The sequence below is a fragment of the Cololabis saira genome, chromosome 1, assembly GCF_033807715.1.
Source record: "Cololabis saira isolate AMF1-May2022 chromosome 1, fColSai1.1, whole genome shotgun sequence".
Taxonomy (NCBI): domain Eukaryota; kingdom Metazoa; phylum Chordata; class Actinopteri; order Beloniformes; family Belonidae; genus Cololabis; species Cololabis saira.
The window spans coordinates 34461978-34533669 of record NC_084587.1 but is presented as its reverse complement, the minus strand read 5'-3'; the positions used below and the strand labels follow the sequence as shown (position 1 = coordinate 34533669).

Genomic DNA, 71692 nt, shown 5'->3' with positions numbered 1-71692 from the left:
TCTTGACTCGTTTGTGCAGTGTAGTTTATATTCCCAACATTTAAAAAATGTCAGTATGATTCAGTCAAAATACCACAAGGACACAATACAAGAGCTTCATTTTCAGCCAAGTCTGTGCAACTCTTCATGTCTGCTTCTGTTCACATGCAGCTTTATGTGAAGCTGGGCGGCGATAAAGAGGGGCAATGAAGATTTCTCTACTCTGATCTAGGCTTTCCTATGTCACAGCCTTGTGAAAAGCTACATGACTTATTCAAGGACAGATTGTCAGGACAGAGACTCCTTCTTTGTGCATTGCTGTCCTGTTTGTAATCGGGCCTTGAATTGGATACACTTCTGAGCAGGCAGCAGAGGGGACTACTCTCTGGTGTGTGTGTGTGTGTGTGTGTGTGTGTGTGTGTGTGTGTGTGTGTGTGTGTGTGTGTGTGTGTGTGTGTGTGTGTGTGTGTGTGTGTGTGTGTGTGTGTGTGTGTGTGTGTGTGTGTGTGTGTGTGTGTGTTAGGGATCATTAATATGCTGGTGCTCGTAACGGCAATACTCTGATGTTGTCTGGCTAGAACAGAGACCCCGATGCAGCTCCACAGTACCTCTGCCTGGTCAATTTAAATAACTTATGGAAGAGATCTTCCTTAGCACAGCAGGTAAAATGAAATTTCTCCTTGAAAAGGAGAAACATGGATCTTTGAACTGTTTCAGTCTTGATTCATTTTAAATTATGCTATCTTTGAAGCCAACTGTAAAGGAAGTTGTTGATTTATATTAACATTTTGATACAAGACATGAATAATGGCATAGTTATGATAGGGGCCACTTACAAATAAGTTGTCCAATAAAGGTGCATAGTACATGGGTTCTTGAGCAGATCAGTCCCTTGCAGGACAAGTTTAAAGTGTACAAATCAATATACAAATAAATTGCTGTGGTCATAGCACCTACAACCATCTTCTATGTGGGGTGGGTGCGGTCAGCACTGTATAAACACTGCCATATAAGTAAATACAATAACAGTTAAAAAGGAAAAACAATCAATGAAACATAATCGACCTCTGTGATATTAAAATAATTTCTCTGCTGCGTGACACAAAGAGTTTGACGAAGCCACGAACTGCAGCCTTTCAAAATGATTGTACTATTTAAATATGGCTCTTAAAACCTTTTCTGGCTCACTATGTCATTAGAGTAAATTGCAAGGCTATTACTATATATACCATATTAGTTATGAATAAATGTCCATATAAATCAATTGTACAACCACTCTTCTGACTTTCCAGATGTATTTTGATCTCTCTCCAAAATCACGAATCAATAATCACATTCTTTGTTCAGTCATATCATGTAAAAGAAAGTTGCTCTTCTCCCTGTTAGATTGTAAATGGGTGAATTTGAATTTCTACAAATTTCTCTGCTTTATTGTGGATTTGTCTTTGTAATATTTAGAAGAATTTATTACAGATAAAAATAATTGGTCTTTTACTTTCTCTCCACAGGGTTTATGTGTTTACTGTGGATATACGTCTCTGCCTCTCCTCCATGTGGACCTGGCCAACAACGTACTGCCAAAGGCAAATGTGTTGGTAAATCTCCCATTATTAATCCCTTTCACTTTCTTTCTACACTTTCTGGTTTCTACCTGCCAATTCTAATAACTTTCAGACACAAATTATGTTATTTGTCATCATGGTGCGCTGGTTACTGGAATTTACAAAGAAAAGTAGACTTACTGATGACATTACCCTTCATTTAATCCATCCATCCATCCATCCATCCATCCATCCATCCATCCATCCATCCATCCATCCATCCATCCATCCATCCATCCATGGATGCAGAGCTTCAAAGTGCAAAGAGCAGATTAATCCACACAGTCAATATAATGTTGTACTATTTATTTATATTTATGGCTGTTTGCATTGAATCATGTATGTGTGCACAGATGATAATGAATGTGACGAGACCCCTGGTATCTGTGGGGACAACGCAGACTGCTTCAACACGAATGGCAGCTACTACTGTCAGTGTCATCGTGGGTACATAAATATTGGTGGGAAGGTTAACTTTACAGGCACTGATGGGACGTGCACGGGTGAGTGTTTATGTACATGTGGGTGTGTGTGATTATTGACTCTAAAGTCGCTCATAACACAAGTTTCTTTTTATCTTCTGTCAGATATCAATGAATGTTTTGAATATGAGAACATCTGCGGTTCTGTTGCTACATGCAAAAATATGATTGGAACGTACAACTGCACCTGTCTGTCCGGATATATCAGGACAAATAACAGCAGACATAATGGATGTGAAGGTGAGAGGTGTTTTATGTTTAGGTCTGTTCTTTCAGTCCAAGTTGAGGGGGGTGATGTTCTGAGAAAAGTGGCAGGAAAGTTGTGAGGAAGCTAAAGTAATTAGTGGACCAACTTCTAAATTTTTAAAGGAGCTTGAGGCTGGATTTATGTAAAAATTTGTATACGTTTTAAGTTTTCTAGTAATAATGTCAGATGAAGCGTTCCAAACCAAAAAGAATGATTCCTCTACTGTATCTCTCCTTTGCCTTGAGCAGGCTGTGTGCTGCAAAATGTGCTGCAATTCCGGGCGGGAATTTCCCGCGCTGGGTGGCGGATGTGACGTCACATGACGCTGCATGCAGGTTCTCCCCGTTCTCCCGTGCCGGCTTCACTGTTGGCTGCAGTACCCCCAACGGCCGTCGTGGTGAAGGGTGGCGCTAGAGAGTCTCATTTCTTAAAAGGAGCCTCAAGCTCCTTTAAGTTGAATATAACTGCTTTTTTCATTTCTTGGCGTACCGACAGAGAGAAGCACACTTTCCTGATAAGAGACATAAGACATGCAGTACTTTACAGATAGGAAGTAAAAATTAAGGTTTACTTAGAGTCAGAGAAAAACAGAAATAAACATTCAAAATTTGTCTAATAAGTGAAAATGTGTTGTCAACCGTTAAACCAAACAAGAATGATTAAAACAATCACCAAGTCGATTAAATTAGCTCTCAAAATCAAGAGACTGAGGAGTTTTCTACCCTGAGAGGTGAGAGCTAATGAACTATTTCAGTCACTGTCAAGCTGTTTACTAAGTTACCAAACGGTGTAGTTTTGCAGCTGATGCTTTCGTGGTGGGAGCACCACTCGCAAAATATGCTGCTACAGTCTCAGTGTGATGTCTCAGCATGATGGTGGGGGAGGGAGAGAGACAGCCCTGATACGATGAACTGTGGCACACCTCAGCCCTGCATCACCTCGACTCTGTTCAAAATCAACACACTTACACTCCAGTGTAACCTTGGCAACGTGTGCAGAGTCACATTTCAACTTCTCTTTTCATAAAAGGAAGCTTTTCTTCCTAACGCTTTAAAAAATAATTTTTCTGCAAATTCAAGCAAATTTTAGAGTTTCTTTTAAATTTAATTTACTTTTCTCTGACTTTAAGCATTCACACTTTTCTCTGCTGTTGATGAAGATCTCTAAGTATTTTAACCAGCATGCCATTCAGACTCAGATTTAACAGATTTTCCTTTCAATGCATAAGTATTCAAAACATTTAGACACACTTTGAGCTTGAGACATCACAACATGGAGTTTAATGACTTGAGATTGCTTTGAAAAATACTGAGGCATAGTTTAACAATAACATAAATTGAAAGATTTAAATAATCTGGCCGATTAATCTCTATTATACAGAAAAATGCCTCTGAAAGCTACTGGCCTCCCAGACCAGACCAAGTAAGGCTGCAGCAGCAAACCCCCTGAAGCCAGTGAAGCATTTTATTGATAATTGTGGCAGAGAAAAGAGAGACAATGTCTGTGTGTGTGTTTTTTATTTTCTAAAACACAAACTGTCACAAATACCTGGAATTACTCTGTATTTACATGAGGAACCAGGCAGCGTGTCTCTGTGGTTAGCACTGCTACCTCACAGCGGAGAGAACATTCAAACTTCACACTTTCTGTGTCAGAAAGCATGTTCTTTCCGTGTCTGTGTGGGTTGTCTGACTCTGAAACCTCCCACAGCCCAGTGTGCATTTTTTGTGTATGTTTTACCTTTGCGTGACCCTGTGGTTGATTGGCAACCTGTTCCAGTTTATCCTGTATCCATTCTGTTGACAGCTGGGGGAGTCCCAAGCCCACCACAACCCCAAATAGGCTAAAGAGGGTGTAATAAAATGATTGACTTGATAATAAACACTACTGTGTTGAGACCATGGTCAGTTATTACGCAGAGAATAGGTCACATACGATTGAATTAAAGTCATATTTCACCAAATCAATTCTTCCTGAACTAAATATTTTGTCTTCGTTATACAACACCATCAATCCAGTTCCTCCCATCAACTACCGTACTTCCTTTCTCAGTGCAATAGCAAACAGCTTTTGCTCAGATCTTTTAACTCAGTTATCCCTCATGCTCCTGTTTTGTATCCTCATGCAGATATAAATGAGTGCACGAAAGCTGAAACTGACGGGGAGAACATTTGTGGAGAAAAAGGCACTTGTAAGAACATTAATGGGAGTTATTGGTGCGTGTGCCCTCAAGGTTATACCAATTATGGCAACAAAAGGACCCCATGCTCAGGTAAATGTAGACTTTAACATACTATGTCCTGTAAATTATACATGTCTAAGATTTTCTCCTAATTTCAGTCCCAGATATGTTAACAGTCTTTTCATACACTTTGGTGCATATATGTCATTATTATAGTATCAGTTGTCACTACATTTAATAATAAACTTTCAGACAAAACCTGTATCTTGTAACAGAAGAAAAAAAAAGTAATATATAATTTCCTCACAAAGTAGCATTGTTTGTCTTGTGGTGTGACTTTCTCTTATCTTTTGGGCCTCAGTTCCTTTTTTTCCTACAAACTTTTGTCACCACCTTTACTCTACTTTCTGTGCTGAAGAGCCCACTTCTAGATACTTTGTGGTGCATCACATGATAACGCTCATGGATTTCTCTTCACGGCTTCGTTACGATCATTTTGTCAGTCCTCTCTGCTTGTAAGACATGAAGATAACGTGAATGTTTGGCTTTGTTTCATCCAGAGCTCGACTGTGCCAGCTTCAGTGCCGACAGCAGGCCTGCAGCGGTGAGTCTGAAAGCAAACTTGTTGTTGTGACTTTTCCAAATAGTGACAATTTAATGAGCTGTTATACAGGAAATTAAGCGTACGGAAAGCAATAAACAAACAAAATAAATGTAATGTTTAATATCCAGTATCATAATTTTAAATAATTTTCTGCGTCCACTAGGCCAGCCTATGGCCATTTAGAGTAGAGTTTACGTGCATTTTAGTCATCAGGAAGTCGAACTGTTTATTCTGTCTGTCCTTGTTTCCCAGTCGCTCGGAGGCCTGCTGGATATATTGTCCCTGATGAGAAACAGCTGTTTGGCTCTGTCCAACCCAGCCACTTCTACAGAAGGGAAGGCTGATGGAGACGCGTTACTTGAGGTAAGCAAAAGATACAAACCTCAAACACGCACAGTCTAGAGCCCACATCCAAATCATACTTTTCTAGCACAACTTTTTCTTACAAAAATCTATTAAAACATTCGCTCGAGTCTTTTAAGCCCTTAAACTTGGTCTGTGATTTAGAAAAAGTAAAACTGCTCATATTGAACTCTCAATCTTCCCCCCTTGTCCATCTCGCATAGAAACTTTTCACCGCAACTGTGTCGATCCTGTCCCCTGGACCTCTGAACAGCAGTGACAGTGTGAGCGGGCTGCTGGGTACGGTGGAGGACTCTATTTTACTGATTGGTCCTCAACTCAAAGCCAACGCAACCAAGATGGATACCACAGAGACAGGTACAATGTTTGTATCCATGAAATCTGCAGTGACTTATACTTGAAAGCTGTTAACAGCTTTTTCCTTTCTTTGATGATGACGAAAAACTGAAATTATTTTGTGCATTTGCTTTAACAGAGGCACGAATTGCTGTTGAAAGAGGAAGGAGCCGACCAACTGGACCGATCCATCTGACCAATGACTATGCTACTCTCAGTACTGACTGGGATACAGCGGCTGGGATGGGACCATACCCTGGTACAGTCCTCTTTAGTTTCAATACATTTCAATAAATGCTGTGCATCTATGAAATAGTCTTACTCTGAGTCTGCTCTGCAGGTTTTGCTATGGCTGCATTGTTGAGCTACAAGAACCTTGAGGGATCCGTGAACAGATCTTTTGAGAGACTCAAAGAACATGAGAAGGACGGTGCGTCCTTCCAGGTCTTCTCCAAAGTTGTGTCTGTTGTGGTATCCAACCCGTCCACTCAGAAACTGAGCGACTCGGTCAACATCACCTTCAGACATTTGAAGGTAATCCCTCCTGTGCCACAGTCGTCTCACTGTGGTCCTACTTTAACCAGTGTGCCACTTCTCTTCAGCGTCACTATGAATGTCTATATGAATCCTGGATAGAATTATGACGCTGTATATTCAGGCGTAAACTACAAAGCCCTCTCCTTACTCCTGCTAGGTCTAATTTCTCACACAATGTCTCGGAGACATAAGACCTGTCTTTCAGATCCAGAAAAAGTTATACATCAGACATAAACACTTTGTCTTTGAGGTATTGACTGTGGTTTGTCTTTTAGGAAAAGAAGGACCCCAAGGTGAGCTTCATCTGTGCATACTGGAATGAACGAGGGGTTTGGTCCACAGATGGTTGCAATCAGCAACAGTCTAATGACACACACACAGTGTGTTCATGCAACCATCTGAGCAGCTTTGCCGTGCTGATGGCACTTTACCCCATGGAGGTAAGTAACAGATCCACACACCTAAATAGACCCCCCCTATAACCGATCTGTTAGTAAGACATTTAAAACAAAAATATAGATATTTCGAGTTTCACCACATATGGCAGTGACTAGAACATTGACCAGAGAATTACTGCCTCCTTGGAGCAATTATGGAAATTATTTAGGTTTTGCAGACGTAGTGAAAAAGCCTAAATAATGTTTGGACCTGTTGCTACTAACGCCGTCTATTTGTGTGGCAGAGAGCTTTTTTTAGAGCCCAAACGTCCCCAGAGCCATGCATGTCTGTGGCAGAGGGGGGAGTGTACCGTACGTCCAAATGGAAAAAAGATCCCCAGCCCCTCTGGGTGTTTCGGTTTTCTTGAGCGAGACACAGTATCCCTATATCAACACTGATATGTGTGCTATAACAGGAAGTGCTTTATGGGTCCCTGTGAATGTGTTAATGAGAAGCACAATATAAACAACCATGTTTATACCAGATTTAAAAGCTCTGTGTCAGTGTGGACCACGTCCCATTTTCCCTCCCAGCTACGTCCTGGTGCACCCTGAACAGCATTTAACATGTACAGAACAGATTTTTGCAGAACTCAACATCTCCTCTTTTCCAGCACACCTTTGGACTTCAGGTAGTGACCAAGATTGGACTGATCATCTCCCTGGTGTTTCTGGTACTAAGCATCCTGACGTTTAAGTTTTGCCGTTCCATACAAGGAACCCGCACCACCATCCACCTGCACCTTTGCATCTGCCTCTTCATGGCTGACCTCGTCTTCCTGACTGGGATTTCTCAGATTAACCCCGAGGTAAGCAAAGCAAAAACAAACTGTGACTGAAGGTAGGTGCTCTGGACTGCTGGAGTCTCAACTGTATGGGCTCAAATTAATGCCATAAGTATTTTGTATCTGTAAATAAACTTTGTACTTGTAGAAATATTTTGTGCGTGTGCAAAAAATATTTGTACTTGCAAAAAATATTTGTACTTGTAAAAATATTTTGTGCATGTGAAAAAAATATTTGTACTTGCAAAAAATATTTGTACTTGCAAAACATATTTGTACTTCTAGATACAAAGCTACAAACTTTTTACAAAGCTACAAAGTTTTTACAAAGCTAAAAACCTTTTTTACAAAGCTACAAACTTTTTTTTACAATGTTACAAACTTTTTTTTACAAAAGCTACAAACTTTTTTTCAAAAGCTACAAACTTTTTTTACAACTACGAGTTTTGGCAGTGTTTTGACGTGCCAAAACTGAGAGCCAATCAGCGATCTTTGGCACGGGTTTCAAAGCGTTTCTGGATAGCCAATCAGATCATTGCATCGCCTACTGACGTCTTCGCCATATTGGATGTGGCAAGACTGGGCTGCAAACTAATACAAGTAAATTTTCATAAAGCACCTTTCTACAAAGAAATTTACGTTTTACGTCTCATTTATTCATTCACACACGCACTAATATACTTGGGAAACAGTTAGACACCAAATATAATATATTTCAATCAAAGTACAAAGTTTATTTACAGATACAAAATACTTATGGCATTAATTTGAGCCCCTACAACTGATCTCAAATAAGAAAGTGAATATATATTTAGAACTATGACTAGTGCTCATTTTGGGGTTACATTCCCAAATTATATAGCTGGACTTGGATCGAATTATCAGCCTTAATTTAGTAGCTGCTGGTTCAGAGCAACTTCTTGAGCCAAAAGGGGAGTGAAAGGTAGAGCTGCGCTGTATGCGGCATCAGCCTGTAAATCGTCTGACGTCTCATTAAGCTTGTAGTCAAACCACAGTCAGTTGCAATTTATACGTTTCAGGGTGATCTCTTAGTGGAAATGCTGCACAGTGTGACAGTAACTTCAAAGGCACAAATGAGCTTTTAGCGATCCATTCTCACGACAAAATTACAGAGTCAGAAGCCCTAGGTTAGTTTTCCACACATGTGGCTCCTTAACTATCATTTTCCATTATGCAGGGGCCTTCTCTGCAGCTGCATCTGTTGACCCGTCTACACTGGAAACTCCCACACCACGCCAACTTTAAAAACAGAGAGCAAATGCTGCACACATCATTTTAGCATGCTAACTTACTCACAAGTGTAAGAGAGGATCGACAGAGTATGAGGGAGAGATTTGTAAACATTGAAAACATGCCTACTGTAACCACACTTTACTACAGCCATTTCTTTATTTCTATTCATTCAGTCTTTCGTTGTACCTTCAGATGCTTCTTGGTTAGTTTTTTTCTTTGTTTGTTTCAAAAAAGGGCTTTAAGTAAGCACCAGGGCACGTCATTCATGTTATCTGCAGCCACTGCATGTGGTGAGGTGGTGTAACTTACAATTTGCGCTGCCAGACGTCACCACATGTTACACACTGGGCATTTAACCTGTCATTACTTCATTTTACATTACCCATGTTACAAAGCACAATCTTCTTCATAATATTATGCTGAATATTTTTAGTACAGTTTAAGCCAACGTTAAAAGGCCATAGTAGAAAAATAATGTGTTTTTTTCCCGGTTTGGGGAGAAAAAAGAGAAATGAAAGAAAGTGAAAACAAGAATGGAGAAGTTTGTTTGTAATTAAAAATGCCAATTATCAGTTATAATATCTGTTACCTTCAGATTCAGGGAAATTGTATTTTAGCTAAGAACTTTTGTGTTATATAGGCCTATTGCTTTATATACGAATGACTATGTATGTTAAAAATCTTGCTCCCTTGAGCACAATTGACCCATAAATACAAATGACCTGCTTCAGATAAAGGTTAGGATATTAGGATGAACAAAATTGCCTTGTTGTGTGACTAACTACTATAATAATAATAATAATAATAATAATAATAATAATAATAATAATAATAATAATAATAATAATAATAATAATAATAATAATAATAATAATAATAATAATAAAGTATTGCCTTCATTAGTATCTCTAGCCACTACTCCATCTTCCTTGACCTGCTACATCTCCACATGTCTTTTTATTTTATAGGGTGGCTGCAGGTTTGTTGCAGCGTTGCTCCATTTCTTCTTTTTGGCCGTGTTTGCCTGGATGCTGTTAGAAGGGGTGCAGCTCTACCGCATGGTTGTCCTGGTGTTCAATGCCACAATTCGGCCCCTCTACCTTTATCTCACCGGTTATGGAACACCTCTCGCTATCGTCATTGTATCAGCCATCATCCGACCAAAGGGATACGGCACTGACCAGCAGTAAGTGTGTAAAGAAAAGAACCATTTAGTGGAAATTGCTTCTTGTTTGTCATACGGGGAAAAAAAGTATATTTTTGTCCTTGCATCCTTGGTTGTGTTTGTGTTATAGTACTGACATCAGTGCATTACACATACTGTTATCTATGATGTAAAAAACTCCCTGCGTTTCCTTCCTCCTCAACATAGCTGCTGGCTTTCCCTGAACGACGGTCTCATCTGGAGCTTCTTTGGACCTGTGTGCGTCATCATCGTCCTGAATGTCTTTTTCTTCATCATTACCGTTTGGAAACTGGCCCAGAAGTTCACCAGCCTTAACCCGGACCTCTCCAAGCTGCACAAAATTAAGTCAGTGCGCATGCTAATGAATGTGTACATGTCTGGGCGTTGCTCTTATAATGTGCTAGGTCATCTAAATTCCCGACAGTGCAAAAAAAGCAACAAGATTAAAAGTATGTCAGGTTAATAGAGGAGGTTTGTGGTTAAAAATGCTTTCAGGGAAATTATGTTAATTGTGTAAAAGAAAAAGGTTACTTTGGATTTTGTGAGGAGAAAGATTTGGTATCCCACATTTAAGATGTTCTTGTTTAATGAAAGGATTAGTAGATAAACTGTTCATAATCTAGAAAGAGCCACTCTCTAATTCGAATGAGCCAAATTATAAAGCTAAGTTCTGTTAATAGAATAAAATCTACAAAGTGCAATGTGATAGAGACTTTTCAAAATAGTGTCTTCTTACTTTTTTTTCCTCTTTACCTCACCTTTGCTTTTCTTTGGCAAGCTTCATGCAGGCAGTACACTCATGCAAAACAAAAAAGCAGCTGAAAGAGCTCTGAGCCTTTCCCTCTTTCTTTTTAATTTCCTATCTGTCTTTCGGGGTTTTCCGGACCCAAAAGAAGCCTCTAGATCAATTTATGCTATTCTTCATCTGTTTTCTGTTTCTGTTTTTCCTCCCTTTCACTTGCAGAGCATTCACAGTCACCGCCATAGCCCAGCTGTGCATACTGGGTCTGATGTGGGTGTTTGGAGCGTTCTTGTTTGGCGAGGGCTCGATAGTGGTGGCATATATTTTTACTATCCTCAACAGCCTGCAGGGTGCCCTGGTCTTCATCATGCACTGCCTGCTGTCTAAACAGGTAGGAACTGGAAGGTTTCTGTGTTCAAAGGATGAGGCTAAGCAAAAAGATTATAACAGAGCATTACTTTTTACTAATTACAAAAAATATAAAAAGAGAACAAAGTACAGTAATGGCAAACAGCATCCAATGATGTTCCTGACGCTCTGCTGCCCTCTGCAGGTGAGAGATGAGTATGCACACTTCCTCTCCTGTATCTGCACACCACAGAAGAAAAGATACTCAGACTTCAGTAGCACCAATCCCTCCAGCAGCCAGTCACAAGTAAGTTTTATTTTCTGCCTTTACTGCAAGCCCACATGGAAAAAACCAAGTATATTTACACGATCACAACAATTTGGTTCACTTGGTTAAATCGTTCTTTTTCTTAATTGTTTTTTTTTTTACTTTCTTATGGATGCTTTTTGCATGTTTACACATCAAAGCTTAAATCCAATATTGTAATGGAACAGTGTTACATAAATAATTTTACTATACTTGATTTACTTTGTGCTTCTTTGAACTTATTCAGTGGATTTTTTGTATGCAGTTCCGTATTTCTATTCAATATTACTCATCTAGGGGTCCAGTCTTTCAAAGGATCATCACATAAGGGTGACGTGATGATTTATGGGAGAGGAAAACACAACGCAAACTTATATCACAGTGACTGAAAAGAAAAGGCTCTGAAATAGCCACGCAAAACTCAAAATCAAAAATAAATTTCGTTTGTGCTCCTTTAGGTTTTAAGATATCACGTTATATTTCAAAGGCCATTCTAAGATCACGCAGCCCCCGGACTTTGTCCAAAATTAACCAAAATGGTGTAGTTTGTTTGTGCTGCGTTAGTGCTGGTTTGTGCAGAAAAAAATTCCGTTTGTGCTGCTTTAGTTTTGAAGATATAACGAGTTAATTATGACACGATGACGTCACGCAGCCCCCGACTTTGTCCATAATTGATTATGAAAAAATTATTGACAGCGCATCTATTGGGGAGCGCTGCCTGTATGCTAAAGTCCGCGGAGACGCTGTCTTACTCGTTGAGAGTGATTATCTGTGGTGTTTTGAAACAAACGATCTGTGGAAAAAAAACGAAATCACTGAGAGGCTAAGTGAGGGAGCATGGTAGGCTACTGCCGACTCGCTACACAGACGACAAGCCCCCTGCTATCCAACTGTGTCCGTATTTATTTTCCTCCAACGCCGAACAACCAGTCAAAAGCAAGGTAAGGCAAGATATTCACTCTCAGTTTGTAGATATTTCAAGCGGTCAACAAAAAATGACACTCCCTACTCACCCCGTCTCCATGCAGCCGCCGCGGTGAACAGGTGAATTATATGCCCATTCATTCAATTCAGTCACCCCGCGTGTAGACATCAAGAAAGTGGGGGAGCTGCATGACGTCATCGTGTCATAATAAACCGGTTATAGACCCCTTTCCGTGTTTGTAAACAAGTATGACGTAGGCAAGCTGCGCGCGCATTGTTGCGGCAGAAAGACGGAGTTCATGACAGTTTACACCAGCCGATTGATGGAAAAAGATCGTGGAAATTACGTTATTAAACTAACTTTGGCGGATGGAAAGCAACTTCCTTCCCGGAGGAAGATATCACAAAGTGGCCCGATGTCCAATGGCCGGATATTCATCTGTATTTGGTTGAGAAACCTAGTGTTTACTGAGGAGAAGCTGCGACACTGTCAGCAGCTGTCACAGCTGGAGTTTGTAAAGAATTATGACAACTGAATGTATTTTATACACTAGACATTTTAAGTTATTTTATTATTTCATATTTATTTAATTTATCTTATTATTTTTGTTAATTTACTGTGTCCCCTTTGTTTCTTAATGAGTTTCATTAAGCATTGCCTTTGAATGAAAGCCATGTCATGTGTACCTTTGTCTGTGCTGGCTGAATGAAGTTGATAGTTATTTAAAAAAAATAAAAATTAAAAATTATATGAGCTTTATTGTCCATCCTGCATCTCATATTATCACCATTAATTTACAGAAACCTATTCCCACTAATATGATAAAAAGAAAAACATTAAAAGGCATATAATGCAAAATACTGTTTTTTAAAACTTAGTTCATTATTTTTAGGTAAATTCATTATTTTTATTTGAGGGTTTGTGGGGATTAATATATCTATAATATACCTGAGTTTGATATACAACACATATAGTGAATATATGTATATTTGTGCAGCATATTTACAGCTGTAGAAGTTGGATGTTTGTAGCTTTAAAAAGAGAAAATAATTAATACATTTACACAATCAGTGAGAGAAAACAAATAACTCCGGTAGTTTATTAGCAAAACTTTAATAGTCAAGTAAATCATTAATGGCTGATATTCAATTCATAGTCACAGCTCCAAATCACTGATGAGAAAATAAAAAAATGTCAAGACTTGATGTTATTATTCAGAACCCTTATTTCTAGGATTTTTTCGGAACAACACTTTTACTAAGGTTGGTGAGACTAGCACACACAATAACAATATCATCATTATTCCTCTGGGAATTGCAAAAAATGTATGTTCCTCAGGATTTCGATTTGTACACCCGTACACAAAACAGCTGGTGGGCATGTTGTTCTTCTATAACGTTACTGCAACTCCAAAAACGCAATTTAAGAAACAAATCTTCCCTCGCTCCATTCAAACTCATACAACTTCTACCGCTCTTCTGCCGCAACAATGCGCGCGCATCCTGTGATGACGTAGGCTGGAAAGGGGTCTATAGTGGTAGTAGTAGTAGTAGTAGTAGTAGTAGTAGTAGTAGTAGTAGTGTTTATTTCGAATATGAATCATATAAAAAAAGAAAGAAATAAGACAATCGTCTTAACATGAGACGTAACAAAGTACATATTCGAAAGGGAGTGAGAAGAAGTAAAACTTATAAACTCTCACGCCCTCTCCTTAAATATGACTAGCTAACACATGCGAACATAACATTATGCAAACATAATATTGCCTATACACAATAATTACACACACACACACACACACACACACACACACACACACACACACACACACACACACACACACACACACACACACACACACACACACACACACACACACACACACACACACTAGTACCTACATACATGTATACATAGGGACACATTCTGCATATAGGACAAAAGGAGAAAAACTACCAAACAATAAAAACATTGTAGCAACATAAGCTACGGAATAGTGTAATAAAATAAGGATAAAAATAAATAAATTAAATAAATAAATAAATTAAATAAAATAAACTCTGTATCATTGCACCCAAGCATTTTTGCTCATCCCTGTACCTCTGAAAAATAATATCTTTGTATTTTATTTTAAACGGTTTAATATTTGGACATTGCTTTAATTCCATTGAAAACTTGTTCCATAGCCTCACCCCGCTGACTGAAACACAAAAACCTTTCCTGTTTGTGCGTATTAATGTGACATTAAAATTACTTTTGCCCCTTAAACCATACCTTCCCTCATGAATACTAAATAATTTCTGTATATTTGTTGGTAACAGATCATTTTTTGCTTTGAACATTATTTGCGCTGTTTGATAGCCCACAATATCCATAAATTTGAGTATTTTGGACTTCGGGAATAATGGGTTTGTGTGTTCCTTGTAGTCAGCATTGTGGATTATTCTTATTGCTCTTTTTTTGCATAATGGTTAATGGCTGTAGAGATGTTTTGTAATTGTTGCCCCAGATTTCTGCACAGTATTGAAAATATGGTGAGACCAGGGAACAATTAAGAGTGTGGAGTGATTTCTGATCCAAGACCTTTTTAACTTTATTTATAATGGCAATGGTTCTTGATACTTTACTTGATACTGATATCTTCAAAACCAAAGCAGCACAAACGGAATTTCTTTCTGCACAAACCAGCACTAACGCAGCACAAACAAACTAGACCATTTTGGTTAATTTTGGACAAAGTCGGGGGGCTGCGTGAACTTAGAATGACCTTTGAAATATAACGTGATATCTTAAAAACTAAAGCAGCACAAACGAAATTTCTTTCTGCACAAACCAGCACCAACGCAGCACAAACGATTGAGAATATTTTCACTGAGTTTTGCGTGAGGTGGGGGGTGAACTTCAGGTTCTGAAATCTCGGAGTCAAAGCCGAGAAGGAAAGTCATCAGCTATGCTCTTAGATGAATTATTTTTGTTTCAATCTCACAAGGATTTTAGGGCCTTTTCTAAACTATTATGAATACAGAATACAAATAAATGAATATCTGAATTAGGGATTAATCACAAGTGGAAAACATTCACGGTAGTTACCAGTATTCACAGCTCATCAAATAAACCCCACGACCAGAAATCACAATGCCCAGACGAGTTTTAAAATGCTCAACAGTTACATCTCACCATCTACAAGCCAGAGTTAGCATGTTAAATATTAAAGTTCATGAAGGGTTTTATCGAAACTGGGTCATGCAACAGGTCTTGACAGTAAGTACACGAGCAAATCTTGTAGACGTGGGACAAAAATATTCCAACATAATGGGAGAGCATGACAATTTCAAACAGAAAACCAGTGGTTAAAGTTATTGGTCATTATTGTGTTGATTATTGGATAATTTTCTCTTGCTCTGGTGTCTCATGTTGTGCTTTGTGTCTCTTCAGGGTTCTCGGAGTGGGCAGCACACAGGAGAGTCACAAATATGAAGAACCTTTTACACTCCTTCACAGACTATTATAGCTTTAGTCTTTTAAGGCTAAATGTTTGACACACTTCTTTCAAGTCTTTCTCTTTGTCGCCCATATGCCAGTTTAAACTCTTTACATTTATTGCCAAATCAGTACCTTTTCAATCTGTCACTTTGGACAAACCTAAAGGTGGTGTAAGATTTGTTGTTCTGGAAAGACTGTATAAAATAGATGGACATGGCCATATTGACAGTGTTTGTTGGCTCCCTCTTCTCAGTGTATTAATGTGAACATTAACAATTAAGTCAGTAATTACCCATCAAAGGTATATTTTACTGAGGTTGCAAATCAAGTGAAAAGTGGAATCATTTTCCTGCAGACTTCTGTGGAAAATATTTTTTGCAGGGACAGAGGGGGCTTCATGCAGGTCATTAGAAGGTGCATTTAAGGCTTTTCCGCTGTGGTTTAACTGATGTGTGAAGCTGCATCCATCTTTTTATACAGTCTGTTAGATAAGGGCATATATTTATATAAAATGCACAAAACTATACCTATGCTTCTGAGCATATTCATGTTCCTTTAAGGAGTGTTTTACCTCTTCATGGTTCTGCAGTTGATGAAAGTGAAACATCTTTTGATACTGTTTGCAAGTAGCTATCATCATCATGATTGCTGCACAGACAATTACCCAGTGTTGGTAAACCTTTCCACAGTCTATGTTAAGGGGACCATTATTTAAGCGCAACATCCACGTTTGCATCCAGTTAGGTAAATCGTGTTATTTGCCACTTAATTGGACTTCAGGTCTTAAGGTGTGATACTTACCTCAGTATGTGGGTGACTGCTCGTCTTCTACAGCACGACCTGTAGATCACGATGTACGTGTACTCAAAAATAATTAAATTGACAAGATGAAGCCAATTGTTAAATGTATTTTATTAAGGAGCTTTTTAGGTGAAAGTGAAGCTACTCGAGTAGCTCATTGGTTTATCAAGTACATATCACAATCTTAATAAGCTGTATTCCTTTCAGAGTGATTAAAAGTGAGATTTGTATACATATATTTATTTCAAAGTGCAGACAATAGATGTATTCATCCATATGATCATGAAAACATGGTTTGCCTGCATATTATACAAGTTATAAATGTAAAAAATAAGGGTGGGTAAAGCGTGGAGACACTTAACATCTTATTTGTTTTAATGAACTGTATTTAACAGTAAGCTGTAATGGGATATACATAATTGACTGTTGGTGCAAATTAGCCATCTAGTGCCTGTCCGTTTCCTGGACGTCCCTTATGAGCTTGTTTTTCGCTTTCGAGTTCAAACAAAATAAGTGGGTTTTTTTAATCACTTGTGGCTACCCTTGTAGGATCCATCGAAGTTTTCAGATGAGCTGCACTTTTTTTTTGTCACTCTTGAATTAAAGGATTATATTATTTTTCTTGCAACAGTAAGCCAAGTAATGAAATCCAGGGAAAAGTGACTTCTTGCCATTAAAAAGAACAGACTTGTCCTTCTGATACGCCTGCAGCTTCCTGCAATGAAGCAGTGTTGTGATTATAGCTGTTTGTGTGTGCCTGCAAAAAAAAAAAAAAAAATACTGTAAAGATGAAGCTGCATCCCTGAAACGACAGCCTTTACAGTGGGATTTGTCTTTTATTGCACTTTTCCTTTGTAAAACAGGACCTATCAACTCCCACAGTGTAGAAATTAAGAAGATGTGAGGAGCTGCCTCACTTTCAGAACATATGGTTTACGTGTAAGACAAAATAAAAAATAACATTTTCTTACCAAGTAAGAAAACAACAGAAGTTTTGAGTTGACAGGTTTTGTTTTTCTGTCTTAGTTGACAGGTATATTCCTGATTAAAATCACCTGGGAGTTGGTTTTAACAACTAAATTATTCTTTTGTTTTTACAGCAAATGTAGCTACACTTTCTTTTTATTGTCATCAAAACCTTTTCTTCATGCATTGAAAAAATGTAATTTTATGTGAAAGTTGAAGTTTTTAATGCATTTTCTTGTGAATGTAAGAAGCCTTGTTGTTAGAATATATTATTACCATATTTACTTACGTTTTTTATTGTATTTCCCTTGTTGTACGCTATTTGATACTTTGGTACTTTTCTTTACAAAATATTGACCACAAAACTTTATTAAAGTGTCCACTTCTTCTGAAAAAAACACAACCTTCTTTACATGTGTTGATTATTATCAGTCCCCATCTATCCACATATGGAGACTCAACATTATCATGTTAACTCTCCAACTTAGTTCTGCATCAAATACATACATTGAAAAATGATGAAAGACCTCTTACAGCATCATAGCTGTCAGGCTCGGCTGTATTTCTTTGGAAGACAGCTTAGACGGCATCATATTTGTGACACATGAAATACCAGAAAACTTAATTGCATTGTTGTAGGTGACAACAATAGCCTACTTAACAGGGATTTCTTTTTATCAGCGCTGATGAAGTCACGTCAAGATGTGTTGATATATTTTACTAGGTTTTAGACACAATCAGACTATCAGAACATATTCATCTCTTTATTTTGAGCTCCAACCACATGAAAAGTTATCTTTATTGCATCCAATGAACAGACACCCCTCTGGTCATCCTGCGCTGCCTTACATTCCCCGATGTAAAACCTTTAAAGACTTTATCAGATAAAAAAATCACTTAGCACTGTTGGCTGCTTCTGTGCATATACCTCAGTGAATGTGGCGTCACAGGAAAACCACTTGAGGTCAAGAACAACTTGTTGCTGTGCTTCTGGTTAAAAATAGAGCGTGTGAAAGAAGAGGAAGAAGAAAGGTGCTCAAACTGATGGACGCAGACACAACATGGTGCATTTAAAATCCCATCATATATTATGAATAGAATAGATAGAGTTGCCTTTATTATCATTGTATAGGTAATTATACAACAAAATTGGTGGATGTATATAAAAAACAATAAAGTGCAAAAAACATTAAAAACAATGTAGGCACAATGATTTTCTAAGCTTTCCTCATCACTCCCTGCAGGGCTTTCCTGTCTGCAGTGTTGCCACCAGCGTACCACACTATGATGCAGTACACCAGCACATCGAGCATAAAGTCATCGGCAGTTTGACCTCCAGAATATTTTACCAAAGCAATCTGTGGAAACTGAGCCTCTGTTGAGCCTTCTTGACGACTGCTGAAGTGTTGGTGGTCCACTTTAGGTCATTAGCAATGTGCACCCCAAGGAACTTGAAAGAGGTGTCAATCCAGTCACCAGTGATCTTAAATTGAGTATATCCTCTCTGCCTTCTGAAATCCATTACCTCCTCCCGGAATTCTGTTTCATCGCCTTCAGTATTGAGACTCCCCCATGTTCTGTTATCTCCAAATTTGACGATGGTGAAAGAGGGGTTTGAGGAAATGCAAACAATACGATAATAAGGGGCTCAGCACACAGCCCTGAGGAGGAGCTGTGCTGATTGTGAAAGAGAATATAGTTAGCCGCACGCTACTGCCTAGAGCATCTATATCTTATATTATATATTATATTATATGTATAACATATCAAATATATATCCTTATTAGAACAGTTCTCATGGACGTGAAATCTACCTGTGGATACCAAAGTCATTGTTTGTACTAGGCTGTAAATGTTTACTTTTCCTGAAATTACGGAAACTCTCAGTTGAACTTGAAGCGCATGAAGCAGCTGTAGTGAAGCAGATGGATATTTTGTAAAATATTGGTACTTTTTTGTTCTATTGCATTCTGTCATTTGGTATTGTATTTTATAATGATCTTCTTTTTTAAATTCCTTTTATCCTGGCACCCTAGGGCCACCATAAAAAGCCTTCATTTATATCCCATTTCTGGACACATGCATGAGAGTGCAGTTACAGATAAACGGTGGATTTTCACACGTTCACATGCAGTGTCTGCTTTCGTTTAGCCAATGTTTTCCAAAAGATGCTGAAGCAATATAAAATCAGCATCTTTTTGTGTTTGCATGTGTGTATGATTTCTGTGTCTTCCTATGTCTGTTAATTTGTCTCCATAAGTCTGGCTTTCTGTCTCCTTAATCTGAAAAAACAAAGTCAAGAGGATGCTTAGGAAAGCCAAGACACAGAGAGATGGTGCACAACCAAAAGCCACATCAGCAAGCTTTTCTCTCGCTGTCAACAAACTGAATGCAATGCGACTAACTCATGGAAACTCTATTGCGTCGGACCATTACATGCAACAGGAACTCAAAACTTAATATCACTGATCATATCACATTTATGAAGATGGCTTCCAGGATGTGCTAGATGTTGTTTTTATACACAGGCAGTAACCATGACCACAGAGATCCTATCTCTTTCTAGGAATTGCAAGCAAGCTGATGACTTGAAAAATCTTTCCAGTCCATGTTTCACAACCTTTCGGTTATTAGGGCCCGAGCACTGACAGTGCGAAGGCCCTATTGTATCTGTAGGAATTGTTTTCCTCGTTCTCATTTTTATTTTTATTTTTCCGACGAAATAAGGCCTTTTTGCCCCCTTAAGCGTGCCCCAAAAGTCACCAAATTTTGCACGCAAGCCAGGCCTGGCAAAAAATTGTATATTTAATGGTTTGCATTAATGGGCGTGGCAAAATGCCAGCGCCCCCTATAACATTTCGTGCCTCAAGCCCCACAATACGGTTTGATGTACATGCACGAAAATCGGGACCCACCTGTATCATGTCGCAACTTAAAGAAAAGTTTCTTGGCGCCATGGCCGAAACCGAACAGGAAGTCGGCCATTTTGAATTAATCATGTCATTTTGGCGCAATTTATGCCATTCCTTCGGCAGTTAATACGGCCCAAACCGTAACGTGCACCCAGGTGTGTTATACATCAAAATGTGCGTCTCCATCCTGCGACGAGGTGTCATCGGACTCGGTTTTGAGTCCTTGAACAAAATTGGTGCAAATTAGCCCCGCCCCTTCTTCTGATTGGTCGCTATTTGATAGCCCCTATTTTCAGCCATAACTTTTGAATGGTTTGACATAGAGAGTCGTGGGTGGTGTCATCTAAATGTCCAGGCCAGAAGAATCTACATGCAAGTCATACAAGCGCTTCCACTGCAACACGCCTGAAAGTACACAAGGGTGCGAGGGCCCGTTCATCGCTGCTTGCAGCTTTAATTGTATTTTTTTTCATAATCATTTTTCATTTTCTCCTGTTCAAATCCAATTACTCGGGTCGCGGTGGGGTGGTGCTGATCTCCGCAATTTGAAGCCTTGTATAATAATTGAAAAAAAAGATTACTACTTCACGGATTTCACCTATCACGGGTTCTTTTTGGAATGTAACCCCCGCGAAAAACGTGGGATTACTGTACGTGGGATACATCTAAGAATCAACTGCAACATGGCAGTCAGAAGAAGTGTGTTTACACGAGGGATCAGCTGATTTGATTGAATTTATTTATTTAAAACAGGGATAATGCACAAAAAAAAACATTAATCTTGTAAAACAAGAAGAGATGCTTTGAGCCAGGTTATAGCAACAATTGCTAATTTCCGCCTGTAGTCCCTGGGCAGGTAAAGTGCTAAGCAGATACAATATTAAGATTAATTGAAATAAGACATAATAACCATAATATTTAAAAATTTGACAGAATGCACTAATAAATAAAAGCACGGAAACAAGAGTGCCAAATCATAAAGTGCACAATAGAGACCAACAGCACATACACTCTCTCTCACTCTCATCACACATTCAAACACATACACATACAATACACAGATAACAATCATCCTCATCCTCAACCACACTCATAACCAGACACACACACTCACATAATACTCAACAATGTGCGCAAACCTGCTTACTTAGTAACCAGCGCTTTGACAAGCATGAGAATGTGTGAGGATTTGTACATAGAATAAGTTCTGTGGGAAGGACATTCCACTGACCCATGGCACACAGGAAAAAGAAGAGCTGCCAAACTGAGTTCTACGTTGAGGAATACTACACTCACCCCTCGTAACAGATCTAGTTAGACGTACTGTGTTTTCAGAGCAGAGTGTCACAAACTTTTTCAAAGGGGGGGCATAAGCATTATGAATAATTTTGTGAAGTAGACAAACATTTGAGTGTATAATCAAGTTTGGTACTGCGGGCAGGTAGTCATGCCGGCAAAGTGCAACCCACACCAGAGGAGGTGGTAAGACCGTACCGTGGAACAAGAGCCGGCACATTGGTGAAGGCGAGGAACCTGGCGAAGCATTGGAAGTTTAAACCTGCTATTCCTTCGTGTGTGATGGGGAATGTAAACTCACTTGAACATGGTTGTATAGAGATTGCATCTTGTGCTTCAACAAAACTTGGCTAACCAGCAACATTCTGGACAACAATGTGAGGCTACCTGGCTTTAGTATGGTGACAGCGGACAGACAGAGACATTAAAATCAGCAGCAAACAAAACGGCGGGGGTCTTGCACTATATGTTAACCACAGATGGTGTAACCCAAGACATGTAACTGTAAAAGTGAATATCTGCTGCCCGGACATTGAATTGTTAGCTGTTAGCTTCAGCCCGTACTATATGTCCAGGAAATTTTGACACGCGATTGTGGTTTGCGTTTACATCACCCTGAAATCGCGTGCTTCACCATTCACTCCGTGGTCGCTGGCTTTCAATCCCAGCACCCAGAGGTCTTCATTGTAATTTCGGGGGACTTTAACCATGTAACACTGGACTCAACTCTGCCTGCTTTCCATCAGTTTGTGTCATGCACAAATAGAAAAAAATGGACTATTGATCTCATGTATGCCAACGTAAGTGAAGCATATACATCCATTCCGCTTCTTTCAGTGGGGAGATCAGATGACAATCTGGTTCTCTTACAAACCAAATACACCCCCAAAAGTGCACATCAACAATTCACTACATGCTCCTTCAGGCAGTGGGCTCCGGACGCAGAAGAGGCCCTCAGAGATTGCTTCGAGTCAATAGACTGGAGCGTGCTGCAGGACTCTTTTGGGGAGGACATTGATGGGGTCCCCCACTGCACTATGGACTATCTGAACTTTTGAATGGACATTGTTGCACCAAAAAAGACCCAACAACAAACCTTGGATTACCAGCAGTGTTAAACATGTATTTAACATGAAAAATAGGGCATTCAAAGCGGGGGACCAAGCCGAGCTGAGCCGTGTGCAGGGTGAGTTGAAGACCAGCGTGAAGCAGACAAAGGAGGGCTTACAGATGGAAGGTGTAGCAGAAGCTGCAGAAAAACAACATCAGGGAATCTGGGATGGCATGAAAACCATCAAAGACTTAAAGAAGAGCAGCAGCACTGTAGAGGGGGATGTGGTGAGAGCAAACCAGCTTAACCTTAGGTTTGATTGCCTTGCTCCAGGTGCTAACGGCTTCTCATCACCTTCTCCTGCACCTCCCCCACCAGCTGCAGCTACCTGTACACTGCTAGCCTCCTTGATACTGACCTTGACCTTGACCTTGATAGTCTCCTTGATACTGGCTACATGGTAAACACTATAACTGAAACTTTCTTCTTTAAAGAATTTATGCCGTTTTGGAGAACAGAGACTGAAGAATTGTTGGTTGAAATTGAGTGCTGCCAATGGTTTAGGCATCCCTTATTTGGGCTACTTTTAGGTAAACGTGACTGTTTTGGGTGTAACCATCCAAGGTTGTGGGACATTGGTTGTCAAAGATCCACACCTAAAGGCCTTTAAAAAGCACAAAGAGCTGACATCTGGGCTAGTAGGAATGAATATCATTCACACATGCTATGAACTGTTCCAGGAAAAATATGGTCCAGAGTTGTTTTCAACCCCTGCTTTAACCCAGGCTGAAACCGGTTGGAGAGAAGCCTTCCTTTGCTGTCAGCAGATGGATCAGCAGCCTCCTGGAAAGAGCATTGGGAAAGTACACGTCAAGGCTAGGAACCCATTCAAGATAGCAGCAGGTTCTATGGTAATGGTTCCAGCCGCCGCACAAACTGGTAACTCCTCCCGACGGTTTGAGGCGCTACTGGAACCAACAACGGCTGATGAGACCCACTTACCTTCAGCCTGGTGTTGTTGTCACCCTCTCTCTTCACCATAGAGAATGGCTTGGCCTATGTACCAGTAGTTGATGTAAGCTCCACAGTAGCTTATTTGCCTTCTAAAGCCCCACAAGAGAACTACATAATGTGCATACTATTTCTCAAATGAAGACATTTGTGGGTTTCTGTGACGAAGGTGCAGAGCAATTTCGAGAAGCGCAACCTGGTGCTGAACAAGATTATATTTTCGATACCATGGATATGTCAAACCTTACAGCAGCCCAAGTTGTTAAAGTTAAAACTTTAATGAAGAAGTATGTCAATGACTTTGCAAAACATGAGAATAACTTGGGATGCACTGACTTAATATAGCATCTTATCCCCTTGTTGGATGAGACTCCTGTCAGACAGCGTTACAGACGTATTCCCCCATCCCAGTTTGAAGAAGTCAAAAACCACATTAACACAACTAGTGGAGTCACAAGAGAGCTTCAGTCCATATGTGTCACCCATTGTTTTGGTTCGAAAAAAAGATGAAACCCTAAGATTGTGTGTGGACTATCGTCAGCTTAACTCTAAAACTAGGCGAGATACATACCTTGCATCCATGAATCACTAGATGCACTCTCCGGAGCACAGTGGTTTTCAACCCTTGATTTGGCCAGCGAGTATAATCAAGTGCCAATAGCTGAAGCTGATCAGCACAAAATGGCTTTCCTCGTCTGTATTTGATTGTAGTGCTGTCAGTAAATTAGAGGCTTCAGATTATCAACACGTCGGCTTGTTTGTCTCATTCAGAGCCTGATTTTGTCATCATTCAGATGAGCGTTTTTGGCCTGTGGTTGTGAATCAGTAATTGTCCAAAACTGGACAATTACTGATTTGAAAAGATGTTAATTTACTTGCCCTACTAAACCTGGACCCCTTGGTCCAGTCTGAATCTGACATTGCCCTTACTCGTTTCCTTAAACAATCATTTGAGAATTATATTTCTGATAGAATTTAACATGATTTTTTTCTGAAAATACAAAGTTTTTATCAGCATTGATACAAGTGTATTTGGAAGATTTGAAAATGGTTATAGCAAAGTGAGAGTGGTAGTCTAGTGGCTACGGAGGTGGGCTTGGGGCTAGAGGACCCAGATTCATGCCCCGGAATGGCTCTCAGATGTAAGTCGCTTTGGATAAAAGCGTCTGCTAAATGACAGTAGTAGTAGTAGTAGTAGTAAAGCTTTGAACACACTTCACAAAATGGATTTAAATTGTGTTGGATTAGAGGCACGGCATATTGTGTGAGAGGGAACTGCCTCATGTTGATGGAGCGTAAGCGGTAATGTTGAAAGAGAGTTCATCACAGAAAAAAAAGAGTGTTTTGGACAAAAGCTCAGAAGGATAAATGAAAGAGAAAAGTGTAAAAGAGAGAGAGAGAGAAGTAGAGAGTTTGAGGAAGTCTCCGGGGAGAGAGGGGAGCTTAAGAGTCTGAATCAGTAAGAGGAAGAAAACTAGTGAGCGTTCATTTTTCTTTTTAGTGCCAAATAGAAATATATCTTTCACTAAAAGGACACTTTTTGTTCTTTCCTTCCAAAATTGTGTTTATTTTTAAGGATATTGGACAACAAATAAACCCCTTAAATCTTAGAATTTTTGTGAGAGGACCTAATCTTTTTATCAATGTAGCAGTGCTTTTATTTTTACCTCTCTGGGTTAGATCTGTTTGTCTATGGGATTCAAGATGGAAATACTTACTCTTGGTAAGTTGATCAATAAGACCATGGTTTGTAATCTGTGTGCACCTGCCTGTGTACCTTTGTGGGTGTCTAAAGGTGTTAGAAATGTTCTTATGCTTCATATAAAGGTTCGTCATTTTGCACCCCAAAAGCCCTGCAACGCTGTTCTTTTCAAAGGTTTTTAACCCTGAAAACATAGATTGCAGTTGTAAAGCTGTTTAGATATCTGTGTGTTCATATGTTCACATTGTAAATGTTCATCAATGTCAATATAAAAACGATTTATCAGAATCAGTTGTATTATTTAAATATATCTGTGTTCTTTATTCAGAAAACCTCCAAATAATTATAATGCATTAAAACGTTAGAAATGTTGAGATCCACAGCAATGGTACATACCTTACATTAGTGAGATGAAGAATACTGATTTAATGAATGAATATTAATGACCGCGTGTGAATAAATTAACACTGACATTATCAGTGTGTAAAGAAACTAATAATAATTAACAATCAATTAATGATAGTGATAATAAATCAATGAGATATATGTAAGAGGTAAGTAAATATAGACATACACTGGATCAATTAATAAAGTTTAAAAGGTTTTTATACTCAATGGAGTTAGTTAGATTATATACAGGAATTACATGGTATGAGAGAAGAAGAAGAATATAGAAGGAAAGAGAAAGAAGACTCAAAGAGAAGAAAAAAGGAGGGGCAAAACAAAAATGATAATTATATTTCATAAAATAATTAATAGAAATGTTGCCTTTGGAGCTTGTTTGATTTCCAAATATATTAGTGTTTGTGTGTGAATGGATCAATGATGGAAATTACTGTAGCTTAAAACCTTTTTTGTAAAACACTTTATGAAGTTCTGTCCATTTTAATGTATTAGTTTACTGGTAAATTTACCACATTCAATATGCCGGATGCGGTGATGTAGTGTATCACAGCCACGGGCCAACCCGCTCAATGAGGCGTCTACGTTCGTATGTCTATGGTCTTCTCGCTCTCTCTATACCCACTTACTTTCCACCTACTTTCAAATAAGTGCCACAAAATGTAAACCTTTAATTAGGGCTGGGGATCGATTCAAATGTCATTAATGGATTCGATTCCGATTCGGTTTATCACGATTTGATTCGATCCGATCCGATTTGATTCCGATATCGATTTAGGTTGTTTTTAGAGCTGTTTCATGAATTATATGACTGTAGTTATGCAAAATATTAATACTAGTATTATATTGAGATTCAACAGCAAGTATTGGCAGCTAATGATGCTGTAAGGACCAATCGCCCTTCCAGTATGCTGATATAATTGCTTTCAGAAACATCGTGTGGGGCACAATTATCAAATAGATCCAGGGTAGCAAACAGAGGTAGGGCCCTATGAAATCAGTTTTGTTTTTTCCCCAAATTCCGTTTTTTTATTTTTTCAATTTTCTGTGTTTTTAGGTTTAAAATTTTTGAGAATTTAGTTTTTTAGCATTTTATGCAAATGTAACCCCAAGACAGTATATAAAATAATGAAATATAGACAATTTATTCGGTATAACTGAAAACTGTAATGTTTTCATACTTTTAAACATATTTAAAGGCAAAAACTTGTTCTGTTGTCCAACAAAACATTTCTTTTTTGGGCGTAAAAAATATCCAAACTTATTTGTATGAAATAAATAACTAAGAAATAAATAACTCAAATATGCCTTTCAATATCCATTTAAAGTGCAAAAAAAGAAAGAAATTGCAACAGCTCATGCAGTAAACAAATCATTTTAGCTTCTCTAATTTATTGTAACCAGACACACAGCTTGCCATGAAGCACCAGTCATTTCTCAGGTATGTCATGACAAACCGTGTGTCCGATAACAGAAGAAACCAAACAAGCTATAGTAAATATAGATAATATGAACTTCATTTAACTAATATAACATTTTGAAATGTAAGCCATACCAAAGTAGCTGCGAGCAACTCACCATCTTCATATGTCATTGAGATGTCGGAAATAATATTTTTTTGCTGTGGAATTCCAGACAACTTTTATTCAGTTTTTTTTATAACTTATTTTAACTGACTACTCAGTTTTTCAATAAAAAGACAAATTAAAATGCTCTGATCCAAAGTCCTCAGTAATCATTAGTCCATGGTTACAGGAGAGGCCCACTTTCGACTTAAAGGCTCACACCTTTAAAGCTTCATTGCTCTAATGGACCACATGCCCCATCACATTTAGATGTGATGACAAACACTTTTCATTACATGAAAGCAACATCAGTCTCATTAAAAGTGTTTGTTGTATACTGAATAATCTAAGTATGAACAGAATTCATTAGACAGTTTAGACAGCATCTTATTGTGTGTAAGATTGAAAAAGCCAACTGCCAAAAGTGTGAGGTGAGTGAGGTGAGTGAATGTGGTCTGTAGCGTAAAAGTGATTTGAGTCATAACTAAGACTAGAAAAGTGCAATATAAATGCAGACCATTTTTTATTTATGCCGTTTTTTCATGTGTACATGAGATTGATTTCACTTGGTAGATACACTGGAACCTATTCATATTTACAACAATCATTCTTTCTGTCTGGTTTCTCTTTTTCTGCTCTGCCCAACTGGCCTCTGGCAGGTCCTGAGCCAGGTCCTATTCAAGGTTTCTTTACTCCAAAAGGGGAGTTTTTCCTTGCCACTGTTTAGTTTAAGGTTTTTCTCCCACTAAGGGAGTTTTTAACTGGTATCGTTTATGTAATAATTGCTCGGGGGTCATGTTCTGGGTCTCTGGAAAGCGCCTGAGACAACTTCTGTTGTAATAGTTGCTATATAAATGAAATTTAATTGAATAAGACTGAAAAAAGAACAACATGAACCCTTTCAAAATTATTGTACTATTTAAATATGGCTCTTAAAACCTTTTCTGGCTCACTATGTCATTAGAGTAAATTGCAAGGCTATTACTTTTGTTGAGGAATTTATCAAAAACCAGTTCAGAAGTCCGCTGTGGGATTAGAGATTTTATTCAGCCGGCGTTCAGCGGACCAACACAGACATAGTGTCTCGGTCGGTGGGCTGACATCGAGTGGTTTTGCAACAAGCTTTTTATACAAGAACAAACAACAGAATTAAACAAGTCAGTGTGACAGTCAGAGGCGTGGCCTTTCGTCAGGAAATCCATATGTGGTCTTGTTTCTGCGGGCGCTGGAAGTCCGATACACTCCCTGGTGCCTGTCCCAGCAGGGATGCAAGACGCAGGGACTGGAATGACAATGTCCTGGGACACTGAATGAGACAATGCGCTGCCGGCAAGGCGTCGCACCGGTAGGGGTCCTCAGCGGTGCCTGTCCCAGCAGGGATGCAAGACGCAGGGACTGGATTGACAATGTCCAGGGACACTGAATGAGACAATGCGCTGTCGGCAAGGTGTCGTACCGGCAGGGGTCCTTAGCAACATAAATTGCATATCTATGTACTGAGGGGGATACGTGTCCCTGCAGGGGCTGGAATTCTTCATCAATTCACAATTTTTTTTTCTTTTTTTTTTCACTTAAGTACAGTCAATCCCAATTTTGAACAGAAAGTCTGAATTTTCCTCCTCCACTGATGGTAGAGGTGGAGTTACAGTTGAGTACATCATTTTAGTAGTAGTTGGAGCCATACATGTTTTGCAAGTGAACCGTAGACATGTAATCAGAAGCCAAATAACAATTAGGAGTACAAGCCCCAATAAAACAAATTCAAATATCAAGTAACCAGGACACGTCCTAACTGTTCTCTAAACCAATCAAACAAACTAGTCGTGACAGGTGTATGTAACGTTTTAGCAATGTCTTTCAAGTGATCTGTTATTTCTTGGATGGTGGCATTGTGGTCAGGTATAAATGTACAACATTCAGTTTTAATCACAGCACAAGTTCCCCCTTGAGAAGCTAACAAATAGTCCAATGCAGCACGATTTTGTAAGGCCATCATCCTCACAGCAGTCATCTCTTGTGAGAGCATAGACATGCCCTTTGCTGTGGTGTTCGCTAAATCTTCGACTGCATGGGATAGATCCCTAATTTGGTCCAAAGCTGCCATGACTCCGTAATTTGGAACGAGGGCACCAAAAAATCTTGTCCATGGTGTTTGTGTGTGTGTGTGTACAATTCTCTTCTAACAATGCAAACTTTCGGTGGTACATATGGAACAGCGATTAACCATTGTAGCAAGGTAGTTATAATCCTTAATGGAATCGGGCAGTGGATTTTGGCTTGTTTTAGGCTTAACAAGCGGTTCTTCAGAAGGAGAGTATGTGGAGTCACATCTCGATGCTACACCATAATTGTCTCGCTTGTGGGGGTCTGCGGGGCCTGCGCTGCTCCTCTGCTTCTCCGCTCCTCCGCTCCTCCACCAGTCGTGGAGGTCCTGGGTGTTGGAGCTCAGCTACTCCTGGGCTTTCCCTGCCCGCGTTGCTCCCCTCAATGGCTCCGACGAGGCGCCACAGAAAGAAGAAGGAATGGGCTGGTCTCCGGTGCATGGTCGAGGAGCTGTGCTCCCGCATTGGGACGCGTGGAACCAGGCCAGCGCCCCCCACCCTTGAGTGTCGGTGGTGCAGGACGTGCTGAGCCCTGGACCAGCGAGGCCCTCTCCGACACAAACCCAGTCTCCGGGTTGTGGCATGGTTTGCCACTAGGAAGAGACTGGACAGCTTTTACTTTTTTGTGGATTGACTGAACAGCAGAAGTTTAGAGTAGAACAGAATGATATCATGGATTCATCCATGGCATGGAAGTCCATCTTCTTCATATATACAGAACTGAATTGCTTGGTATGGTCATAGGTCTACCCATAATCCTTTCATGAGGCGTGAGTTTTGTGCTTCCTAATGGGTGTTAACAGGTGTCAACATTGTCCATTTAAGTTCAGTTTAAAATTCTCTGCACATACAAAAACATTTTCATACAAGAACATTTTCATACAAGAACAATTTCATATCCCTCACATAATGTCTATTTGCAGAGCTTCAAAAAAAAGTCACGGTGGGGGGAAGTGTTGATAATGTTTGCAATATTTTTATAGGATGCAAATCTTGGAGCTTATCAGTCTTTCAACACTATCTGACACATTCCCCCTTTTGCTCATCTGTGATTGCTAACTGTGATCAGCTATGCGACATGCATGCTATTCACGGGTACAAGGATGTGGGTTTCATAACGCGGCCGTCGTTGCTGACCCACAATTATTTACATTTTTACAACCACGGGAATGCTACAATCCGTTTTTCTTCACCTCAGTAGTCTCTTGTAGGAGGGCTACATCATTAGGAGAAACCAGGTCGTTAGCGGGTATAGAAGGGCAAAGTTTTACATAGACAGGTAAGCCAAATTTGGCAGTTTCTTTTGCTGCATGGTCAGCTGAAGCATTGCCTAGTGAAAACAGGGTTGGACTGGGTGTGGGCTTCACATTTAACAAAGCAATAGATGAAGGCAGTTGACAGGCTTGTAACAGTTCACCAATCAATTAACCACATTTAACGGGTGTCTCCGAGGATGAGATAAATCCTCGGTTCGCCCACAATATATAAAATCGTGTACACAACCAAAAGCATATCTGGAATCTGTATAGATTGTAACAGTTTTACCTTTTGATCAGTATATATAGTTTCATCTACTTGGGTGGAGCTGGAGGAGGGCAAGGTGGCGCTTTCAACAATTAAGAATTATCACAAATTGTATAACCTGCGTATGGTATTCCATTTCTATAAGTAGAGCCGTCAGTGAAGAAATCAGGAAAGGTCAGGACGAGTGTTAAAGACAGAGGTGTCAAAAGTATTCACATTCATTACTCAGGTAGAAGTATAGATATTAGAGTTCAAAAATACTCCTGTAGAAGTTGAAGTGTCATCTCAAAATCTTTTCTCAAGTAAAAGTATAAAGTACTGGTTTCAAAACTACTTAAAGTATAAAAGTAAAAGTAATATAAGCGGGGAAAAACCATTAAGGCTAAAAGCCATTGAAAATGAATGCCTCTTAGTATAATGCAAATATATTAAAGAACCTTATATGTGCATTATTGAGCATTAACATGTGTTTCAGAGAGCAGACACCTACAAACCAATTATGTTTATACTTCTCATCCAACCACAACCAAATTCACTCCATCCGGATGGCACAATTTAACTGGATAGTTTTTTAAAGGCCGAAATGAAATAGAGTAAGGCTGTTTTAGTAAAAAGTAAAGATAAGTAAAGATAATTGCGTGAAAATGTAAGGAGTAAAAGTAAAAACCGTCTGAAAAATAATTACTCCAGTGAAGCATACACAACCAAAATTTCTACTTAAGTAAAGTAATGAGGTATTTGTACTTCGTTACTTGACACCTCTAGTCAGAGATTAGTTATACATGCATTCAGAGACGTTATAGTTGGCTCACAGACAGATTTCCATGCACTTACATGATGAAGTTACCATAGGCAGGATAAGATTATGTAAATTGGGATGCTCTGATTTGGCTCACCACAATGGGAGCCGATCATTGGCTGGTTCCTCTGCGCCTCCTATCAGCGCTCAACCTGTGTAGGAAACACTTTTGAAAAAGACATTAGTATTTTCATACATTTCAGATTCTTTTTTTTTTTTTTGCGTTATCCAGCCCTACCCTTTGTTGAGGGCAATTAGCAAATATATATTTTGCATGTACCCTGGAGGAAATCCATCAATCTGATCTCGTGACAGACCACAATTCTCTTTTGCTGTCAACATTATTTTAGCATAAAGTTCCCTGGGATTATCATCTACTTCCCTTTGAACTGTTAAGGCGATACATATTATAAAAGTCTGAGCTTGCTCTGGTGTGATTTTGGCAACAGCTGTGGGATTAAAGAGAATTCTTCAAGCATCAAGTACTTTACTTTTCAAATCATGTGGCAAAGTTAGTTTAACAGCTGTTTCCTCTAGCCATTTTTGTTTATTTATTTAAAATCTCTTACTATTATTTGGCTCCAAATTTTGTAGGCAACAGATCTTGGATTTTTGTAAAATCCAGTCGTCATCAGAATTGTCATCGTCATTTGATTCTTTAATCAGTTTCACCGGATAAAGGTTTTGATTTTATCATTTAACTGGTTCTCTAATTTCATTTTTGTCTGCGTTGTGTTTTTAAATCCTTCTAGTAGAGCCATCAGCTTTTTTATTTTGATCAGTAAGCGAAGCTATTTGGGATTCTGCATTACGGCGTCTACTTTCATCCCTCCAAAAATCTGAGGGAGTTTGAAGTGCTTTTTAGTTATTTTAACAATATTTAATACTAACTAAGTAACAAACAAAACTAACAAATAAAACTATCGGTACCGTGATTACCATACATGTATTTAAAGAACTGAAAAACTTCCCAAAAACTTTCCAACTATCAGTCTACTTGAGCATACAAATCATTCCTGTTGATGCAAAGAAGAGCGAGTCGATTCTTGCAGAAATGAAATATACCTCATTTGTCATCCCCAATTATAAAATAAAAAACAGTTCCTCTACATACAGTATATGTCTATTTCTCACAAATATATCAGTGTTCTAACACTTACGGACCTCAAGTCCTGCATATGCAATAAGTCCCACCGGACTTTTCCAAAAGTCCCACTGGACTATACTTTTGGTACCAACCATGGCACTCTGGCCATTTCTCTCTCTTAATGTTACCCGAGATATTAAACCTTTTTTTAGAAGAGCAAGTCAAATTCTAAGGCAGGAGAAGCAAAGCATTCTCAGAACACAATCAAATTCAAGTGTTATGAAATAGCCAGCATTCCTAAAAACATCTCTACAATAACGTTCCCAATAACACAAAATAATAAAAATAACCCTCACAACCACACAGCGGACTTACCTAAATTTCAGGATAACGTCAACTTTCTCTGGCACTCCAGTTCACAGACTTTCGACAACAGCCCAGCAACAATAATTTGGGATTTTGCAAATGGATCCCTTACCTTTGAAAATTTAGATAGCGTCGCTGGTTGTGCCGTTGGTCTGGAAAAGGAGTTTCCGTCGAAGGTTTATTGTCATCCGGGTCACAAGCACCAAATTGTTGAGGAATTTATCAAAAACCAGTTCAGACGTCCGCTGTGGGATTAGAGATTTTATTCAGCCAGCGTTCAGCGGACCAACACAGACGTAGTGTCTCGGTCGGTGGGCTGACATCGAGTGGTTTTGCAACAAGCTTTTTATACAAGAACAAACAACAGAATTAAACAAGTCAGTGTGACAGTCAGAGGCGTGGCCTTTCGTCAGGAAATCCATATGTGGTCTTGTTTCTGCGGGGGCTGGAAGTCCGATACACTCCCTGGTGCCTGTCCCAGCAGGGATGCAAGACGCAGGGACTGGAATGACAATGTCCTGGGATACTGAATGAGACAATGCGCTGCCGGCAAGGCGTCGCACCGGTAGGGGTCCTCAGCGGTGCCTGTCCCAGCAGGGATGCAAGACGCAGGGCTGGAATGACAATGTCCAGGGACACTGAATGAGACAATGCGCTGTCGGCAAGGTGTCGTACCGGCAGGGGTCCTTAGCAACATAAATTGCATATCAATGTACTGAGGGGGATACGTGTCCCTGCAGGGGCTGGAATTCTTCATCACTTTATATACCATATTAGTTATGAATAAATGTGCGTATAAATCAATTATACAACCACTCTTTGGACTTTCCAAATGACGTTTGATCTCTGTCCAAAATCACAAATCAATAATCACGTACCTTGTTCAGTCATATCATGTACAAGAAAGTTGCTCTTTTCCCTGTTAGATTATAAATGGGTGAATTTCTGCAAATTTTGCTCCGCCTTATTGTGGCTTTGTCTTTGTAATATTTAGAAGAATTTATTACAGATCAAAGTAATTGGTCTTTGTCTTTCTCTCCACAGGGTTTATGTGTTTACTGTGGATATATGTCTCTGCCTCTCCATGTGAACCTGGCCAACGTACTTACAAAGGCAAATGTGTTGGTAAATCTCATTATTATTATTATTATTTAAATCTCCCATTATTAATCACTTTCACTTTCTTTCTACACTTTCTGGTTTCTGCCTGCCAATTTTGATAACTTTCAGACACAAATTATGTTATTTGTCATCATGGTGCGCTGGTTACTGGAATCTACAAAGAAAAGTAGACTTACTGATGACATTACCCTTCATTTAATCCATCCATCCATCCATCCATCCATCCACCCACCCATCCATCCATCCATCCATCCATCCATCCATCCATCCATCCATCCATCCATCCATCCATCCATCCATCCATCCATCCATCCATCCATCCATCCATCCATCCATCCATCCATGTTTGAATGACAGTATTCAGACACGTGTGCTGACAGCAGAGCTTCAAAGTGCAAAGAGCAGATTAATCAACAGTCAATATATTGTTGTATTATTTATTTATATCTATGGCTGTTTGCATTGAATCATGTATGTGTGCACAGTTGATAATGAGTGTGACGAGACCCCTGGTATCTGTGGAATCAACACAGACTGCTTCAACACGAATGGCAGCTACTACTGTCAGTGTCATCGTGGGTACATAAATATTGGTGGGAAGGTTAACTTTACAGACACTGATGGGACGTGCACGGGTGAGTGCTTATGTACATGTGGGCGTGTGTGATTATTGACTCTAAAGTCGCTCATAACACAAGTTTCTTTTTATCTTCTGTCAGATATCAATGAATGTTTTGAAGATAAGAACATCTGCGGTTCTGTTGCTACATGCAAAAATATGATTGGAACGTACGACTGCACCTGTCTGTCCGGATATATCAGGACAAATAACAGAGAATGTGAAGGTGAGAGGTGTTTTATGTTGGGGTCTCTTCTTTCAGTCCAAGTTGAGGGGGGTGATGTTCTGAGAAAAGTGACAGGAAAGTTGTGAGGAAGCTAAAGTAATTAGTGGACCAACTTCTTATTTTTTAAGTTGAATATAACTGCTTTTTTCATTTCTTGGCGTACTGACAGAGAGAAGCACACTTTCCTGATAAGAGACATAAGACATGCAGTACTTTACAGATAGGAAGTAAAAATTAAGGTTTACTGAGAGTCAGAGAAAAACAGAAATAACATGCGAAGTCAGCATGTGAAAACCCTCGATTTGAAGGGGCTATTCTCAGCCCCTCGCCCTCGTTATGCCCCCTCCCCCTAGTTGAAAAGAGGAATTGGGACACCACTACCATCACGGGAACGCGCAAAATTTAGGGGAAGTGAAGAAAACGAGGGCGAGGGGGTCGATTGGGACGCAGCCTTACACTCCAGTGTAACCTTGGCAACGTGTGCAGAGTCACATTTCAACTTCTCTTTTCATAAAAGGAAGAGTTTCTTCCTAACGCTTTAAAAAACTATGTTTCTGCAAATTCAAGCTAATTTTAGAATTTGCTTTTCTCTGACTTTAAGCATTCACACTTTTCTCTGCTGTTGATGATGAAGATCTCTAAATATTTTAAACAGCATGCCATTCAGACTCAGATTTAACAGATTTTCCTTTCATAATTGAAAGATTTAAATAATCTGGCCCATTAATCTCTATTATACAGAAAAATGCCTCTGAAAGCTACTGGCCTCCCAGACCAGACCAAGTAAGGCTGCAGCAGCAAACTCCCTGAAGCCAGTGAAGCGTTTTATTGCTAATTGTGGAAGAGAAAACAGAGACAATGTCTGTGTGTGTGTTTTTTATTTTCTAAAACACAAACAGTGTCACAAATACCTGGAATTACTCGTATTACTTGTATTTACATGATGAACCAGGCAGCGTGTCTCTGTGGTTAGCACTGCTACCTTACAGCGGAGAGAACATTCAAACTTCACACTTTCTGTGTCAGAAAGCATGTTCTTTCCGTGTCTGTGTGGGTTGTGTGACTCTGAAACCTCCCACAGCCCAGTGTGCATTTTTTTTGTGTATGTTTTACCTTTGCGTGACCCTGCGGTTGATTGGCAACCTGTTCCAGTTTATCCTGCATCCATTCTGTTGACAGCTGGTTGAGTCTCAAACCCACCACAACCCCAAATAGGCTAAAGAGGGTGTAAAAAAATGATTGACTTGATAATAAACACGACTGTGTTGAGACCATGGTCAGTTATTACGCAGAGAATAGGTCACATACGATTGAATTAAAGTCATATTTCACCAAATCAATTCTTCCTGAATTAAATCTTTTGTCTTCATTATACTACACCATCAATCCAGTTCCTCCCATCAACTACCGTACTTCCTTTCTCAGTGCAATAGCAAACAGCTTTTGCTCAGATCTTTTAACTCAGTTATCCCTCATGCTCCTGTTTTGTATCCTTATGCAGATATAAATGAGTGCAGGGAAGCTGAAACTGACGGGGAGAACATCTGTGGAGAAAAAGGCACTTGTAAGAACATTAATGGGAGTTATTGGTGCGTGTGCCCTCAAGGATATACCAATTATGGCAACAAAAGGACCCCATGCTCAGGTAAATGTAGACTTAAACATACTATCCTGTAAATTGTGCATGTCCAAGATTTTATCCTAAATTCAGTCCCAGATATATTAACAGTCTTTTCATACACTTTGGGGCATAGATGTCATTATTATAGTATCAGTTGTCACTACATTTAATAACAAACTTTCAGACAAAACCTGTATCTTGTAACAGAAGAAAAAAAAGTTATATATCGTCACTTCAGAAAGTAGCATTGTTTGTCTTGTGGTGTGACTGTGGTTTGTCACCACCTTTACTCTACTTTCTGTGCTGACGAGCCCACCTTTAGATACTTTGTGGTGCATCACATGATAACGCTCATGGATTTGTCTTCAGTACTTAGTTATGTTCATTTTGTCACTCCTTTCTGATTGTAAGACATGAAAATAATGTGATTGTTGGACTTTGTTTTTTCTAGAGCTCAATTGTACCAGCTTCAGTAACGACAGCAGGCCTGCAGCGGTAAGTCTGAAAAAAAAGATTTTTGGTACTGTACGATTGTCACACTGCAGCAGTCAGAAGTACACAAAGCACACAAAGTGAAAAATGAATTAACTGTTTTGCATGACGTTTCAGGGTGGGAAAAAAACAATATAAAAAAAATATAAGATCTAATATCCAATTAAATCCATCCATTAACGATTGCTGGTTGGCGCTGGCAGCAGCCTGAACAGAAGGACCCAGACTTACCTCTCCATGGCCATCTTAACTTGCTCCTCTCTGGGAATACCGTGGCATTCCCAGGCCAGCCGACAGATATAATCCCTTCACTGTGTCTTATCTGGTTCATGAGACTCACTCCTGGTTTGGACATTCCCAAAACACCTCCCCTAGGGAGTCTTTCTGGAGGTGTTGTATGGATTTTATAGTGAAACCTTGTGCAGAAACCTTGCCAACACAAAAAAATAAAGATGACAAGTTATAAAGACAAGTGGTGCCAATGTGATTATCGAGGTCCCAATGGGAAAAAAAAAAGCAAAAAGTTGCTACAAATTGAGTGTTGCAGCAGCAGGAGGTAGGGTTGGGTACAGAAATTCGGTTCCAAGTAGGAACCGAATCAAAAAAACGGCCGGTACCGGGTACCCATAAAAAATATTTACTTTCGGTTCTGCTTATCGGTTCTTGGACACATTTGAACCTGATACGTGACAACGTCACGCATTCACGCTGACTTCAACACGCTGGAGGAAAAAAAAAAGAGCGGAAAAACAAGAGGAAGAAGCTGTGGCTAACTGGGCTAACTATGCAGGATGGATCGTGGGAAACGCTCGAAAGTATGGCTTCACTTTGAAAGAAAAGCGTTGAAAATGGAAAGTGCAACATATGTCACAAGATAATTAGCTGCAAGACAGGTTGCATGTCAAATTTGACGAAGCATTTACGAGTGCATGGCATCGACCTTAAAGACTGTACCATGTTTGATGTACTGCAGTCATCATCAACACCCGACACAACCAGTGCTATTGCTAATGTTGCCACAAGCAGCGTTAGCACCCTGCCAGGAGCCTGAAAAGAGACACCCTTCATGTTGGCGAAAAAGAGGCTGACAAAAGAGAAAACTGAGGAGTGTCACCGTGCAGTAACGAAGTTTGTAGTTAAAGGACTACATCCTTTCTCAGTCGTCGAGTCTCCGTCATTCAGGTAAGTTAAATAATGTAAGTTGTAACGTTAACGTAGCCTATTTCCATCATAAATCCTGTGGCAAAAATACCCTATTTCGTATTGTGTATGTGTATTTCTCTGCAAACGTCAATGACATATCAACTATCAAACGAATGACTTTGTTAAGAATTAAATTAAAGGGGACCTATTATGGCATTTAATGTATATTTTAAACAGGCCTTGAATGTCTTAAAAACAATCTAAAGCTTGTTTTTTCTACATAAAACAGAAATTCAGCCTGTGGGCCATGTTTCTAATTTTACCGCTTCTAACCTCTTTTCTGTGCTTCATTCTGAGGGGCGGGGAGGCTATGATAATGAGGCTCTGCGCTGATTGGCTGCTTGAATGACGTGTAGCAGGGGAGGGAACAAAGCCTCGCTCCGGCCAGAAGAGCCGGCTGCGTACACAAAGCCTATCCCATGCGAGAAGCTTCTGCGACAAAATAAATTCCATTGCTTTATTTTTTTTGTATTGGACTGTCCTAACTGGCCGCGAGTTTAACGGTTTCAGTGTGGACAGAGAGCGTCCGATGTCACGCAGCTCGACGCGATAGTCGGACGCTCGCGTTCAGTTACACGGTGTAAACGGATCTTAAGCCTGATTTACGGTTCTGCGTTAAATCGACGCGTACCCTACGCCGTAAGCTCTGCGTTGGTGTAACGCGGAACCATAAATCAGCCTTTAGTCACCTCGTCTTCACACAGGAAGATTTAATTGAAATCTAAACAGGTACACACCACAGTTCTTTGCTCAGATTCCCCATCATTTCATATGTTACAAGAAATCACAACACTGAATTTTCACAAATGGCAACTTTATTGTTAAAAAAATAAGAACATAGCCTAAGTTGTATATAAATAACATGTATGCACTATTGCTGGCTCAAGGAAGGACCGTGCGTCTTCTGAAAGTGTCGTTGAACAGCTGCAGTTGCATTGCTTGGAAGATCTGAAACCATGAACAGAAGAATAATTTACAGTATTACGGTACCGGGGCTCCTCACCGGTCCGGTCCGGGGAGGGGCCTCCTGTGCTCCGGAGCTAAGCTAAATACTTAGCCCATGCAAAGATCATACTTGTAGACAAATATAAATAACATAAAAAAAATAACGTCACTTACTGCTGACTCGTGTGCAGTTGCCGGGTCCGTGCTGTTGGAACTAATCCTTTTATGAGGGTAAATGTCGATGCAAAACCTAATTTTAACTGTCCCTCGGTGTGGAAACCGGTGGAAGCAGCCACCGCTTCTGAACAATGGTGGAGCTCCAGCCGGTGGAGAGAGTTGTGGGCGTGGTTTCAGCAGTGGAGGAGACCGAGGCGTGGTTTGCATTTTGCTTACGTAATGAAAATGCACAAATCTGAACGGCTCGTAGAAGTCGCATGACACTGGAAGATTCAGCCGGGCGGGGAATACAGACCCTGCAGAAATTCATGGGATTTCATCTTTCCTGTGTTGGCAGGGTGAGGGGAGACCACTTTATATATGTTAAAACAAGAATAAACGTGTTTTTCATAATGGGTCCCCTTTAAAACGAATCTATAAAATAGAATAAACACAATACAGGCATTGTCATTCATTTCAAATATTTTCAACTCTTACAATTGTGTATTTCTGCCATTGCCACACTGTATTACTGATTTCCTAACAACAAAACAACGTGATTTAGTTTGGAAATGCATGAGGTTTAAGTTTGTAGAATACAATAAAAGATTTTATGCTAGAAAACTTGTATAGTAGAAGTTACCGTTATGTTCATCTTTCTTTGCAGGTAGATGACCAGGGCCCTGAATGCCAACTACACACCTTCCTCCAGAGATGAAATGGCAAATCATCCTGCCTGGTACAAGGTGGAAAAGGCAAATGTGATATCTGAATTAAATAATGTCAGCAAAGTTGCCATAACCAGTGATGGCTGGACAAGAATGTTGTGCTGTTTTTTTTTTTATGATTTTGTTTTTTGGTTGCAAATGGCTAATATGCACTGAATACATTTAAGACGCATTTTACCCTCATTGCTGCTTAGACAGGATATATGTGCAGAATGTGCACCACGGGATGCACTTTAATTTTTATTTATTCACAGTTTATTTCTCAGGGATGTTTAATATGATTGTAAGCAGCTGTTATTTACTGAATGCACTTTATTTCTTGATGTTTGCTGTTTTGCAGTGAATGCAATGCAGTTTAGTATTTTAGCACTAATGCTGCTCAGACAGGATTTTATTTTTGTTTACCATTTTCCTGAAAGGTAAAGAAATAAAGTTAATTTTGTTAAATAAACATTTGACCTTCTATTTTTTTACTATTTTGGAAACGAAATAAGGAATCTTTAGGAACCGGAATCGATAAGCAGAACTGGAATCGGAATCGGATTCATAAAAATCCTAACGATACCCATCCCTAGCAGGAGGAGAGACTGGGCTCCAGAACCGGAGAAACGCTTTCTGGAATCCTGCAGCACCTGCGGCAGACAGGATATAGGACTCTGGAGTTGCCTAAATACTCAATAAAAACTCTTGCTTTTGCTAGGTCACATCAATTCAAACCCCAAACTTTAAGTGAAATGTTAGTTTTATTTTAAAAAGACAACTTTAGGGATCCAGTTCTTTGCTGCAAATTGTGTTTTAAAGGTATTGTGACATGAAAAACACATAGGTGTCTTGACATCAATTACACCCAAAAAACAACGAACTTTTAACATTCAGTGTATTGTGTGCTTTCTGGGATTTTCCGCATTACTGTGCAAAAACGGCGCATCTGGTTTGGTGGCGGGCCGTGACGTCAAGGCCCGCTAAATCACCGCCCCCTCCACCCAGCTCCTGCCCCCTCTCCTCTCCAGCAACCCATAAAGGCTGATTTATGGTTCCGCGTTACGCCGACGCAGAGCCTACGCGCAGGGTTACGCGGCGACGCGCACCGTACGTTGAACCCTACGGCGTAGGACCTGCGTCGATTTAACGCGGAACCATAAATCAGGCTTAACACGGAGCTGTTAGAGCCTCTTTTGTTCTAATCACTGGAGGAAAACTGCTAAGAAGACCTGCGGCCACTGACTGGACTTAAGATAAGGAGAACTGCTGCTTGCATGCCTTTATTTTTATGATTGTTTGCTGTGGACTGCTGCTTTTCCGTGCATGCTTCGCCTGTCGCTCCCGGCTCTCTCCGACGCCGCTGTGAGCGTATGGCTGGAGGAGGAGGAGGTTTGGAGGAGGAGCGGAGCAATGATTGACAGGAAAGGGGGAAATGGAAGCGTTTTGCACGGGGCAAAAAAACACTGTAATAAAAAGCCAGGAAAGGAGTACTAGAGTGAAGTTTTTCTTGTTACACTCTTTTAGACACATTTGAGGGATGTTGGCCAAGACTTTTAATAGTGTTAAAAGCATGTTAAAAATGATGTCACAATACCTTTAATGTCTGTCTGTTCAGACACAGTTATGGGTTATTTTAAGGATCTGGCTTTCATCTCAAGTAGTCGTCCCATATGGCCTGAGAGATGTCCAACCTGTCAGCAGCTGCCGCTGAAAGCATCATGTTGGTCGGAACCGGAGTGTCACTGGGTCCAGTTCAGGGCAGAGATCCAGAAGGTTCCCATTGGTAACTTAAAGCCGCTGATGATCCAGTCTTCATTCTGAACCAGCAGATCAGTGTTGTCCCTGAAGACTCGCTCCCTCCTGATCCTGGTATCAGCAATAATAATAATACATAGAAAATTTCACGAAATTTTGATATGGGCATGCCCTACTGCCAATTCGTCCCCTCTTGTTTTCGGGGTTGTATTGGTTCTGTCTGTGGTAGTTTTTGTTTTGTTTGCTGTCAGTAAATGGTCAATTGAGTGATGTTAATGAAACAAAACCCCTGTAAAGGGTCATGTCATCACCACGTTGTGATGTAAGCACCAGGCATCTTTCACTGGCAGAACATAGCCAGTGAAAGATTTGTAGCTCGGATGAAGCAGTGAAGGTAGGAGGCAGGAGCCTTTTGGGTTATTGTGGTAAGCCAGAAGCTGAGGTCTGAACTTGATGCATGCTGCAACTGGAAGCAAGTGCAGAGAGGGGAGAGGAGATTTCCATTCTTCCCTCACTCATAAACAAAACCCCAAGATACTTAAACTTCTTCACTTAAGGCAGTACTTTGTGCCATACTCAGGGAGGGTATTGCATACTTTTACAATTGAGAACCAAGGTCTTTGATTGGTTGCAAATTATCATTCCTGCTGCTTCACATTTGGAGAGAGCTAAAGATTGCAACCTGATGAAGGCAACACCACCACATTATTCACAAAAAGCAGAGATGTGATCTTGATGTCACCAAACCAATTCAGTCCCTCTGTTCACCTGAGTGTCCAGAACGTATAGATGGATCCAATTATACAATTATGAAATTTATAATCAAACTACGATGTAGGGTACCACATGCACTCATGGACACCCTTATGTTTGAACACAGAATTTGTTATGGACAAGCTATGAATGGCACAGAAGTGCAACAAGAGAACAATACTCAGGTTGGATTGGAGAAGTTATTCCTCCCACTTACAACTCTTCCAGGTTATACTGTCGCTATCCACTGAGGTCTCTCAGCCTCACATCAGAGTATTCTTCAGGAGCGCTTTCTAACCACCCTTGCCAAGGACTCCAGGAAGGCTGTATCCTCTGAACCGCTATTTAGTTCATAAACTAAATTAACATCCACAGCCTCTTCCCTGACCTGAAGGCAGTGAAGCTGGCCCCTAGCTGGGTGGGGCTCCATGGTGGGTTACCCCAGTAACCCACACGCGAACAAGAGACACTGTGTTACTGATATTTCTATCCATATGAGTCACTCCTTATTCTGTCTGTCTGTGTTTCCCAGTCGTTGGTAGGCCTAGTGGACATTCTGTCGATAATGAGAAACAGCTGTCTGGCTCTGTCCAACTCAGCCTCTTCTGGGGAAGGGAATGCTGATGGAGAGGTGTTACTTGAGGTAAAGATACAAACCTCAAACACGCACAGCCTGACTCCAAATCCAAATGTGTGGTAACTCAATCGTAAGTTCACAGCATAAACCTTTGATTTTCTTGTTGTTTTTTTTTGTTTTACCGTATTTTATTTTGTTGCAAGGTGAATCTATATGACAGAAGTCCATCAATAAATGCTTTATAAGTACATACTGATACTCATTACTGTATATACTTTTTACATGTTGGCGCTCATGAAAAGGTTTTCCCAATGTGTGCAAAAATGGCACCACAACACATGACACAGAATGTTAAGTAATTCATGTATCTGAGCTGGGTGTCTTACAAAGTAGTCCAAGTTTACTTTAGCTAGATTAAAAGGTTATCTGTGAACCTAAAACTTCCACAAACAGATGTTTTTTTACAGTTATATCTGAGAAAACAAATTTTAGCTGAGTATGTTTGATACGTTTGAAAAAAATAAAAATAAAATAGCTGCAGCTCGGGCAGTCCTGGGGGCAAAAACTCGGGCCTGGGAGGAGTTCAGTGACGCCATGGAGGAGGACTATTGGTCAACCGTGAAGAAATTCGTAAGTTCCTCAGTAGCAAGGCACGGGGGGTGGATGAGATTCGCCCTGAGTACCTCAAGTCTCTGGATGTCGTAGGGCTGTCTTGGTTGACACGCCTCTGCGACATTGCATGGAGGAAGGGGATAGTGCCGCTGGGGTGGGAAACTGGGGTGGTGGTCCCTTTTTTCAAAAAGGGGGACCGGACAATGTGTTCCAACTACAGGGGGATCACACTTTTCAGCCTCCCCGGGAAAGTCTACGCCAGGGTACTAGAGAGGAGAATCTGGCTGTTAGTCGAACCTTGGATTCCAGAGTTTTCGTCCAAGTCGTCCTGGTCGTCCTGATTGTGCTGATCGTGGAACACTGGACCAGCTCTATCCCCTCCGCAGGGTGCTTGAGGGTTCATCGGCATTTTGCCAAACCAGTCCATATGTGCTTTGTGGATCTGGAGAAGTCATTCGATCGTTGCATTCTTGGGGAGGTTCTCAATGAATATGGGGTCCGGGGCCCTCTGCTAAGGGCTGTTCGGTCTCTGTATGACCAGAGCAGGAGCTTGGTTCTCATTGCCGGCAGTAAGTCAGACTTGTACCCAGTGCATGTTGGACTTTGGCAGGGGTGCCCTTTGTCACCGGTTATGTTCATAATTTTTATGGATCGGATTTCTAGTTATAGCCAGGGGGCGGAGGGGATTCAGTTTGGGAATCGCACAATTTTGTCTGTGCTTTTTGCCAACAATGTTGTCCTGTTGCCTTCATTGAGCCAGGACCTTCAGCATGTGCTGGGGTGGTTTGCAGCCTAGTGTGAAACAGCTGGGATGGGATTCAGCACCTCCAAATCCAAGGCCAATGGCTCTCCACTGGAAAAGGGTGGCGTGCCCTCTCTGGGTAGGGGGTGGGGTCCTGCAAATGTGGAGGACTTTAAGTATCTCGGGGTCTAATTCACAAGTGAGGGAAATATGGAGCTTGACATTCATAGAAGTTTTGAAGAGCAGCGTCCGGTGTTATGCTGTTGGTGTACCGGACTGTCCTGGTCAAGAACGAGCTGAGTCGCAAGGCGAAGGTCTCGATTTACTGGTCAATATATGCTCCAACCCTCACCGATGGTCATGAACTATGGGTAATGTCTGAATACAAGTGGCCTAGATGAGTTTCCTCTGCAGGGTGGCTGAACGCTCCCTTAGAGATAGGGTGAGAAGCTCAGTCACTCGGGATGAGCTTGGAGTTGAACCGCTGCTCTTTCACATCGAGAGGAGACAGTCTGAGGTGACTTGGGCATCTGTATCAGATGCCTCCTGGACACCTCCCTCGAGAGGTGTTCCAGGCATGTCCCACCAGGAGAAGACCCAGGACATGCTGGAGAGACTATGACTCTGACTAGCCTGGGAATGCCCTGGAGTCCCCCCGAAAGAGCTGGAGGAAATGTCTGGGATGAGGGCAGTGTCTGGGAAGTGTGTGGGGTGAGGGCATCTCTGCTCAGACTGCTGCCCCCACAACCCGATTACAGATAAGCGGATAAAGATGGATGGATGGACAGTTTCAAAAAACAAAATTATTACAACTTTATATCCTGCATCTCGCATAGAAACTTCTCAAAGCAACTGTGTCGATCCTGTCTCCTGGACCTCTGGTCAGCATGGAAAGTGTGAGCAGTCTGCTGTGTGCCATGGTGGACTCTATTTTACTGATTGGTCCTCAACTCAAAGCCAACGCAACCAAGATGGAGACCACAGAGACAGGTACAATGTTTTTATCCATGAACACTGTTGTGATTTACACATTGAAAATGTCATCACCTTTTTCTCTTCCTCAATGAAGAAAATAATGATAAAAAACTTAAAGGACTGGCATTACTGTACATATTTACTTAAACAGGGGTACAAATTGCTGTTGAAAGAGGAAAGAACCGACCAACTGGACCAATCCATCTGACCAATGACTATGCTACTCTCAGTACTGACTGGGATACGGTGCTTGGGATGGGACCATACCCTGGTAAAGTCCTCTTTAGTTTTAATAAATAAATAAGGCTGTGCATCTATTAAATAGTCTAACTCTGAGTCTCATCTGCAGGTTTTGCTATGGCTGCATTGTTGAGCTACAAGAACCTTGAGGAATCTGTGAACAGATCTTTTGAGAGGCTGAAAGAACATGGGAGGGGTGGTGTGTCCTTCCAGGTCTTCTCCAAAGTTGTGTCTGTTGTGGCATCAAACCCATCCCCTTGGAACCTGCAGAACTCTTTCAATATCACCTTCAGGTATTTGCAGGTAATCCCTCCTGTGCCACAGTCGTCACAGTCATGGATCCTGCACAAAATTATATCAAAGTTTATTTCAGCCGTAAACTACAAAGCCATCTCCTTGCTCCCGCTAAGTCTAATTTCTGTTATTAATTATACAGCCTTTACAAGACAAGTTCTTACAAGACTGTTTGCTTCGAGAAATTAGACCTGTCTTTGTGACAACAAAAAGTTATAAATCCTTGTACGTTATGAATCTTTGTCTTTGACTTTGAGTTGTCTTTCAGAAAGTAGAATCCCCTGAGGTGAGGTACATCTGTGTACACTGGAATAAAAGAGGGGTTTGGTCCACCGATGGTTGCAATCAGCAACAGTCTAATGTCACCCATATCGTGTGTTCATGCAACCATCTGAGCAGCTTTGCTGTGCTGATGGCACTTGAGGTAAGCAGTATTGGAATAAGTGGGTATAGATGATGGATGGATGGCTAATGTATGGACCTGTTGCTGCTAACACTGGCTACTTGTGTGTAGGGATGGGAATCGAGAACCGGTTCCCAGTAGTTAGTTTCGTTAACCCGTCTGCCTAACGATTCCATTTATAGGTTCTGTCAATGTCTGACTTGATTTACGCGATGACATCATGTACACGCTTCGTATTTTGGCTCAGAATGTTTCCAACATGGCGTGTAGGCAGAAATGCTCCAAACTTTGCTTATATTTCACGAAAAAAGGACAATACTAGGCCATCCTTCCACGCGCTACGTCCGGCCGGAGAAGCCCCACCCTGTCTGGTGAAAAGAAGCGGCCTGCTCACTCCTCAGGTTAAGAAGGAGACCTAAGTTCAGTGCAGGGCCCTCCCGGGGTTGGTAGAGGATTGCAGATTTTTTTTTTTCCCCATTTTGTCACCCAATGCTCCTACCTAAGTTAGTCCTGGGCATTGCTCTCCCTCTGCCAACCCCGGGAGGCCCTGCACTGAGCTCAAGGCTCCTTCTTAGTTGAGGAGTGAGCACGCCACTTCTTTTCACCAGACAGGGTGGGGCTTCTCTGGCCGGACCTAGCGTGTGGAAGGACCACAATATTCCGGCCAGATCCTCCCCACCCCATATGGTGCCCCGGCTGTCCAGAGGGGGCAGTGTATAGGACTGCTGCATGTTTTTGTGAGGGTAGCTCACATAAGCTAAGCTATGCAAAGTTCACACAGAAGGGAAAGGGAAATGAACACGCCCTCAGCACTCACAGTTTCCCTGGCGAGAATTGAACCAGGACCTTCTAGCTGTGAGGCGGTTGCACTACCAGCTGCGCCACCATGCCCCCTATTGTTTTTTTTCCTAACCAGCACTTGTTTAGTCCTTAGTTGCCCTATCATTGTTAAAACGTTTAAGTCATTTTGAACTACCCTAAAACATCTGGTGTTTATGTCACTGACCTTTTCTAGGAGCTTGTCGTAACAACATATTTTTACAGAACCTCTTGGTTACATTACATTTTTTCTTTGTAATTTCTGAGATACACCACCATAAGAACTCAACATCTCCTTTTCCAGCACACCTTTGGACTTCTGGTAGTGACCAAGATTGGACTGATCATCTCCTTGGTGTTTCTGGCACTAAGCATTCTGACGTTTAAGTTTTGCCGTTCCATACAAGGAACCCGCACCACCATCCACCTGCACCTTTGCATCTGCCTCTTCATGGCTGACCTCGTCTTCCTGACTGGCATTTCTCAAATTAACCCTGAGGTAAGCAAAGGAAAAACAAACTCTGACTGAAAGTAGGTGCTATGGATTAGCTTGACTGCTGGACTCTCAACTGATCTTAAATAGGAATACTTGTTTTAGTGTGACAGGTCAGAATGTTGTGTGTGTGTGTGAGTGTGTATGTGGGTTGTGTGTTGTTTTTTTTCAGAAAGAAAAAGACAGAATTGGCACTTAATGAGAAGTTTGTTTGTATCACTTCCACATCTGTAATTGTCATACTAATGCACTTAGCAAAGCAACAAGCAGTCTGTATTAACCCAGTGTTGGCTAAACCATCAAGTCAACATGTTAAACAGTATATCCCGCTGTAAAGCTCTGCTGACAGTTTTCGCGGATATTTCAGTGGGGTTTGGCTGAAAGAGCTGGGAGCAAATCTAACTAACTTTGACATGCAATGAACGTGTTCCCATCAGCTTCTCATGCAACATGGCTGCGCCCTAAGGGAAGAATTGTTTTATACAATCTATGGTCATTACCTCCATCCCTCCTTGTTGATCTGCAAACTCCTGCCTCCAGTCTCCTGCACTTCCTGATTGGTGACAGGAAGTTGGCCTAATGAAAGAGCTTTCTTGTGTTACCTCCTATTAATAAAGTATTTCCTTCATCATACAATAGTTGTGACAAACTCCATCTTCCTTGACCTGCTACATCTCCACATGTCTTTTTATTTTATAGGGTGGCTGCAGGTTTGTTGCAGCGTTGCTCCATTTCTTCTTTTTGGGCGTGTTTGCCTGGATGCTGTTAGAAGGGGTGCAGCTCTACCGCATGGTTGTCCTGGTGTTCAATGCCACAATTCGGCCCCTCTACCTTTATCTCACTGGTTATGGAACACCTCTCGCTATCATCATTGTATCAGCCATCATCCGACCAAAGGGATACGGCACTGACCAGCAGTAAGTGTGTAAATAAAAGGAACATTTAGTGGAAATTGCTTTGTTTGTTGTATGTATGTATCTTTGTTTGTGCTTGCATCTTTGGTTATGTTATGGTAACTATAAAAGTGGATTGCACATACTGTTAACAATCTATGTGAGTAAAGGTGCGGGTATACTTCTGCGTCACACACACGCAGAGCACACGGCGCACCCGTGACGTCGTCACGAATCCTTCGGACTTCTCCGTCTCTCCATTTGGTCGCGGTGCAGTACCCCCCCGCGGCCACTAGTTAGCGATCTTTTTCTGAATGGTTTATCCGACTTTTTCCGGTCACAGTAAATCAAAGAAATAAGGACAACTATTGTGCAAAAAACAAAAACAAAAAAAATCACATATAAACGAAGAAAAAAGCCCTGGAAGTTCACTACTGATTCAAACCGGAAACCGGAAATGCTTCGCTTTCAAACGAACCAATCACAGCCCTCTCGGTCTGCGTGTGGACGGCGTCTCCTCGACGCGTAGTTACAATTTTCGGGAGGTGCACGTCACTGACGGCGCATGTGACGGCGTGTCCTCTGCGTGTCCAAAAACCACACGCCGTAGACACGGCGTCGTTTTGACGCAGAAGTATAATTCAGCCTTAAGAAACTTTCTGTATAAACATGTGTTCCCTTCTTCCTCAACGTAGCTGTTGGCTGTCGCTGAAAGACGGTCTCATCTGGAGCTTCTTCGGACCTGTGTGCGTCATCATCGTCCTGAATGTCTGTCTCTTCATCGTCACTGGCTGGAAACTCGCCCAGAAGTTCACCAGCGTTAACACAGACCTCTCCAAACTGCAGAAAACTAAGTCAGTGTGCATGCTAATGAATGTATAAATGCCTGGGTTGTTGCTCTTATAATGTTCCTAAATTCACCTGAATTCTTGACAGCACAGACAAGCACCAAAATAAAAAGTATATAGATTTGGTACAGTAGGTATGTGATAGAAAAATGTTTGAATCAAATGTAATTTTCCAAAGCAAAGCAAAAAACATCAGTAGTGGAGGCACATTTGCAGCCATGTTAAGTTAGTGGGGTGAAACAGGAATTAAAATAAAATAAAAGAAGAGATACATTTACTTGAATGATTGTTCTTTTCGTGTTTCAAGATACAATGCCATTTCTGGAAATTATTTTTATACTGTATGTTAAGCACTAGATTCTAGTCGTGTAGCAAAGTATGACTGCTTTGTCCATGGTAAAATCTACCTCAATCCAGAAATTATTCTCTTTTGCTGGGTCACATGTTCAGTTAATTGGTCGTGGATCATTTAATCAGTTTTATTGTTAAAAACACATCTTGAAGCATCGTCATGTAAGACTGACACATGTTATGTAATTGTCTCACGAGAAGATTGTACATGCTTTCTGAAGGAATGTATTTCAACAACAATGTTAAATTTGGCTTTTAAGTGTTTCTCTGAAGTATCAGTACCTAGTGTCATGATCGCGCACAACAGAAATTAATGAATAAACTTTAACCCCATCTCTCTTTAGGGGTTTTCCAAGACACGAAAGAAGCATCTAGGCCATTTTATACTTTTTCTTCAACTTTTTTCTTCTTCCTCCTTTTTACTTGCAGAGCTTTCGCAGTCACAGCCATAGGCCAGATGTCCATACTGCATCTGATGCGGGTGTTTGGATCCCACTTGTTCCAAGAGGACACAACAGTGGTGGTGTATATTTTTACTGTCCTCAACAGCCTGCAGGGTATCCTGGTCTTCATCATTCTCTGCCTGCTGTCTAAACAGGTAGGGACTGGGGCTGTTTCTGTGTTGAAATGGATGAGGCTAAGCTAAGCATTAATTTAATAGCCTAAAAGAAAGAAAGAAATTCAAATGTAAAAAGAAACACTATTAATGACTAACAAAGCAGATTACACCGGCATCTCAATTTTCAATTTCAGCAAATTATTTTGCTCACCCTCTGCTGCCCTCTGCAGGTGAGAGATGAGTATGTCCACTTCCTCTCCTGTATCTGCACACCACAGAAGTCCAGCAGTGAGTCACGTGTAAGTTTTGTTTCCTGTCAATGCTACTAGTCCAAATGTAGAAAGAAATTGAACACATGAACAAAGTTGTCAATCGTCCTTCTTCAAAACGGTATGGGATTTTACAGTACGTTAAGGTGACGGTGTTAGTATTGTATACAGCGGTATTTCACATTGACAGATTTCTTTTGGTACTAGGGGCCATGAAATGACCAACAAAACCGACACGTATCAGTATCAATTCATCAAATGAAATTACATGCTTTATGTAAAGTAATACAACTTATTTTTGGTTTATACTTACGGTAAGTGTCAGCTAAATGTAATTATTTATATTCAGTCACTAAAGTATCTATCTATCTACATGTATCTATCTATCTCATATTTCAGCTATAGAAGAGGCCTTATGTGAAGATGTATATAGTATGTTTGTCATACTGCCTCTATTATTCATCTCTCCTTGCATCTATCTATTACACTCCATCTTTCTCTCTTGTTCGTTTCTTCCATCTTTTTTTTTTTTCTTTAGTCAAATTCGGGTTGTGCTTTGGCCTGACTTCACCAAACAAAAAACAATCTACAAGTGAACAAAGCATTGCAAAGCAACGTAGTGATGTCTTGTAGATCTGCATCTTCTGTAGACAACAAGACCACGCCGTTCCATGGAGAATGAAAGCGACTTACAACAACAATAACAATGCTTTTTGAATTAAACATCGTAGACCGGCTACCGAGAGATTTATAATGATTAATCTTACCTGCATGGATTTAAACTGTGCATATTCTTTTTAATCTGGGGTTGCACCGGCAGCACTGCATGATATTAAAGTAATTCATTCATTATGGTTTCTGTGAGCTTGGGAATCTCACGGTGTCACCAGTGTGGCTTTACACCACCCCGGTATACCGAAATACGATGTACCTTTTCACCCCTACATATGGTCACAATCGAACAGGTTCTGCACACAACCACAAATCCATGCATGCACATATGGGTAAGTAATCATCAAAAGCTCATTATTCTATATCAAATTTAAACACAAATTAACACAAAACTATAAGCCACCAGCTCAGTGCTTTTCTCTCTCCCACTCATCAAAAAGTTCAATGCAACAGTTACAACAGGACTCAACAACATATTATTTTGTCTGTAAATTATTTCAATGCCAGATTACTATAGTAGAGTGGTGGAAATATTTAGCTGCTAATGTTACAAAAAGTAAATAGAAATAAACAATCTGTTTGGATTTACAGTAGGTCTATAAAATGGTGAGAAATAATGAAAAATGTTGATCCCCAAAGTTCAAGAAGACACCCTCAATCCACAATGTCTCATTTTGTACAAACCAACAGTCCATGATCCCAAAATATTCCATTTAATGTCATAGACTACAGAAACCATAAAATATTTATATTTACAATGCTGCAATCGGAGAATTTTGATTTTTTATTTCAAAAATAAAAGACTCACGGTTTTGTCACTTCCTGTTTTATTTTGAAGCCTGTGTCTTTGTGTTTGAGTTATGCCTTGACTTTCCTGTTTCCTGTGCCCTGACCGTCCACCTGTGTCTCGCTAACCCTTGTGTGTATATCTGGTCTTGTCTTTCCCTTGCTCCCTGCTGGTCCGTACTGTTTTGTCCTCCATGTGCCATGTCACGTTTTTGTACTTTTGATTCTTGTTAAGGGCTCTGGTTTTTGTATCCTGCTTAGCAGCATTTTGGTTTTGTTTTAGTTAAATAAATCACATTTTTTGGAACTCCTGCCTTCTGATTTCCTGCATCTGGGTCCCACTCCAACCCAATCCTAACAAACTTAAAACGATTAGTCGATTATCGAAATAGTTGGCGATTAATTCAAAAGACAATTAGTCATCGATTACTTGATTAATTGTTGCAGCTCTATTTTATCTTAATAACAAAATCATATTAAATTAAACTTAAAAGAGAAACTTCTTTTTCTACTAAAGATTACCTATATGCTCTTCTGAGCTACAACCAGGCTGAGATGATCCTGATATATGAGGAACGAGTGTACTACTGAACTACTGAACTGTCCTCCCTCTGAAGCACCTGCATTATATCCAGCTTTGCAACCAACACGCACACCGAAGCACATATCCCGTATAGATTTGTGAAAATAAACGTCAGACATCAAAAGCATCTACCTGCAAGGATAAAGTTACAATCACATCATTTACATTAAAACCAGATAAACACACTGATAAACTATTACTTTGTTAGTTCTTTTTTTCGGAAAAATAATTTCAGTTTTTAATTACCAGACATGTTTCGACGATTCCTTTCACCTTCATCAGAGTGTCACTAGATGGTGTGTGTGACCCGTCATTTATCAGGTGATGCTGAAAGCGAGGGTCACACACACTATACAAAGAAAATTTCAAACGTCCACCACTTACAGCTCATCGTCTACAAGACAGACTTAGCATGTTTAATATTAAAGTTCATGAATAGTTTTATTGAAACTAGGTCATGCAACAGGTCTTGAATCTAATGTAAACATGGGCGAATCTACAATAGTAGTTAAAAAACGAGTCAGGCTGTTGGAACACCCCAGTCACACACACAATATATACATACCATTGTGAAATAAAAGTGTCATGAAATAAATAAATATACCAAATATGAAATAATTTGTCATGAAATAAATAAATATATCATGAAATAAAAGTGTCATGAAATAAAAAAAGTTGTCATTTAAAAAATAAAGATTGTATTATTCATTTTGTATTTATTTTTTACATCATATTAATTTATTTATTTCAATATTTATTAATTCAAGATGTATTTTGTATAATTTCATCGTCATATTATTTTATTTAATTGAATATTTAGTAATTTAAATATGTATTTATTTATTTATTTAACTATGAAGGAAATGCCGTTATATAGATATATAGATACTTTATCAATTCCAAAAAAAGGAAGGCTCAGTCTCGCTCAGAAAAGGTCACCAAGGTTCTTGTAGATATGGATAGTGCACCTCCCTCCACTCAAAGCTGACATCAGACCGCATCCCTTCAAACCCTATCTGGGGTAAGGCTGGCAGGTCTTCCAAGGACGTGCACTCTGCAACGGGGAGAAAATGTGCAGACGATGTCCCTTCATGGTCGCTGTTGGTCACTGTTGTGGAAAACAATATCTAATATCTCTGTATAAGCACATTGTAACAACTCAAGGTGACTGCAATACCTGAGTAAGACTGAAATAATATAATAGCACTCTTAAATAAAGACTAGGCAATATGACTCGGATTAGTGAATTATCTCTTTTGCATGCAAAAGGGTCAAAACATACATTCCAAGTTTCAATACACGAGTGACCCAGAGAGGCGTCAGTACAACAGTTTTACAGTGCTATTTAGACAAAATAATCTGCAGTTCTCAAAACAACATCTTTGCAGCTGTGTCAGAGAGCTAAACCCAGACTGCACAGACACAATACCTTGCAGAGTGACTGGAAATTTCCATCCCAGTCTGCCTAAAAAATCAGTTAGACAACTGCAGCTCATTCAGAACTCTCTGCTCGAGTCCACACTGGTCTCATCAATGGTCACTAGTCCAAAAAAGTGGACCACATCATCCCAGCTCTGAGTTCTTTACACTGTTAATCAGATGATAGACTTTAAAGTTTTGACCAAAATACATCCCTGACCTCCTGACCCATCAGGTTTTGATCACAATTTGATCATATTGTATCTTCTTTCTTTCTTTCTTTCAAATCATGCTTTTCATCTTCTCCTACAGTATATGATGTTAAAGCACGTTGAATCCCCTTGTTGAATTGTGCTATACAAATAAACTTGCCTTGCCCCTTGCCTTGCTCTGCTGTCTCATGTTGTGCTTTGTGTCTCTTCAGGGTTCTCGGAGTGGGCGGCACACACAAGAGTCACAGATATGAAGAGCCTTTTACACTCCTTCACAGGCTAACTTTACTCTTTTAACGCTAAATGTTTGACTGATTTCTAATAGGAATTACATCTTTCTCTTTGTCGCCTATATGCCAGATTAAACAATTTACATTTATTGCTAAATCTGTCACTTTGGACACACCTAAAGGTGGTGTAAGATTTGTTATTCTGGAAAGACTGTATAAAATAGATGGACATGGCCATATTGACAGTGTTTGTTGGCTCCCTCTTCTCAGTGTAATGTGAACATTAACAATTAAGTCAGTAATTACCCATCAAAGGTATATTTTACTGAGGTTAAAAATCAAGTGAAAAGTGGAATCATTTTCCTGCAGACTTCTGTGGAAAATAATTTTTGCAGTGACAGAGGGGGCTTCATGCAGGTCATTAGAAGGTGCATTTAAGGCATTTCCGCTGTGTGAAGCTTCATCCATCTTTTTATACAGTCTGTTAGATAAGGGCATATATTTATATAAAATGCACAAAACTATACCTATGCTTCTGAGCTATTCATGTTTTTGTTTTGTTTTTCTAAAGGAGCATTTTACGTTTTTAGTTATACCGTTTATGAAAGTGAAACAGCAGTTGGTACTAAGACGTGTAATTACTGAAAGGTGGTAAACCTTTCCACACTCTAATTAAGGTAATGGGATGTTTATTTAAACACAACATCCACATTTGTGAAGCGTGTTATTTGCCACTCAGTTGGTTTTCAGGTCTTAAGGTGTGATATTTACTTCTGTATGTGGGTTACTGTGCTGACTGCTCGTCTTCTACAGCACTAGCAGTACATCACATTGGAAATGAATTAGAAATCCATCTGTTATCTATTCCCACTTAATCCAATTCAGGGTCTCAATTCAGTGATGTGCTGGAGCCCATCCCAGCTCACTATGAGTGAAGGCCAGATGTACACCTTGGACAGGCCGCCAGTCCATCGCAGTTTTCTGGAAATATTTTGGAAAGATAATTAAATTGACGACAAGAAGCCAACCGTTAAATCTATTTTATTTAGGAACTGTTTAAGTGAAAGTGAAACTACTTGAGTAGCTCATTGGTTTATTAAGTACATATCACAATCTTAATATAAGCTCTATATTCCTTTCAGAGTGACCAAAATTGAGATTTTTATTTATATATTTCCTAGTGCAGACAATAGATTTATTCATCCATATGATCATGAGCACATGGTTTGACTGCGTATTATACAAGTGTTAAAAAATAAGGTTTTAATATACCATATTTAACATTAACTTGTAATGGAAAATTATTTTTCTTGCAACGGCAAGCTACATGATCAAGTCTGGGGGGAAAAGTGGCTGCTTACCATTAAAAAGAACAGACGCGCCCCTCTGATAAGACTGCAGCTTCCTGCAATCAAATTGTTCTTATTATAGCCGCTTGTGTGTGTCTGCATAAAATGTTACCGTAAAGATGAAGCTGCATCTCTGGAATGAGAGCGTTTACAGTCATAGGGATGTGTCCAGACCTGACTGTTGATTTTATTACACTTTTCCTTAAGAAAATTAATGACCCAGCACCTGTGAACTTCCACAGTGTTAAAAACCACAAACGTGTGAGGAGCAGCTCACTTTGAGAACATAAATGTTTAGTTGTGAAAAAAATATACTGTTACAAAAATTAAAAAAAAATTTAATCATTAGGACAATTGAACAGAAATTTTTAGTTTGTTTGACTTGGTTGGTTTTGTTATTAATTCTTAGTTGGCTTTTATATTCCTGATTAAAACCAACCGAGAAGCAAAATGTGAAATGTGTAAAAATGAAAGCAGCTTTGTACATTTGTGAACGCAAGCCTTGTTGGAATATATTATGTTTATATGTACTTTTTTTTCTCATGGTATATTTTATTTGATACTTCGGTATTTTTCTTTTCAAAATATTGACCGCAAACTTCAATAAAGTGTCCACTTCCTTTGAAACGTATCTTCTTTACAAGTGTGTTGATTGTCTGTCATCATTCCCCATCTAGGTTGTATAGCGACTCAAGGGTGTCATGTTGACGCCACATTCCTTTAAAACTAATAGTTAACAGTCTCCATGAGTCAAGATGAGTTTGTGTACTGACAAAAGGAATCTCCAAGGAGTCTTGTTATTCATCAAATATTTTCTTGAAAGATGAACGAGATAGATGGACGTGTGTTGTGATAACACCTTTTTCAACATCATTACTGTCAAACAAACCCTTCATTCAAAGGTCTTTGGCAGACAGACGGCGTAATATTCATGATATATGAAGTAATACATGAGTAAAACATGAATTGTTTTTGATGAGGGAAGCACAAGTAGAAACAGCAAGCATATGGACTGTTACATCTATTTAGACAGTTTAAAAGTATGAAGCCGGATATGTGTCATATTTGGTGAATTTCTGAGACCTCTGGACCACCTCTGTAATAATATTAATAATAATAATAAAAACAGTAAATACATAAATAGAATTATCCTGTGTAGTCTTGATACAAAAATGTTTCAGTGAGAAACTATTAAAGAAAAAATAGGGATGTTTTTAATGTTGATAAATAGTTTATTAAAACTTCAATATAAAAATAAGATGTTCTGTGTATCATTTTGCATGTACAAAATATCCTTAAGAAGAGTTTGGCCATTTAACCAAAACAAGACTCAAATCTTACACAGATAATTTCACCACAAACCTTTGCTGGCAGTTTCAAGTTCACAGATAATTTAAAGCCCTAAAAACTTTTTTTCTGATGTTAAAATATATGTCTCAGTTTCATGTGAAACAATATTTGGTCACGTTTCAGAAGTGTTGTCTAGCTCTCTCCGTTTTCTATCTGTATCATCGATGAAAACCAGCCAAAGTAGCTTTGGACTCCCGTCCTGGTTGTCTCTCACAACCAATTTGTGTGCTCTAGTTATTTTATTTCATTGATGCTTTGTTGCATTGTGGGATATTTGAAATAAAGCTGTAGAAAAGCAATAGAAAAGCTATTTGGTGGATATTTACTTATTTAATGCTGCATTTGAAGAGAGAATGTTTTCTTTCCTCTACATTTGTATGACATCTATCATGCAAAAAAATAACCTGGTTTTAAAACAATACCTGCATTTTATATCATTACTGATAATTATCTCGTAATTTATTAGGCGCTTTTCTGTTGTGATTTTTCATTTTCAGTTAAATTTAAATTAAGTTCAATTAATTATCTGAATGCAGTTATTTCAATTGTAACTTTTATTTAGTGATGAGTCAACTTATAAATCATCCATGTTCTGTTCTCCATAATGTTTGCTGTTTACAAAGTTGCATTTTGCCTCCAGGGGTGATCTCACAACAGTCGCTGCTCGGTGACGCAGCAGCCATGAGTTGTAACCTGCACTGCTCTCTGCTGTGAGCAGCTTGCAGGCATTTCACCTCTGTCAGTCTCTCAGTAAACATCTGTTCTGAGCTGCTGCTGCTGCTGTGGACACTGTGGCTCAGCTACACAGAAAATATCCAGGGCTACTGCTTTTCTTCTCTTTTTAAATTTTTGGGATATTTTTCAAAGTGGAGCACGATAAGAGTTTCTGGACTGGTAAGTGTCCTCTCTACGAGTCTGAACTGTTGACTTTGATTCGTTTTGTGCACGAGATTATTGTTTGTGTCCCTGCAGATCATGAAGCTGATGAGAGGAGTCATTTTGAGCCTCGTTGGTTTGGTTGGAGTCTTGCTCTCCTTCCACTGGTTCTACAGCCTGTTAGCAGGGCTGGGGCTCTTTATGGCTTGGATGGGATCCTGGAGGAACTTTCATATCGCTCTACACACCATAAAGAGAGACCTAATGTATTCAAGTGGTTTGGATGAATGTAGCATGCTTTGATTAATGTCTCTCATTTGAAATAAACTTATTTTACATGTTGCCTACACCATTCCTGTTTTCAACCTATCTTCATTCCTCCCTCTCTACTGTTTGCTGCCCAACAGGTGCCTGGTTGTTATAGTGCGAGTGAGGGTTTCCATGTATCGTAATCAGCAAAACAGAAGCACAGTTCCAGCTTTGTTTGCCCGGATGGTCACGCTACACCCAGATAAACCAGCCTTGATTTATGAAGCCACTGGGGAGGTGAGGAAAATAAATACATAATCAGAATCTATTTTTGCTTAGCTATAAATTAAAGAGCGAAACCAGCTGACGTGTTTTCCATGTTGATTTACTCCAGGTTTGGAGTTTTAGGGAGCTGCAGGAGCGATGCCATGCTGTGGCTCATTGGGCTCTGGCCCAGGGCTGGACGGAGGGCGATGTCGTGGCTTTGTACATGGAAAGCAGGCCATCGGTGGTGGCTCTGTGGCTGGGTCTGGCTGTGATAGGTGTCGAGGCGGCACTCATCAACAACAACCTTAGACAACACTCACTGCTGCACTGCCTTGGGGTATCTGGTGCTCGGGCGATAATATTTGGCAAAGAAATGACTCAAGGTGGGATTAGATGATGTGGCTGGACATATTTGTTGATAGAGTTTTACATAAATGACAGCAGCTAACATTTGCATGACGTTTACGGTATTATAAAAGACAATGTAATCCGTTAAGTGTTAGATAACTTTTTTTTTTCAACCAGTCATTTAAAAAAGGGGTGTGTTTTCTTCTCCACATATTTTTGTTGATTGTACTCCAGCGGTATCAGAAGTGGGCGGCTCTTTGCAGCCTGGAATGGTTTTGTTCAGCATTGGTGAGAAAGAGGGGGAGGAGAAGGAGGAGGAGGATTGGAAACTCTGCAACCTCCAAGTTTGTGGTCTGGATGCAATGCTGGCCTCTTCTCCTACTTATCCACCGCATTTTAAACTCCAAAAACAGTTCAACGGTAAGGTCTGCACAGTCTGTCCACAGCATGCCATATTATTCTCATGTTACACTTTACAAATTTGGATTGCAACACCTTCTCCTCAGCAAGTCTTTGCCTGCCAAAGCTGCTAGGAACTAGAACCCCCCCCCCCTTCTGGTCGTTTTATTAGTTTAAACCTGTTTAAAATGAACCTGAGCAGACAAGTGTCAAAGACATCGTCATGAACTCTAATTAAAAAAAAAAATCCACATGCAACAAGGAATAACGCACATTTGCTTGCCACCAAAACCAGATTTGAGTTATCATGTATACTTTAGCTCTTGTAAATTAATTAGATTAATTGCATTAATTTACAACAGCAATAGAAATAAGCAACTTTATGAATTAAGTTAATTATCTGCATTGTTTATATATTGTTTGTATTATATTATTATTAATAATAATTTACCTTTGCTGTCATGTTGCATTCCTGCGTTTATACTCTTCAAGTCTTTGCTTGCTCAGCCTGCAGAGGGAGAAGCCACTCATACCACTCAAGTGAAACCCTGTCAAACATGGAAAATACATCTATCTAGAACTGTCTCCTCTCTTTCAATGCAGACAGACTTTTCTACATTTACACCTCTGGTACGACGGGACTGCCCAAAGCAGCTATAGTGGTGCACAGCCGGTGAGTCCATCTGTGATCTGAACTGATGATTCATGCACATTTGAACTGTGACAAATGAACAAACAATACTTACGGTAGATCCTGACAGCAGAGGTGGAAAGCAAGCATTGTAATTTAGTTTGCTAATTCTTTTTGTACGACAAATAAATGTTGTTTTTTTTTTTAATTACCAGCATTGTAATGTATTATATCTCATTTTGTTGCTACTATATTCTTGGTACTTGCACCATACTTCACCCAAGTAAATAGGGCAAAATATTATAGTATCCACCTCACTATATTAAAATGTTTTTATTCACTAGTTACTTTCATACATTTTTACAAAATGAATAATTAAACAAACGTTTGTTGTTAAGAAAAATAACATACCTTTTTTTAAAATTGGTGCATAAACTGATGTTTCTTGACCTTCATGAAAACCTTACGTAGATTTATTTGTAAATTTATAACACCTCTCGCTTCCCCTTGGTTCTCTGTTACCTAGCAATCCAGTCCAGTGGTCTTGAATAAATATAATGCTTTTCTTCTCCAAGATAACAAAAAGAATGGGCTGATTTTTTCTTAGATAACACAAAAAATCAACCTCTTAAGGCAGGAAACCAAGAACTGTCATCTTGATATGATAGATACCATCAGAATATTGTGCTGTGGGCGCAGCTATTCTTGGCTTCACTTGACTGAAATAAATAAAAAATGAAGAAGGGAATAAGATGTTTTTCTTCTCCCTCAGGAGAAGCAGATTATCGTTAGGAGTCTGACAGTTGTGAAGCTTTAATGATATAGTAATCAAATGGATCACAGCAGCTCTTTAACTACCGCAAAGATGGAAAAAAGCAGGAATATATTTAGTAGGATTTTTATACTGAACATTCACTTATAGAGCAGTATTTCTAAATAGTTGCATGAGCACTTTTACTGAAGTATTTTCTTCATCTGTGTCCCAATAATTTTGAGTAACTATTTCATCAGTAAAATTTGCACTCCAGTCTACTAAAACTTTGCAAGTTACATACATATTATGGACGGGTTGTAAATCCAGTATGACTTTATTGTATAGCTTTAATAACATTGTTAATGTTAATTTAATATTATGTAAATAATATGAAAAACATGCTGTAACTTTAGCTTGTATAGTTACAATAAATGGATTTGGTTTATCCCATGAATTATCACTATAATCTGATGTACTTGCAACTTGGATTTTAAGGTGCATGATGCCTTTTACAGTTTTCAGCGAACTATGTATAACATCGCAATATATCAAAAAATTTGGATATTGCAATATCGTGTCGTGACTCAAGTATCGTGATGTGTATCGTGTCATGAAGTCCTTGGCAACACCCACCCCTAGTTGAAAATCACCAAACCTAATTTATATGTGTCTAATTTTCAATAAGGAGTATTGATGATTGGTGATCATTTCTCAGGTTTATTCCATCTTTCATGGCAGGTATTTTCGCATTGCTGCTTTTGGTTTTCACTCCTTTGGTTTGCGTCCTGATGACATCATCTATAACTGCCTCCCCCTCTATCACTCTGCTGGTAGGTGTCAATATATTTGTCTCCAATGTCCTTCCTTCTCAGTAACAACTTTAGCGTCCTGGTCTGTGGAATTCTGTTTTGTTATTTGTCACTTAATTCTCAGTTGTGATCTTTGCATCATTTTTCCAGTGTACTTTCTTATTTGATTCAGAATAATTATGAATAAAAAGTCTTGTGGGCTGTTTTTGCTTTACACAGGGCCTTTTCTCAAACCACTTATAGTACCGTGCACGCAGAGCACCGTAAAAGTGATCCAGCTTTGAAACCAGGAGTTAGCAAAATTACACCGTAGTAGCCCATTGCATTATGGAATGGAATATGCACAGTAGGGCAGTTTTTGCATTTTAAGTATTTTTCCAGAAATAGTTCAATGTCAGTGTTTGTCATGTCAAACTAAGGCAAATTGTGCAATCATTTACATACTACATGTTTTCAAAATCAGTACATATTAGTAGTGTAAAGTCCAGGTATAAACAACGGCTCAGGTTTTAGGTACTAAATACTACACACATGCAGTTGGTGATCAACTGTCTCAGTATGTATTCAATCTGGTTTCCTTTCTTCACTGGTGGATACTTATTTTCTATAATTTATGTCATTTGTTGTCTTCTTTTACCGATTTTAGTTTTGTCCCTAGTAGCATTGCTTTTAGTTTTTTTTTATTATAAGTTATTATCTTCTTCACCTGCCTCCTGAGTGTCAGTTTGAATTTCTGTCCTTTTAAACACACAATGATGTTCAAGTTTAAGACTTTTGACTTATATTATGAAAAATATCATAAGAATCTGAAAGATTTTGGCAAGAGCTAAAAATAAAATGACTGTCTTTCTGAATGTGTTGTCAAATGTTTGTTGTCATTTGTTTCAAGGCACCGTCATGGGTGTTGGACAGTGTTTGCTGTTTGGTTTGACTGTTGTAATCAGGAGGAAGTTCTCAGCCACTCGCTTCTGGGATGACTGCGTCAAACACAACTGCACTGTGAGAGCACGCTCTAATAATGAGTTTATCTGCCACTAAACAAGTGCAATGTTGACTTTCTTGAGGGATTTTTGTTCACAAGTCATTTTAATTTCTGGTGTGATTGTGCTCGTACAGGCAATCCAGTATATTGGTGAGATCTGCCGTTATCTTTTGGCCCAGCCCGTTCGCCCATCTGAGGCTCGTCATCGGGTCCGAGTTGCCATCGGTAACGGCCTCCGCCCCTCGGTGTGGGAAGAGTTTGTCCAGAGATTCAGGATTCAAAGAGTTGGGGAATTTTATGGTGCAACAGAGTGCAACTGTAGCTTGATCAACATAGATGGCAAGGTGTGCTTTAATACAGGTTGTTTGAATTCTCAGTCAGTGGAAGCATTTAAAAAAGAAAAAACTGGTCTTGTATCATATATATGCACATTCAGGTGGGAGCATGTGGTTTCAATAGTCGCATCCTTCCCAGCTTTTACCCCATCCGACTGGTCAGGATGCAGGAGGATCAGAGAGAACTGCTCAGGGATCCACAGGGACTTTGTATACCGTGTCTGCCTGGTAAGATCACACACACAACACACATTCAAAAGCCACAACGGTATAAAATCATGTTGCAGATGATCAACAAAAGGTCTCTCTTTGCCTCTGCAGGTGAACCAGGAATGTTAGTGGGACGCATCAATAAGACTGATCCGCTCAGGAGATTTGACGGCTACGCCGACCAGGACTCATCCAATCAGAAAATAGCCTACAATGTATTCAAGATGGGGGACTCAGCTTATGTCTCAGGCACGTTTTATCCTCTGTTGATTAGTCCCACTGTAGTAATCAAAATGTAAAATATACGTTTGAATATCCAGATTTACACAAAGGAATCCAGTATAAAATGACTGGATTACAAATTGTCTTAATTGACTTAGATACATTATTGACCAGAAAAGGAAAATATTATGTTACATTATCGACTAAATTAAGGAAGATAGGAATGAATAATTTGACAAACTATTTGAACGGTGGAATACAGGAAAGCAGTAGGCGTGGTTGAAATCTGTGCAGATCATAATAAATGCTTTTAGGAGGTTAATCTGTTGCCTGGCAATAACAAAACTGATGATGCCACATCGAGTATCAGAAACTAACTCACAACCCCTTCAAATGTTTAATATCTGGGGCTGGAGATGCTCCTTTTCAAGATGTCCTGAATTGCAACATCTGTTGTTAACATGAGCTGTAAATCCTCCTCCTTCAGTCTAACAACTGTCTGGAGTCTGTTTTTGTTTCATCAGTCTGTCCTGTAAGGAGGTGCTGTAGGCTGGGAAATGCTTTTATTGTAATTTCTCTGTGAAATGCATAATATGGCATTTCTAGTATTGCCTCTGTGTCCTCATCAGTGCTCTGAGCTCATCTGTGTTATTTCCCAGAGATATCACATACCTCAGACTGAATAAGAGAAGAAAATCCCTCCTTGCTCCTCCCCACCTCAGCACATATGGATTAAGGGTCTTTATTCTTAATATAATTTGGTCTTTTGAAATTTTACCAATTTTACCAATCGTGTGTTTACTCATCACAAATTGTGTTAAGACGTTTCCTAACTATCAGCACATATCACTAATAAAGCATGGCGTCTAAAATGGCAGAAAAATGTGTCAAAAATCCAAATTCTAACAGAAAACTCAACTGTAAATCTCAAGGAGACCAAAAGCCCCAATATGAGCCGAGGTGTTGCGTCAGCCAGGCACTACCGTGGTCGGTCCTGCTTTTCATATAAGCATAAAGAGCCACGATATGCTGACTTTAATCGTATAAACAGAAAGGTCTCTGCTTACCACTTTCTCACCACTTCAAGATCAAGCCGACTTCAGATCTCTGAGTTACAGTAACAACAAACTAATAGAACCTGTAATGTGCTTTTTCCTCTTGCTGCTACTTTACCTGTTTATTCCAATGCAGGGTGACAAGGATGAGAAGCAGTCTTTGTTTCTGACAAAAATAAATCGGAATATTTAAGATCATAACTACCAGATGTACAAAACTACTGTTACGGCGTGAATAAACGTAACTAAGTCAGCACAGTTGTACATCAAAAGCAGCACTATAACGCTGAATCACACAGACTGAGTCATTGTCGAGATTTCTGTAACATCCTTGAGAATAATTATGATAAAGATCATTTGAATTTCTTTTCGCTTTCTGCCATCAGGTGACGTGCTGGTGATGGATGAATATGGCTACATGTACTTCAGGGACCGCAGTGGGGACACGTTTCGCTGGCGAGGGGAGAATGTCTCCACCACAGAGGTGGAGGGAGTCCTCAGTGGCCTGCTGGGGCACACTGATGTAGCTGTTTATGGGGTTTCTGTACCAGGTACATATGAGAAAACACCAGAGGTGTCAAAAGTATTCACATTCATTACTCAGGTAGAAGTGTAGATACTAGAGTTTATAAATACTCCTGTAGAAGTTGAAGTATCAACTCAAGTTTTTTACTCAAATAAAAGTATAAAAGTACTGGTTTCAGAACTACTTAAAATATAAAAGTAAAAGTAATGTAAGGGGGAAAAAGCCATTAAGGACAAAAGCCATTGAAAATGAATGCATCTTAGTATAATGCAAATATATTAAAGAACCATATATGTGTACTATTGAGCATTAATATGTGTTTCAGAGAGCAGGAGATATGATGACTAGTTGCCTATAAGTATTGTAATGGTGCAAAAAGTCCAACTTCAGAGGCATGTTATCATTTATCCTAACCTTTATTGGAATGTACATCCAAGTTTAGTTGCAGGAATCTGAGGCAACGGATGTAAGAACAAAACTGGACAAGAACATCTGTGCCACAACCACAACCAAATTCACTCTATCCGGATGGAGCAATTTAACTGGATAGTTTTTTTTAAAGGCCGAAATGAAATGGAGTAACAAGGCTGTTTTTAAAATGTAAGGAGTAAAAAGTACAGATAATTGCGTGAAAATGTAAGGAGTAAAAGTAAAAAGTCGTCTGAAAAATAATTACTCCAGTGAAATATAGATAACCAAAATTTCTACTTAAGTAAGGTAACAGAGTATTTGTACTTTGTTACTTGACACCTCTGGAAAACGCATACAAATACAAATGACAGGGGGCGAGAGAAAGCACTGACTCAAGTACCGGTGTATCTGTGTATGTGCAGGTGTGGAGGGAAAGGCTGGCATGGCAGCAATAGCTGATGAGGGCCATGTGGACCTCCCTGCGTTCTTCACCTCCACACAAAAAGCCCTTCCCTCTTATGCACGGCCTGTCTTCCTGCGACTTATGCCAGCTGTCGACACAACAGGCGAGACCACAGTTCAAGGACTAACATTTTTTTTTTCCTTTTTTTAAATTTGCCTGCAAACTTATTTTCCCACTTTTTATCCTCAGGTACTTTCAAAATTCAAAAGATTCGTTTGCAGAGTGAAGGATACAAGCCCCAAGACACAAGTGAAAAGATCTATTTTCTGAACAGTCGTGCTGGGTGTTACGAGGTCGTGACTGATGACCTTTATGAAGCCATTAAGGAGGGTAAAGTGTTTCTATGAGACAAAAAGTGCTCTATTAACAAATGACTGTTGAGAATGTTTTTTTTTTTAGAAAGAATAATTTTCTTTACTAATACTAATGAGCTTTGAAATACCATTGGCTGTTCAATTTTACAGTTGAAAACAAACATATCAAAACGTGGTTGGATATTTCTGACATCGCACAATATCCTAGACTGTATCTTCTTACATATCAGCAGGCTCAACAGACATAGTTGAACTTTTACTTTGGGTTTACTGCTGCTTTTGCAAAAATTATATTTAAGAAAACACTAACAAACAAACAAAAACAAACAGCTAAAATGGTAAACAGCAGCAGGGGATGTGAAAGTATGTAATGTGTTGCTTGTGGGGGCGGATGCTCCACCCAGTGAGGAAAGCTGCCCTGATATCTGCTCTTACCATCACTGTTGTCTGATTTAGGTCAGGCTTAATCGGGAACTAAACTTGTTTAAAGTTGAAAAAACTGGTGGGGTTGGAGTGAGCTGGACAAGGGAAAAGAGGATGTGGATCCTGATGCTCCACCTACACTTACATTCAAACACATTGTAAATTACAATTTGCAAATACTGGATCTTTTTTTTTTTGCGTTTTGCTTAGTAGTTCAAAAGTTTCAAAACTAAAGAAGCTCACAGTTTTGGAGTGACACCGTTTTTGGAGTGTCAATTCTACTGATTAACAACCTTGAGTTTTGCCAGAATGTTCTTCTCTTGTAAAATCTGACCTGGATTTTTGCATAATTTTCGTAAAGTAAAACTGCCTGCCAAAGTATTTTAAGCAATTTTTAAGTCTGAGTTCACTTCATGTCCTAGTCAGTGATTGTTTTAACTTGCTATCTTGTTAATAAAGATTTGCTATCATCTTGGAACTTGTGTGATTTTGCTTTTTGTTTTTTCTTAAGCTTGCAGTGAAAACCCAATACTTCCTTCGTAGAGCAGAGTAAAAAATCTCCATGAAGACATGTTTAAGAGACAAGTCTCGCAGCATGTGTTGATAAAAGTCAAAACGCTGAACAATAATAAGGACAGCCTCACTTCTAGCAGGAACATTATAGTATACGCTTAAAAAAATCTACAGTACATAAGGAAAATTCAGCATGCATCACACCCTCTTCTGCGGATGTTGGCAGCAGGCCTGTAAGATTTAGCGAAAATATATTGCTATATTTACAATTTTACAATACTGCAGTTGTGACTTGATCTACGATTTTCAAGCTGGAAATTAATGTTCACTCTGCTTTAGATTTCTAATGTGTCGGAGAATTTCCGCACTGACCAAGATGGTAAATGTGTCATTTGCAGGCAGCAGGTTTTCACATGGAGTGCATGGCGTGACACAGACATTGCTCAGTTGACGTATTTGGCAACAAACCAGTAGTAGCACATGCCTCGTGATTTTTTTTCCGTATCTTGTGTATCTCATTTGTTTAGTTTCAGACCCATATTTAGTCAAAATGTTGGTATGCAGAAGGTCTTTAGCCAGGAAGTGGGTTACAGAGTTATCTCCTTGTCCCTTCATGAAGTTGTTTTTTCATAGGGTGTCACCATCATTGATTTAGAAAATGTGATCTGTTATATTGACTTAGCTTAAACATAATTAGGCTCCTCCGTGGCCTTAACTCTGAATGCTTCACATATTTCAACCAGTCCAGTATCCAGACTGTTTTTGACTGAATAGCATGACTAGAACATCAGAAGATGAGGCATGACTGTCACTCAAAGATATTGTGATTGTGCATCTTTGTTTTAAGTCCTCCTCCGACACGTTGCATAATATGCATTATAACAGCAGCCTTTGTGATTAATTCATTGCATTATTTAAATCGATTACTTGTTCTTCCCTAGTTAACTGTCACTGAAAAACTACATCCTGTCACCATTTTGGGTTTATGTCACGGTATTTGTATTTACGTCCTGTTTTATTTTGAAACCCATGTCGTTGTGTTTAAGTTCTGTCTTGACTTTCCCATCTGCTCTGATCGCTTGCACCGGTGTCTCGTCAAGTCCCCTACAAATCTTGTCTTTCCATGCTCCCTCCTAATCTGTACTTCTCCCCTCCATGTGTCAAGTCATTTTTTGGGTTTTGTAAAATTGAGGCTTGTTGTTTTTTTTGGTGTAATTCCTGTTCAGCCGTGCTTTTTGTTTTAAAATAAATGTTTTTGGAACTCCCGTCTCGTGCGTCTGGGTCTCTTCCAAACCCTGACACATCCATGTTGCTTATCCTGATAATTGGCACAACAAATGTTCCACCGTAAGGCAAATTCCTTTACATCTTTCCCATCTCGATTTTGCTCCTGCTCTAATATTTTGCCCAATTTGGAAATATTTTTAAACAAACTGTACTAAAGCTAACAAGGCAAAATACTGGCAGTTGAACTTGACAGGTGGAAATTTCTCACAAAGTGGCATTCCTGTCTCAACATGTAACTAGCCCTCATGTGCATTTATATCCTCTGATGTTGGCATTCTCAGCTCTTTTTCTTTGTGTAACATTTGCAAAATAATAACAAAATGTGTAAAGAATAAAAAAATGTTTGCTTTGAGACTTTACTTAAACAGAACTGAAACATCTCCATGCAGAGCTTTATGACACAGTTACTAAACAGTTTACTGTAGTGCTAAAGTAAAATTTTAGGGAACTTGGTCTTTTCTCGATTGTTTCCATTTTATGCTGTTTTTTATGTCCTTTTCAGATGGCTGTATTATGGGCTAACTTGCTATTTCTTCATATCTGGCAGCCTCAGTTACTGGCCTCTTTTCACATATCCACTGGTGAAAAAGAGAATCATATTTAAGAAATGCATTTTTTGACTTCTGACTTACAATATGAAGTATTTTCTGTTTTGTTAGAGACCATTCAAAGCACCAAAGTGTTTACGCTAACTACTATATTTGACTGCTAAGGAAATATCTGAAGGCTTTTTCCACCGCTGAAAACTTAAACTGAAAACTGTGCCTCATGGTGGCACTAGAATAAACATTTAAAATGTGTCCCGCATGAAGCGTTTGACTTGAAGTGGAGCAATCTCAAAACAATCTGTCTAAAATCTTAAAATGACAACAATTCTTAAATGCTACATGGGTTAGGGTTGGGGGACTTCTGTTATGACTTAACTTTTTTAATTGTTGGTGCTTCTTAGGACTCTGATCGGTGAAACATGTCAAATTGCACTGATTATGGTCTCTTTCCAGTTTTTGTTATCACTTTTACTCTTGAATGTATTTTCATTGTTAATTGATTTTGTTGTATTCAGCTCTCTGAAAAAGCAAATTGCTATTGCTTCCTCATCTTCAGTCAAATATAAACTTTCCATTTTGATTGTGCCGGTAGACGGAGCAGTAATGTCTGTCTCTGAGCTTTGCCCTTCATTGCCTGATCCTCCATAATGATAATAGTGTCAACAGCAGGAATATAATCTGCCTCCTTGCTGATATTCACTCTGTTAATGTTGCATGGATGCAACATTTTTTCAAAGCAATGTCTTCCTCAGCGCTTGTTTCAAATGCCTCCTCTCTGATCACAAACTCAGCAGTGACACAGGAAGAACAATGAAGACAAACACTTTAATTAAAACTGCATGGAGAATTTAAATCCTTTTCAGAGGGGTGGGACATGTTAATCAAATAGAGCCTGACCATTTTATTTTTCTCAGTAAAATACCAGTATTTCAGAAATCAACAGTCATCATACAAGCTAATACACAAACACATAACATACGTTCACAAAGCCACATAAAAACAAAGTTTCCCATCGCACAAAACACCTGGTCAATGAAAAGTGCATTAACATTAAATACAATAAGACAATAAAGATTGGGGTAAAACTGATCATTATCAGATGTGCTGCCGGCCGCCCAGTCAGGCCTTCAATCGGTCTCCCAGACTGTGTTCCGTTTGTCAGGAAGTCGGTAATCCAGGTAACTGCAGATGGAGGCACCTGTGTTTTTCTAGCTTCTCACAGAGTAAAACACATTACTGAAATCACGGAAAAAGATGCTCACAAGCTACCTGTTAGATGACAGTGATGGCACCTTTTACTTTAACATCCCAATGATAAACAAACAGCAATGGATCCTGAAAGGTGGGAAATATCAGTTGCTCTTAGACTTCATATGTGATGTTGAAGCAATGGGTTCGTAGTCATTAGGTCATTAGGGGGAGATGAATGAGGTATATTTTGGTACTAGAAAAAGATGGGATGTCATCCACCACAGCACTGCAACCTTCCCTTGGGCTCAGTCTAAGGTTAGAGGTGCCGTAGTATCTCACACACCTGGTTAACACAGGCCTTCAGGACTCTGAGTATAACACCACCTAGACCTGCAGCCTTGCCCTGGTTCAGTACCTGCAGCTGCCTCCTCACCTGACTGCTGGAGACAGAAAGGCGGGGAGGGGGAGGAAGATGGGGGTTTTGAGTTTCCTGGGAGATGATGACAGGACTATGATAAGATCTATGTCTGAGATGCAAGATAATACCGTAGAGGTATGAAAGCGAAGCATCCATGGAGGATGTGAGTCTGTGAAACTGGGTAGAAGACGGGAGAAAGCTGTGCTTCCTTCTAACCTGAACCTGCTGAAAACATATTGAGTTAATTGGCTCAGGGTGCAATACGTCTGATAATCCTCCTGCTTAAGGCCAGTGATATTTTTTTTCCTCCTTTCTTACGTTTTTATCTAATAGTTGTCTTTGTCTTTCAGATGAGTCAGGGTGAGGTGGAGCAATGAGGACACAGCATCCTCTGTAGACTGTTTGGCTTTGTATACAAATAGTATGAGAAAAAGGTGTTAGATCATGGTGGTAGTGTGTGTATCCTCCTGTTGCTGGCTGCCTCATAGCAAGTCTAAAATGTGATGATGTTATCGGAATAGAGGGACCCTTATAGCCTGATATAATTGGTTTGTAGCATGTCACTGTCTGGAATCCGTACATGTGTTCGTTGTGTCGTTATCGCCAGTGAAGTGGCATGTCAGTTCATTCATAACCCTTTTGCCTCTCTGATGCCTCTTGTTTTGGCAGCTGTACATATAAATGATTAAATGCCTTAACAAGCATTCCACACATGTATACTAAGTTAACGCTTACTGAAAATGTGAGCTCTTATAAATGTATAAAAACAGATGCCTCAGTATCTCAACAGTGTTTTCTTGA

General features: G+C 39.6%; 3 protein-coding genes across 4 annotated transcripts in view; all 3 read left to right on the top strand.

The window, feature by feature from the left end:
* The window catches only part of LOC133443913 (adhesion G protein-coupled receptor E2-like), a 22712-nt gene extending 4479 nt beyond the window's left edge, over positions 1 to 18233 (top strand). Inside the window, exons 2-17 of the mRNA XM_061721263.1 lie at positions 1488 to 1574; positions 1934 to 2083; positions 2168 to 2302; positions 4438 to 4581; positions 5052 to 5095; positions 5348 to 5458; positions 5662 to 5815; positions 5934 to 6053; positions 6135 to 6328; positions 6607 to 6771; positions 7383 to 7577; positions 9776 to 9993; positions 10180 to 10338; positions 10958 to 11126; positions 11289 to 11390; positions 15751 to 18233. Of these exons, the coding sequence (XP_061577247.1) occupies positions 1488 to 1574; positions 1934 to 2083; positions 2168 to 2302; positions 4438 to 4581; positions 5052 to 5095; positions 5348 to 5458; positions 5662 to 5815; positions 5934 to 6053; positions 6135 to 6328; positions 6607 to 6771; positions 7383 to 7577; positions 9776 to 9993; positions 10180 to 10338; positions 10958 to 11126; positions 11289 to 11390; positions 15751 to 15792 (2189 nt within the window). The 3' untranslated portion in view covers positions 15793 to 18233. The remainder of the gene's footprint in view (positions 1 to 1487; positions 1575 to 1933; positions 2084 to 2167; positions 2303 to 4437; positions 4582 to 5051; positions 5096 to 5347; positions 5459 to 5661; positions 5816 to 5933; positions 6054 to 6134; positions 6329 to 6606; positions 6772 to 7382; positions 7578 to 9775; positions 9994 to 10179; positions 10339 to 10957; positions 11127 to 11288; positions 11391 to 15750) is intronic.
* A 7297-nt stretch (positions 18234 to 25530) lies between these two features.
* On the top strand, positions 25531 to 55529 carry LOC133423312 (adhesion G protein-coupled receptor E1-like). The gene is made up of 17 exons (XM_061713829.1): positions 25531 to 25558; positions 34427 to 34507; positions 34990 to 35139; positions 35224 to 35349; positions 36851 to 36994; positions 37422 to 37465; positions 43517 to 43627; positions 45752 to 45905; positions 46042 to 46161; positions 46240 to 46433; positions 46693 to 46848; positions 47951 to 48145; positions 48839 to 49056; positions 49728 to 49886; positions 50661 to 50829; positions 51021 to 51089; positions 54944 to 55529. Exons 1-17 carry the CDS (start codon positions 25540 to 25542, stop codon positions 54983 to 54985), a joined length of 2151 nt encoding a protein of 716 aa, XP_061569813.1. The 5' UTR covers positions 25531 to 25539; the 3' UTR covers positions 54986 to 55529.
* Positions 55530 to 58387: 2858 nt separating this feature from the next.
* LOC133443904 (long-chain fatty acid transport protein 1-like) lies at positions 58388 to 67405 on the top strand. Of its 2 annotated transcripts, none has more exons than XM_061721249.1 (14): positions 58388 to 58554; positions 58633 to 58802; positions 58944 to 59082; positions 59180 to 59435; positions 59644 to 59820; positions 60403 to 60472; positions 61923 to 62014; positions 62883 to 62992; positions 63110 to 63319; positions 63412 to 63538; positions 63632 to 63769; positions 65184 to 65348; positions 66157 to 66300; positions 66387 to 67405. In XM_061721249.1, the coding sequence occupies exons 2-14, from the start codon at positions 58636 to 58638 to the stop codon at positions 66542 to 66544; spliced, it is 1953 nt and encodes a 650-aa protein (XP_061577233.1). In that variant the 5' UTR covers positions 58388 to 58554; positions 58633 to 58635; the 3' UTR covers positions 66545 to 67405. The 2 variants fall into 2 exon arrangements, with proteins under 2 accessions (XP_061577233.1, XP_061577224.1); XM_061721240.1 differs by having other exon boundaries at positions 58390 to 58554; positions 59635 to 59820.
* Positions 67406 to 71692: the final 4287 nt, after the last annotated feature.

Excerpts from the sequence above, each read along its gene's own strand:
- LOC133423312 (XM_061713829.1), top strand. Across the intron at positions 36,995-37,421 it reads CAAAAGGACCCCATGCTCAG|AGCTCAATTGTACCAGCTTC; the intron begins GTAAATGTAGAC and ends TGTTTTTTCTAG. Across the intron at positions 46,434-46,692 it reads TCACCTTCAGGTATTTGCAG|AAAGTAGAATCCCCTGAGGT; the intron begins GTAATCCCTCCT and ends GTTGTCTTTCAG.
- LOC133443904 (XM_061721240.1), top strand. The coding sequence starts at position 58,636 with ATGAAGCTGATGAGAGGAGTCATTTTGAGCCTCGTTGGTTTGGTTGGA. Across the intron at positions 58,803-58,943 it reads ACCATAAAGAGAGACCTAAT|GTGCCTGGTTGTTATAGTGC; the intron begins GTATTCAAGTGG and ends GCTGCCCAACAG. Across the intron at positions 63,770-65,183 it reads GGACTCAGCTTATGTCTCAG|GTGACGTGCTGGTGATGGAT; the intron begins GCACGTTTTATC and ends TTCTGCCATCAG.